Raw genomic sequence first — 65,170 nt, 5'->3', positions numbered from 1 at the left:
CGCTTCTTGCAATCTCAGAACCACTCATCTTGTTCGCCGATTCTTGTTGTCGTCGTCGTAGACCTGCGTTTTTGTAGCCCATATCCAAAGCTGAAGATTGGCGATGAATTGCGTGTTTAATTTGGGTGTATAAAAACTAGGGAAATAATAATTTGAACATCGCTACTTTTCTGAAACATTTCTCTGAAAGCGAAAAGAGAGTTGCGAAACACAGCGCAGGCATAGCTTTTTTTCATTCTCATCTTTTTCTGAATACATGTTCGATGTGCACCCCGAAAAGAAACGAGATGAGGCCTGTCGGAAATGCGCTGTGGAAGTTATTTGCAAAGAAAAAGCCCTGAAATTCACCTCACTATATAATTAGGCTGCAGACGAATGCGTTGTTCGTAAATGCTTTTTTGTTAGCCTTTTGTAGTTTTGTGACATTTTTTTCCCCGGCATTTTGGCGTGTTTAAGCAACTCTTCAAACAAAATATTCACCGGCGGTGGACTAGTTGCAATACTAGACGGTGATTACCCACACTGGCTGCTCAACACCAATAGTCCTCTTTATGGCTGCTCAGTATCAACGTAAATCATGGTGCATTTTCATTGTTACCTACATCAACTATGACGCTAAAATCAACAGTCCTGATTGATCGCTTCCCGTAAAACATTCCCTATAGTGGAAGCGATAAAGAGAGCGCGTTATCAAATCATGTAAACGACAAATCTAGACTATGCCCGAGTCGCCTACACTACATGCAGCCGGTTCGCTCTACGAAACGCGCTCACCTAATCATGAGCTATTGACGGAAAACATCCTTGCTAAAACTTAACGTTCAGTGTAGTTGTCGTGTAGTTGACGTGTGACAGACACCAAGGTAGGGGGAGACACCGCACACCGCAGAAACAAGCGTTACGTGCCTGGCGCTGCCGTTGAGAATTGAAAATGACGTGGAAACATGGCGCGCCGCCGTTGCGTGGCACTAAAATCTCGCAAGCTGCCACCCAGGGTGACGAGGGTGCGAGTGCTATTTTCCGAAAAGTCCGAGTGCCCTTTTCCTTTTCATTACAGGGGCTCTCTCTCTCTCTGCGCGCCATGAGCGCGAAATGGGTTGCTTTTCTTTTCCATTTTTTCTGTTTATTTTTCATGGATAAAGGAAAGGCATTGCTGCGTTGTATTACAAACGCTGTGGGCTATCGTATGGAAATGAAACGCACACTTTGATGAGTTCAGTGTTTCCCAAAGCCGTTACAAGGCCCGTCAGTGGCTTGCGTCATTGCCAACGACGATGAGTAATACAATGCATTTCTGGCATATCTTCCAGCGTACTGCCAAGTGGGATACCTGCACACATGTTGGTGCAAGTTTTCTGTTCCAATCATAGCTCAAATAAACCTATACAGTAATTGCGTACGCTTATGCTCGGCCCACAGGAATACCTCCTGCGAAGCACTGGGTGGGTTCAGATGATTTGGCACTTAATTAAATGAGTGAGAAACTGATGACATTATTTAGCCGGATATCAGTCTACGAAAAACCACCCGATATTGCTGACGCAGCAGAGATATGAGGGCAACGTGAAAAGTATCTGAGTATCGGAAGACACACAAGGCGCACAGGACATGTGCGACATCGGTTCATCGCACACTCACAAAGTCTGTGTTGTCAGCTACAAACATTACGAGTCTCTGTGCTGTTAGCTTGATGCCTGTTTCCAATTCGCTTGTAGCTACAATTGGTGTTCATAACATGCGTTAGAAGGATTGGATCGGCGTTTTGTTTTCTTTATTCTACTGCCGCAAAGGTCATGCTTTGACAACTGTGAAGACTGTCTTGGGATTGCCGAGAGCGACTACGTGGCTCATGTCATATGATCAATAAATGCGGAGATATGCACAATGTGTATGCTAAAATCTACGCATAGGCTCAAAAGCAATCTCACCAGTATACAACTCCAGTGGCTAATATTTACCGTATCTCCGTATTATCCACCGGTATGTGCGCTTGTCTACAGCGTACACGGGTTGTGCCGCCGATGAACGACTTTTGTCTGTAGTGAATCTATAGACGGCATGTAAACCTAAAGCAATAGGACTTTTACACTATCGGCTATCTTCTTGTTCATCTCACGCCTTACCACCGTTGGTATATGGGATGTTCGCTCATGTTGAGTAAAACCTTTGGTGACGTGCCGCTCTATGGCCTTCATCGGTGGTGATATAGGAAACCGTGGAGAATAATTCGAATTGCAAAGCAGTATGCAGGGTGCTTCACCTAAATTGAGCCGAACATTAAAATATACAGACGCTACGTAGCTGGAGAGAACAAAGGTAATGTTTGCCGTCGGTTTCAAGCACTCAGTTTATTTCTTGCTTTCCCCTAATTAGGTCATTTGTCTTAATTGAAAAGTCACAAGGAGAAAATTATAGAGCAATGCGAGAGACTCCCGCTCTTTGTGGCTCAAAATGTGCTACATAAAAGTGTTTTTCTGGGCGTAAAACAAGCTCGCGAATAGGCGCAATGTACGTGCTCGAGCGGCAGTCCCGTGGCAATATATATACATGCAGTGTGTTTCATGGAATACTTTGAAATTCTTTTTATTTTGTAAAGGTCTGTTCTTGTTGACGAGCTGGTCTACTCGCAGGGGCGGATACCACTTGCACTAAAATCTGAAACACAAAATCGACTAATTAACAAGAATCCGGTACTAAACTTTTTAGCTAACTATCTTATGGCCCATATTGCAATTTACAAATTCAAGCAGTGGGTTTCGCAAGGCGGATCCACTTGGAACGCATTCTCAGGATGACACCAGTTTCGAAATGTAAATTCCCGAACTTTGCGAAAAAATGCATTGGCGTTCCAGTTACCCCTGTGCTTGAGTGCATGTAATGACGTTTTGTTAACAATTAAATGGTAGTCCTACGTAAAGTGCGGGAGTTTATATATCGAAACTTGTGTCAGCTTGAAAATTCGTTCCAAGTGGTTCCGCCTTGCGAAATCTACTGTTTGCATTTGTAAATTGCAATATGGGCAATCAGATATTTAGCCTAGCCTTAGGAGCTCCACGGCTGGAATTTGCAAATTGCAATATGTGCCATAATGTAAATACATAAAAACTTAATACGTAATTTCTTATTCGTTAGTCGATCTTGAATCTCAATTTTTTGCGCAAGTATTGTCCGCCGCTTCGAGTAGACCAGCTCATGAACTAGGATTGTGATATCTGCAACAGGCAGCTTTTAAACATATTCGAAAGTCTTCGCTGACACACCATGTATGTGGTGTGTGGCGGCGGCGGCGAACAAAGCACGTTGGCTGCGTTGGTGCAGCACAAGAGAATAAACAGCACCTAAGTGAAAACATGTTCTTTCTTAGTGTCAAACTGCTCGGCTGATGTACCGTGTTTTCACGTACGTCGAGTTCATTTCTCTGTGCTATATATATATATATATATATATATATATATATATATATATATATATATATATATGTCTGTGTGCGTGTGTGTGTGTGCACGCGAACAAGGTATAGACTCGGGATGGACAAAAAATATACACCTTATCGACTGTTGTCCATAGACGCTCTATAGACTAAGAAATAATAAGGAAAAACCGAAACTGCATCGAATTTTTTCTTCAGGTAATCAGTGGGGCGGAGGCATACAAAAGGAAAAAGGATGACAACAATTTTTTCGCTAGGCTGGCTTTAGAATGGGAGTAGACAGAAATGGAAAGCTTATGAACGTTCGTCTATAGACAATTTATAAGCTTGGAGAAGTGAAAAATATTCCAGACAGTCTGTAGACAAATAATGGAAACAATAAAGACGGTGTCAACATTTGTACATAGGGAGTCTATAGAGCAGTACCGGACAAATAGAACAAACAGCTTATCAACGTTCGTCTATAGACAATTTATAAGCTTGGAGGAGTGAAAAATATTCGAGACAGTCTACATAGAAACATTGGAAACAATAACTAAATACTGCTTCAACATTTGCCCTAAGGGAGTCTATAGAGCATCATCATCATCATCATCATCATCCTAGTTATGCCCACTGCAGGGCAAAGGCCTGTCCCATACTTCTCCAACTACCCCGGTCATGTACTAATTGTGGCCATGTTGTCCCTGCAAACTTCATTTTATCCGCCCACCTAACTTTCTGCCCCTCTCTGCTACGATTCCCTTCCCTTGGGATCCATTCCGTAACTCTTCATGACCATCGGTTATCTTCCCTCCTCATTACGTGTCCTGCCCATGCCCCCATTTCTTTTTCTTGATTTCAACTAAGATATCATTAACTCGCGTTTGTTCCCTCACCCTATCTGCTCTTTTCTTATCCCTTAACGTTAAACCTATCATTCTTCTTTCCATAGCTCGTTGCGTCGCCCTCAATTTAAGTAGAACCCTTTTCGTAAGCATCCAGGTTGCTGCCCCGTACGTGAGTACTGGTAAGACACAGCTCTTATAAACTTTTCTCTTGAGGGATAATGGCAACCTGGTGTTCAAGATCTGAGAATGCCTGCCAAACGCACCCCAGCCCATTCTTATTCTTCTGATTATTTCAGTCTCATGATCCGGATCCGCAGTCACTACCTGTCCTACGTAGATGTATTCCCTTACCACTTCCTGTGCCTGACTACCTATTGTAAACTGCAATAAGTAGTCTATAGAGCAGAAGCGGACAAATAGAACAAACTGCTTATGAACTTTGGCTATATGCGATCCATAAAGCGGGAGTAGGTAAAAAGAAAAAGAAAGCTTATCGACTTAAGCCTACAGTCTACGAACACAGAATTGCCAAAAATATAGACTGTATCGACATTCGTCCATGGGATATCTATAGAGCCGAAGTAGACAAAAAGAAACAAACACCTAAGCGACTGTTTCTACAGACCCTCTACAGTGGAGGGGGCAATGCAGCAGCAGCAGCTTGAACATATTACCTAAACGCTTCTTCTTGTTTGCACAGCTTCTGGATTTCTCGGCTGGCCATGCCGTTCGTCACAGGCGCATGGCGTGCCCTGCACCGCTCGAACATGTGGTGATTACCGTCAATTCTTCATGGTTCAGCCCTATGGTCCAGGCGTGTGGTGGGCGTGAATTTCCTGCGCACGTTCTTCCTTCTCTGATGATTCTGCGCACTCCCGTGGATGCTCCTAGCCCGGCCACTATTAAAGCAACTCCTAGCGCGGCAACAGTATTAAAGCTCCGTCGTTCCAGCGCCGCGGCAGTGGGCAATGCAGCAGCAGCAGCAGCTTCAGCATGTTGCTCGAACGCTTCTTCTTGCTTGCACAGGTACATTACGTGAACGACTAGTTCTGTATCCGATCCGATAATCGATTCCTGCTGATGCTTTGTTGCCAAGAGAGTTATTTGCGTAGTAGACTATAGACTGTAAGCAGTGGTGTGACGGCTTTGTAACCTTTCAAAACGAATCTTCTGGCATGTGCCGTTATTGAGTAGGGGTTGTCGCAGCTTTTATCTGTCCAAAGTAACATAAGTGCCTGTATCAATTATGTACTGTCTAAACGGAGTACATTTGAAACAGATATCGCTTATTTAAAAGAGCGCATGCTCATCTTCGAAACTCAACCGAGTACTTTAATGTTATTGAAAAGTGATGTAACTAATCTCAAGAAAGCAGCAACCGATTTGGAATATACGTCTCCGTTTTGGTATGTAAGGCAGATGAAATAGTAAACAGAGGTAGAAGAAACGATGAGATCGTGTACGGCCCAAATTGAGAAGGCGGGGGAATAAACGACAGTCTCTTGAATGTGATCAAGAAAAGGTGTTTTCAAGGAAACACATGGACTTACTATCAATAATATGGAAAGATGTCAACGGCTAGGAAAGAAAAATAAAAGCACGCCCCGTGCTTTTAAGGTTCTCGGACTATCGCGACAAAAGTTCAATGCTGAAAGAGCACAAGAAAGCTGGGAGAACACTTTACATAACAGAGGACATTTCTTTCAAAGTTCGTGAGATAAGAAAAAAATTATGGCAATGCTCACAAGAAGGATGTGATGAAGGCTCCAAAGTTAAAATAGTTTTCTATAAATGCAGCATAGATGGTGAAATGTTTGTCAGTGTTATCTGGAAAACGCAAATGCTGTAAGCTGAAACGATGGAGCAAAGAATGTGATAACCGTTGCCAATCGCCATTCACCATCTTAATCCTTAACTGCTGCAGCGTTGTCAACAAAGTCGAACAGCTTGAAGTTATCCTTCGCTCGCTGGACCCCGATATTTCAGTGTTGACTGAAACCTGGTTATATTATGATATGTATGATAGCCAATTTGTCCCGATAAACTACAGAATATTGGGCAAAGACTAAATATTGCGCAAAGGAGGAGGCGTAGCCATTCTTTTTAAACATGCCCTTCAAATGTTAAGAATGCCCGACACTTCGGGAGTAAAACGCTTTTTCTGCAACTTTTGTATTAACAATGTCAAATACATTCTTGGTGCCGTATACAGGCCCCTAACTCGTCGGTTAGGTACATGTACCCTCACTAAAAAAAGCAGATGGATAAAGCAATGTTAACCCGTGATAGTAACCTGCCGAATGTCGACTGGAGCACATTCCTGTAACGCTCCACCACAAATATTCGTCGTGAAATCATTGATATTGCTATAGTTTTTGGTGGATTACAGGTAGGTAAGCATTTCACTAGAAGCGACAAAGATTCCTATGCAGTTATCTGTCCATTTATTGTAGGTGCAAATATACAAGATGACGTCTCATGTATGGTCACAGACGGCATTTAAGTTCAACAAGCAGTAGTATTGTCGTTGGAATGTTCCCCTCGCAGTAAAAATGATAAGATTCAGTGTTACCCGAATTTTTCGCCTGCAGATGACGCGTCTGTAATTGATACGCGAGCATTTCATCTGGATAACATTAAATAAAACACTGCCAGCATGTACGATGTGTTGCTTTTATTTAAAGGCATTATATTCAACTGTCTGCCACAGTTTGTTCTAAAGGTTGTGAAGATTGTGGCAGGTCGGAATCCCTGGAACTCTCGCGAGGCCTTGCTCAAGCAACCCAAGCTTAAGCGGATTCAAACTTGCGCAAACCTGAAAACTTGAACAAATAATGAAAGGGTCATTGAGGAAGCGTAAAATAATTTAAAAGAAGTGATAATAAATGACAAACGGAATTGCTTTAATGGACATCTTCCTAGTTTTATGAAAACGTCTCCATGGAGTTTCTGGAGGACGATGACTCATTCTTCTTCCCTTTCCGATATGTCCATAATAGGCGGTAATAAGGTCCACGATGAGCAGGTTGTATGTGCTGCATTTAACAATCATTTTAGTTTTCTATTCACAAAGGATGAAGGTTGTCTGCCTTGTTTTTACATGGATGGGCCTTCAATTCCTGATTGTTATTTCTGAGCATGGTATAAGTCACTTGCTGTTAAAAATTGCCAAAAAGAACACCCCTGTTCAGGTGGTATGCCAAATGCCTTCTTAAAACGCTTGGCCAAGCGATATCCCTGAAAATATTGTTTAGTAAATCGCTTCAGGATGGCACGCTTCCGGATGACTCGAAAACAGCACTAATAAAACTCTTACATAAATAAGGAAACAAGAATTGCATAAAAAATATCGACCAATTTCTCTGACTTGGACAACATACAATATTTTCGAACACCTAATCTATAAGCATGTAATCGTTTTTTTTTTTGATGAGCATTGCGTCTTGACGAACGCTCAACATGAATTTCTGCAGGGCTTTACCACAGACACTCAATTACTAGAATATATTCAAGATTTTGCAAAACAATAAATAGTACAAAAGAAAGCGACACTATGTTCATGGATTTAAGTAAAGCATTCGACAATGTAACCCACTGCTAATTACCTTACAAATTAAGTTTTTTACTCACAAAAATAAGCTACTAAAATGAATACAAGCATGCCCAACCAACAGCTCCCCATAAGTTAGGATAAACGACACTTCCTCCAACTTATTACCTGTCGCTTGTGGCGTTCCCCAGGGATCCGTGCTGGGTCCTCTGTTATTCTTGCTTTATATAAATGATATTGGCAGTAATGTATCTGGCAAAATTAAAGTTTACATGGGTGACTGCACACTATACGATGAAATTGCCTTACCGGAAGATCAAGTCATGCTAAATAGCGACTTTGGCAAAATAATTCGAAGATGCCATCAATGGTAAATGTCTGTTAACTATGAAAAGACCGTCTGTGTGATAATAACACGAACGGAAAAGCCCCTTCTCTTTTACTATTTTCCCCGGAACACTTATATTTCTGAGGTATCTCACTATACATATCTCGGCCATACACATATCTCACAATCTCCCCTGCTGAAAGCATATCATACAATAGTTCGTCCTACTTTAAAATATGCAATGATCATTCGGGACCCCTACACAAAAATAAATATAGAAAAATTAGAAAGAATTCAAATGAAAGCTTTCCGATTTATCTACAATTCTTATGGTCCAATTTGTATAACAGTTCTCCTTAAACGTTGTGCCTTCTCTTCGATTAGAGAACGAATCGTGCTTCCCGATTAAAATTCTTTCTTCAGCTAATGAGTGGCCACTATTATACTGATACCTCGCACATCTTAACACCCTTAACTGGTTAAGCTACTCGTCATAAACAGTCTCGAACAGGAAACCCATTAACACTGCATAGCAATTGCTTCAAATGTTCTTATCTTACAAGAACAATAGTTGATTGAAATAAACGTCCTGATGAAGTCATTACACTAAATTCTTTATCCAGTTTTCAGGCGCACAAACATTCTTGGCTCAATCGCACATCTTTTCGTTGTTCCTTTTTTCATGCAATCTGTCCTTTTTGCATGTTGAATTGAAGCATCGGCATCATTGCTTGAATAGTATGTTTGTATGAATGTACTTGCATTTTCCCACCCTGCTAAGATCTTGTAAAAGATCCCAGTATCTGTGAATAAATTGTCTGAAGAAATAAATAAGATGGGAGGAGGCAAAAAGAAATAGAAACCTATCTACTCGCGTCTATAGACAGACTCTAGACTATGTATCAACAGAAGAACAAATCTATAGAAAGGCAGAGTCGTCTATAGAGAGACTCTAGACTTTGTGTTAATAGAAGAACAAATCTATAGAAAGGCAGAGTCGTCTATAAGAAGTGTGTTGATTTCTATAGAGAGAACTCTTTTTTTTAAGGGATGGTAGTAACGGGAGTAAGGATTTTTTTACGGCACGCCGGCCCCTTCTATAGTGCTGCAACAACATTGAAATCAGTTGATAGGCTGCTTCTTTTATGCGGAAGGCTGGGGACGTCCCTCCACACGTCGAAAGCTGCCGTCTGCGTGGTAGCTTGCGAAACAGTAATCTTTACCGGGAAACGTATGCGGGGGGCTCTACGTGCTTGGTATTGTTGTCAGGAGTGCCTTATACTCAATTAAGTGGTTCGGATGATGTTTGTATACTTGTTCTTTATTGAAACGTTCGCTGTTTGATTTGTTGTGTGCTTGATTTCAAATTATGCATGTACGGTTCGTTTTACTTAGCTGACTAATTAAAGATTCTGCCTTAAGGGGGCACGAAGCATTGCTCCCGGCCCTACACCGCCGCCGCGATCGGCCAACATTTTTGCTGCCGGATGCGGACACAGAAAATGCAGACGAATTAGAGTTTACCAGATTCGCTGTAATTATGTACGACGATTACGATATTCTCTAATGCGAAATTTGAGCTCAGCAGTATACGAGTTTTCGATTCGCGATATGCTGAGACAAAGAACTTGAGACCGAAATCACCTCACCAAGTGACAGTGGGCCAGCGCCGTCAGCGCCTTCGCAGAGGGAGGGGCAGTATGGGAACGGTGCCATGACGAGCCGCATCGGAATCAGCTGCGGAAGAAGACGACGAAGGAGGCAGCAGTGGCACGAGCACGTTCACGCGGTTGCGCCGAGGGGCGGCGACGCTCTGGCCAGGATTGGCCAACTAAGTGCTGCAGTCTCAGCGTGAGAGCCGCCGTAGCCCAATGGACAAGGCATCGGTATTCTAAACCGAGGATTGCGGGTTCGAGTCCCGCCGGCGTTGCACTTATTTTGCGTTCGGGCTTCTCGTTTTTTTCATCTTTAATCGTCATCTGCGCCACTTAAAATTTTTAGTGAAGCAAAGCACAAATAAGAGCAGATGCCGTCTCTTACTTTTGCTACGGCCGAAATGTTGATGAAGCCTTCTACATGGCTCCTTCGGTTCTTATGTGTCCTTTGTACTGGAAGTCTCACATATTAAAGCTTATTTTTGTACTGAATTTTTGTCATCTGCGTCGCCATGCATATTGTTGAGAGGGATAAAGTAAGCAGCATTCGCATTTTTATGAGACAACAGAGTCAATGATTGAACTGTCTCGTAAAGAAACTTCTATGTAGTTCGCCTTCGGGGAGCTAGCTTTGTTCACCTCAAACATACATGACGATTCCCGCTTCTTGCAATCTCAGAACCACTCATCTTGTTCGCCGATTCTTGTTGTCGTCGTCGTAGACCTGAGTTTTTGTAGCCCATATCCAAAGCTGAAGATTGGCGATGAATTGCGTGTTTAATTTGGGTGTATAAAAACTAGGGAAATAATAATTTGAACATCGCTACTTTTCTGAAACATTTCTCTGAAAGCGAAAAGAGAGTTGCGAAACACAGCGCAGGCATAGCTTTTTTTCATTCTCATTTTTTTCTGAATACATGTTCGATGTGCACCCCGAAAAGAAACGAGATGAGGCCTGTCGGAAATGTGCTGTGGAAGTTATTTGCAAAGAAAAAGCCCTGAAATTCACCTCACTATATAATTAGGCTGCAGACGAATGCGCTGTTCGTAAATGCTTTTTTGTTAGCCTTTTGTAGTTTTGTGACATTTTTTCCCCGGCATTTTGGCGTGTTTAAGCAACTCTTCAAACAAAATATTCACCGGCGGTGGACTAGTTGCAATACTAGACGGTGATTACCCACACTGGCTGCTCAACACCAATAGTCCTCTTTATGGCTGCTCAGTATCAACGTAAATCATGGTGCATTTTCATTGTTACCTACATCAACTATGACGCTAAAATCAACAGTCCTGATTGATCGCTTCCCGTAAAACATTCCCTATAGTGGAAGCGATAAAGAGAGCGCGTTATCAAATCATGTAAACGACAAATCTAGACTATGCCCGAGTCGCCTACACTACATGCAGCCGGTTCGCTCTACGAAACGCGCTCACCTAATCATGAGCTATTGACGGAAAACATCCTTGCTAAAACTTAACGTTCAGTGTAGTTGTCGTGTAGTTGACGTGTGACAGACACCAAGGTAGGGGGAGACACCGCACACCGCAGAAACAAGCGTTACGTGCCTGGCGCTGCCGTTGAGAATTGAAAATGACGTGGAAACATGGCGCGCCGCCGTTGCGTGGCACTAAAATCTCGCAAGCTGCCACCCAGGGTGACGAGGGTGCGAGTGCCATTTTCCGAAAAGTCCGAGTGCCCTTTTCCTTTTCATTACAGGGGCTCTCTCTCTCTTTCTGCGCGCCATGAGCGCGAAATGGGTTGCTTTTCTTTTCCATTTTTTCTGTTTATTTTTCATGGATAAAGGAAAGGCATTGCTGCGTTGTATTACAAACGCTGTGGGCTATCGTATGGAAATGAAACGCACACTTTGATGAGTTCAGTGTTTCCCAAAGCCGTTACAAGGCCCGTCAGTGGCTTGCGTCATTGCCAACGACGATGAGTAATACAATGCATTTCTGGCATATCTTCCAGCGTACTGCCAAGTGGGATACCTGCACACATGTTGGTGCAAGTTTTCTGTTCCAATCATAGCTCAAATAAACCTATACAGTAATTGCGTACGCTTATGCTCGGCCCACAGGAATACCTCCTGCGAAGCACTGGGTGGGTTCAGATGATTTGGCACTTAATTAAATGAGTGAGAAACTGATGACATTATTTAGCCGGATATCAGTCTACGAAAAACCACCCGATATTGCTGACGCAGCAGAGATATGAGGGCAACGTGAAAAGTATCTGAGTATCGGAAGACACACAAGGCGCACAGGACATGTGCGACATCGGTTCATCGCACACTCACAAAGTCTGTGTTGTCAGCTACAAACATTACGAGTCTCTGTGCTGTTAGCTTGATGCCTGTTTCCGATTCGCTTGTAGCTAGAATTGGTGTTCATAACATGCGTTAGAAGGATTGGATCGGCGTTTTGTTTTCTTTATTCTACTGCCGCAAAGGTCATGCTTTGACAACTGTGAAGACTGTCTTGGGATTGCCGAGAGCGACTACGTGGCTCATTTCATATGATCAATAAATGCGGAGATATGCACAATGTGTATGCTAAAATCTACGCATAGGCTCAAAAGCAATCTCACCAGTATACAACTCCAGTGGCTAATATCTACCGTATCTCCGTATTATCCACCGGTATGTGCGCTTGTCTACAGCGTACACGGGTTGTGCCGCCGATGAACGACTTTTGTCTGTAGTGAATCTATAGACGGCATGTAAACCTAAAGCAATAGGACTTTTACACTATCGGCTATCTTCTTGTTCATCTCACGCCTTACCACCGTTGGTATATGGGATGTTCGCTCATGTTGAGTAAAACCTTTGGTGACGTGCCGCTCTATGGCCTTCATCGGTGGTGATATAGGAAACCGTGGAGAATAATTCGAATTGCAAAGCAGTATGCAGGGTGCTTCACCTAAATTGAGCCGAACATTAAAATATACAGACGCTACGTAGCTGGAGAGAACAAAGGTAATGTTTGCCGTCGGTTTCAAGCACTCAGTTTATTTCTTGCTTTCCCCTAATTAGGTCATTTGTCTTAATTGAAAAGTCACAAGGAGAAAATTATAGAGCAATGCGAGAGACTCCCGCTCTTTGTGGCTCAAAATGTGCTACATAAAAGTGTTTTTCTGGGCGTAAAACAAGCTCGCGAATAGGCGCAATGTACGTGCTCGAGCGGCAGTCCCGTGGCAATATAAATACATGCAGTGTGTTTCATGGAATACTTTGAAATTCTTTTTATTTTGTAAAGGTCTGTTCTTGTTGACGAGCTGGTCTACTCGCAGGGGCGGATACCACTTGCACTAAAATCTGAAACACAAAATCGACTAATTAACAAGAATCCGGTACTAAACTTTTTAGCTAACTATCTTATGGCCCATATTGCAATTTACAAATTCAAGCAGTGGATTTCGCAAGGCGGATCCACTTGGAACGCATTCTCAGGATGACACCAGTTTCGAAATGTAAATTCCCGAACTTTGCGAAAAAATGCATTGGCGTTCCAGTTACCCCTGTGCTTGAGTGCATGTAATGACGTTTTGTTAACAATTAAATGGTAGTCCTACGTAAAGTGCGGGAGTTTATATATCGAAACTTGTGTCAGCTTGAAAATTCGTTCCAAGTTGTTCCGCCTTGCGAAATCTACTGTTTGCATTTGTAAATTGCAATATGGGCAATCAGATATTTAGCCTAGCCTTAGGAGCTCCACGGCTGGAATTTGCAAATTGCAATATGTGCCATAATGTAAATACATAAAAACTTAATACGTAATTTCTTATTCGTTAGTCGATCTTGAATCTCAATTTTTTGCGCAAGTATTGTCCGCCGCTTCGAGTAGACCAGCTCATGAACTAGGATTGTGATATCTGCAACAGGCAGCTTTTAAACATATTCGAAAGTCTTCGCTGACACACCATGTATGTGGTGTGTGGCGGCGGCGGCGAACAAAGCACGTTGGCTGCGTTGGTGCAGCACAAGAGAATAAACAGCACCTAAGTGAAAACATGTTCTTTCTTAGTGTCAAACTGCTCGGCTGATGTACCGTGTTTTCACGTACGTCGAGTTCATTTCTCTGTGCTATATTGATATATATATATATATATATATATATATATATATATATATATATATATATATATATATATATATATATATATATGTCTGTGTGCGTGTGTGTGTGTGCACGCGAACAAGGTATAGACTCGGGATGGACAAAAAATATACACCTTATCGACTCTTGTCCATAGACACTCTATAGACTAAGAAACAATAAGGAAAAACCGAAACTGCATCGAATTTTTTCTTCAGGTAATCAGCGGGGCGGAGGCATACAAAAGGAAAAAGGATGACAACAATTTTTTCGCTAGGCTGGCTTTAGAATGGGAGTAGACAGAAATGGAAAGCTTATGAACGTTCGTCTATAGACAATTTATAAGCTTGGAGAAGTGAAAAATATTCCAGACAGTCTGTAGACAAATAATGGAAACAATAAAGACGGTGTCAACATTTGTACATAGGGAGTCTATAGAGCAGTACCGGACAAATAGAACAAACAGCTTATCAACGTTCGTCTATAGACAATTTATAAGCTTGGAGAAGTGAAAAATATTCCAGACAGTCTGTAGACAAATAATGGAAACAATAAAGACGGTGTCAACATTTGTACATAGGGAGTCTATAGAGCAGTACCGGACAAATAGAACAAACAGCTTATCAACGTTCGTCTATAGACAATTTATAAGCTTGGAGGAGTGAAAAATATTCGAGACAGTCTACATAGAAACATTGGAAACAATAACTAAATACTGCTTCAACATTTGCCCTAAGGGAGTCTATAGAGCATCATCATCATCATCATCCTAGTTATGCCCACTGCAGGGCAAAGGCCTCTCCCATACTTCTCCAACTACCCCGGTCATGTACTAATTGTGGCCATGTTGTCCCTGCAAACTTCATTTTATCCGCCCACCTAACTTTCTGCCCCTCTCTGCTACGATTCCCTTCCCTTGGGATCCATTCCGTAACTCTTCATGACCATCGGTTATCTTCCCTCCTCATTACGTGTCCTGCCCATGCCCCCATTTCTTTTTCTTGATTTCAACTAAGATATCATTAACTCGCGTTTGTTCCCTCACCCTATCTGCTCTTTTCTTATCCCTTAACGTTAAACCTATCATTCTTCTTTCCATAGCTCGTTGCGTCGCCCTCAATTTAAGTAGAACCCTTTTCGTAAGCATCCAGGTTGCTGCCCCGTACGTGAGTACTGGTAAGACACAGCTCTTATAAACTTTTCTCTTGAGGGATAATGGCAACCTGGTGTTCAAGATCTGAGAATGCCTGCCAAACGCACCCCAGCCCATTCTTATTCTTCTGATTATTTCAGTCTCATGATCCGGATCCGCAGTCACTACCTGTCCTACGTAGATGTATTCCCTTACCACTTCCTGTGCCTGACTACCTATTGTAAACTGCAATAAGTAGTCTATAGAGCAGAAGCGGACAAATAGAACAAACTGCTTATGAACTTTGGCTATATGCGATCCATAAAGCGGGAGTAGGTAAAAAGAAAAAGAAAGCTTATCGACTTAAGCCTACAGTCTACGAACACAGAATTGCCAAAAATATAGACTGTATCGACATTCGTCCATGGGATATCTATAGAGCCGAAGTAGACAAAAAGAAACAAACACCTAAGCGACTGTTTCTACAGACCCTCTACAGTGGAGGGGGCAATGCAGCAGCAGCAGCTTGAACATATTACCTAAACGCTTCTTCTTGTTTGCACAGCTTCTGGATTTCTCGGCTGGCCATGCCGTTCGTCACAGGCGCATGGCGTGCCCTGCACCGCTCGAACATGTGGTGATTACCGTCAATTCTTCATGGTTCAGCCCTATGGTCCAGGCGTGTGGTGGGCGTGAATTTCCTGCGCACGTTCTTCCTTCTCTGATGATTCTGCGCACTCCCGTGGATGCTCCTAGCCCGGCAACTATTAAAGCAACTCCTAGCGCGGCAACAGTATTAAAGCTCCGTCGTTCCAGCGCCGCGGCAGTGGGCAATGCAGCAGCAGCAGCAGCTTCAGCATGTTGCTCGAACGCTTCTTCTTGCTTGCACAGGTACATTAGGTGAACGACTAGTTCTGTATCCGATCCGATAATCGATTCCTGCTGATGCTTTGCTGCCAAGAGAGTTATTTGCGTAGTAGACTATAGACTGTAAGCAGTGGTGTGACGGCTTTGTAACCTTTCAAAACGAATCTTCTGGCATGTGCCGTTATTGAGTAGGGGTTGTCGCAGCTTTTATCTGTCCAAAGTAACATAAGTGCCTGTATCAATTATGTACTGTCTAAACGGAGTACATTTGAAACAGATATCGCTTATTTAAAAGAGCGCATGCTCATCTTCGAAACTCAACCGAGTACTTTAATGTTATTGCAAAGTGATGTAACTAATCTCAAGAAAGCAGCAACCGATTTGGAATATACGTCTCCGTTTTGGTATGTAAGGCAGATGAAATAATAAACAGAGGTAGAAGAAACGATGCGATCGTGTACGGCCCAAATTGAGAAGGCGGGGGAATAAACGACAGTCTCTTGAATGTGATCAAGAAAAGGTGTTTTCAAGGAAACACATGGACTTACTATCAATAATATGGAAAGATGTCAACGGCTAGGAAAGAAAAATAAAAGCACGCCCCGTGCTCTTAAGGTTCTCGGACTATCGCGACAAAAGTTCAATGCTGAAAGAGCACAAGAAAGCTGGGAGAACACTTTACATAACAGAGGACATTTCTTTCAAAGTTCGTGAGATAAGAAAAAAATTATGGCAATGCTCACAAGAAGGATGTGATGAAGGCTCCAAAGTTAAAATAGTTTTCTATAAATGCAGCATAGATGGTGAAATGTTTGTCAGTGTTATCTGGAAAACGCAAATGCTGTAAGCTGAAACGATGGAGCAAAGAATGTGATAACCGTTGCCAATCGCCATTCACCATCTTAATCCTTAACTGCTGCAGCGTTGTCAACAAAGTCGAACAGCTTGAAGTTATCCTTCGCTCGCTGGACCCCGATATTTCAGTGTTGACTGAAACCTGGTTATATTATGATATGTATGATAGCCAATTTGTCCCGATAAACTACAGAATATTGGGCAAAGACTAAATATTGCGCAAAGGAGGAGGCGTAGCCATTCTTTTTAAACATGCCCTTCAAATGTTAAGAATGCCCGACACTTCGGGAGTAAAACGCTTTTTCTGCAACTTTTGTATTAACAATGTCAAATACATTCTTGGTGCCGTATACAGGCCCCTAACTCGTCGGTTAGGTACATGTACCCTCACTAAAAAAAGCAGATGGATAAAGCAATGTTAACCCGTGATAGTAACCTGCCGAATGTCGACTGGAGCACATTCCTGTAACGCTCCACCACAAATATTCGTCGTGAAATCATTGATATTGCTATAGTTTTTGGTGGATTACAGGTAGGTAAGCATTTCACTAGAAGCGACAAAGATTCCTATGCAGTTATCTGTCCATTTATTGTAGGTGCAAATATACAAGATGACGTCTCATGTATGGTCACAGACGGCATTTAAGTTCAACAAGCAGTAGTATTGTCGTTGGAATGTTCCCCTCGCAGTAAAAATGATAAGATTCAGTGTTACCCGAATTTTTCGCCTGCAGATGACGCGTCTGTAATTGATACGCGAGCATTTCATCTGGATAACATTAAATAAAACACTGCCAGCATGTACGATGTGTTGCTTTTATTTAAAGGCATTATATTCAACTGTCTGCCACAGTTTGTTCTAAAGGTTGTGAAGATTGTGGCAGGTCGGAATCCCTGGAACTCTCGCGAGGCCTTGCTCAAGCAACCCAAGCTTAAGCGGATTCAAACTTGCGCAAACCTGAAAACTTGAACAAATAATGAAAGGGTCATTGAGGAAGCGTCAAATAATTTAAAAGAAGTGATAATAAATGACAAACGGAATTGCTTTAATGGACATCTTCCTAGTTTTATGAAAACGTCTCCATGGAGTTTCTGGAGGACGATGACTCATTCTTCTTCCCTTTCCGATATGTCCATAATAGGCGGTAATAAGGTCCACGATGAGCAGGTTGTATGTGCTGCATTTAACAATCATTTTAGTTTTCTATTCACAAAGGATGAAGGTTGTCTGCCTTGTTTTTACATGGATGGGCCTTCAATTCCTGATTGTTATTTCTGAGCATGGTATATGTCACTTGCTGTTAAAAATTGCCAAAAAGAAAACCCCTGTTCAGGTGGTATGCCAAATGCCTTCTTAAAACGCTTGGCCAAGCGATATCCTTGAAAATATTGTTTAGTAAATCGCTTCAGGATGGCACGCTTCCGGATGACTCGAAAACAGCACTAATAAAACTCTTACATAAATAAGGAAACAAGAGTTGCATAAAAAATATCGACCAATTTCTCTGACTTGGACAACATACAATATTTTCGAACACCTAATCTATAAGCATGTAATCGTTTTTTTTTTTGATGAGCATTGCGTCTTGACGAACGCTCAACATGAATTTCTGCAGGGCTTTACCACAGACACTCAATTACTAGAATATATTCAAGATTTTGCAAAACAATAAATAGTACAAAAGAAAGCGACGCTATGTTCATGGATTTAAGTAAAGCATTCGACAATGTAACCCACTGCTAATTACCTTACAAATTAAGTTTTTTACTCACAAAAATAAGCTACTAAAATGAGTACAAGCATGCCCAACCAACAGCTCCCCATAAGTTAGGATAAACGACACTTCCTCCAACTTATTACCTGTCGCTTGTGGCGTTCCCCAGGGATCCGTGCTGGGTCCTCTGTTATTCTTGCTTTATATAAATGATATTGGCAGTAATGTATCTGGCAAAATTAAAGTTTACATGGGTGACTGCACACTATACGATGAAATTGCCTTACCGGAAGATCAAGTCATGCTAACTAGCGACTTTGGCAAAATAATTCGAAGATGCCATCAATGGTAAATGTCTGTTAACTATGAAAAGACCGTCTGTGTGATAATAACACGAACGGAAAAGCCCCTTCTCTTTTACTATTTTCCCCGGAACACTTATATTTCTGAGGTATCTCACTATACATATCTCGGCCATACACATATCTCACAATCTCCCCTGCTGAAAGCATATCATACAATAGTTCGTCCTACTTTAAAATATGCAATGATCATTCGGGACCCCTACACAAAAATAAATATAGAAAAATTAGAAAGAATTCAAATGAAAGCTTTCCGATTTATCTACAATTCTTATGGTCCAATTTGTATAACAGTTCTCCTTAAACGTTGTGCCTTCTCTTCGATTAGAGAACGAATCGTGCTTCCCGATTAAAATTCTTTCTTCAGCTAATGAGTGGCCACTATTATACTGATACCTCGCACATCTTAACACCCTTAACTGGTTAAGCTACTCGTCATAAACAGTCTCGAACAGGAAACCCATTAACACTGCATAGCAATTGCTTCAAATGTTCTTATCTTACAAGAACAATAGTTGATTGAAATAAACGTCCTGATGAAGTCATTACACTAAATTCTTTATCCAGTTTTCAGGCGCACAAACATTCTTGGCTCAATCGCACATCTTTTCGTTGTTCCTTTTTTCATGCAATCTGTCCTTTTTGCATGTTGAATTGAAGCATCGGCATCATTGCTTGAATAGTATGTTTGTATGAATGTACTTGCATTTTCCCACCCTGCTAAGATCTTGTAAAAGATCCCAGTATCTGTGAATAAATTGTCTGAAGAAATAAATAAGATGGGAGGAGGCAAAAAGAAATAGAAACCTATCGACTCGCGTCTATAGACAGACTCTAGACTATGTATCAACAGAAGAACAAATCTATAGAAAGGCAGAGTCGTCTATAGAGAGACTCTAGACTTTGTGTTAATAGAAGAACAAATCTATAGAAAGGCAGAGTCGTCTATAAGAAGTGTGTTGATTTCTATAGAGAGAACTCTTTTTTTTTAAGGGATGGTAGTAACGGGAGTAAGGATTTTTTTACGGCACGCCGGCCCCTTCTATAGTGCTGCAACAACATTGAAATCAGTTGATAGGCTGCTTCTTTTATGCGGAAGGCTGGGGACGTCCCTCCACACGTCGAAAGCTGCCGTCTGCGTGGTAGCTTGCGAAACAGTAATCTTTACCGGGAAACGTATGCGGGGGGCTCTACGTGCTTGGTATTGTTGTCAGGAGTGCCTTATACTCAATTAAGTGGTTCGGATGATGTTTGTATACTTGTTCTTTATTGAAACGTTCGCTGTTTGATTTGTTGTGTGCTTGATTTCAAATTATGCATGTACGGTTCGTTTTACTTAGCTGACTAATTAAAGATTCTGCCTTAAGGGGGCACGAAGCATTGCTCCCGGCCCTACACCGCCGCCGCGATCGGCCAACATTTTTGCTGCCGGATGCGGACACAGAAAATGCAGACGAATTAGAGTTTACCAGATTCGCTGTAATTATGTACGACGATTACGATATTCTCTAATGCGAAATTTGAGCTCAGCAGTATACGAGTTTTCGATTCGCGATATGCTGAGACAAAGAACTTGAGACCGAAATCACCTCACCAAGTGACAGTGGGCCAGCGCCGTCAGCGCCTTCGCAGAGGGAGGGGCAGTATGGGAACGGTGCCATGACGAGCCGCATCGGAATCAGCTGCGGAAGAAGACGACGAAGGAGGCAGCAGTGGCACGAGCACGTTCACGCGGTTGCGCCGAGGGGCGGCGACGCTCTGGCCAGGATTGGCCAACTAAGTGCTGCAGGCTCAGCGTGAGAGCCGCCGTAGCCCAATGGACAAGGCATCGGTATTCTAAACCGAGGATTGCGGGTTCGAGTCCCGCCGGCGTTGCACTTATTTTGCGTTCGGGCTTCTCGTTTTTTTTCATCTTTAATCGTCATCTGCGCCACTTAAAATTTTTAGTGAAGGAAAGCACAAATAAGAGCAGATGCCGTCTCTTACTTTTGCTACAGCCGAAATGTTGATGAAGCCTTCTACATGGCTCCTTCGGTTCTTATGTGTCCTTTGTACTGGAAGTCTCACATTTTAAAGCTTATTTTTGTACTGAATTTTTGTCATCTGCGTCGCCATGCATATTGTTGAGAGGGATAAAGTAAGCAGCATTCGCATTTTTATGAGACAACAGAGTCAATGATTGAACTGTATCGTAAAGAAACTTCTATGTAGTTCGCCTTCGGGGAGCTAGCTTTGTTCACCTCAAACATACATGACGATTCCCGCTTCTTGCAATCTCAGAACCACTCATCTTGTTCGCCGATTCTTGTTGTCGTCGTCGTAGACCTGAGTTTTTGTAGCCCATATCCAAAGCTGAAGATTGGCGATGAATTGCGTGTTTAATTTGGGTGTATAAAAACTAGGGAAATAATAATTTGAACATCGCTACTTGTCTGAAACATTTCTCTGAAAGCGAAAAGAGAGTTGCGAAACACAGCGCAGGCATAGCTTTTTTTCATTCTCATTTTTTTCTGAATACATGTTCGATGTGCACCCCGAAAAGAAACGAGATGAGGCCTGTCGGAAATGCGCTGTGGAAGTTATTTGCAAAGAAAAAGCCCTGAAATTCACCTCACTATATAATTAGGCTGCAGACGAATGCGCTGTTCGTAAATGCTTTTTTGTTAGCCTTTTGTAGTTTTGTGACATTTTTTTCCCCGGCATTTTGGCGTGTTTAAGCAACTCTTCAAACAAAATATTCACCGGCGGTGGACTAGTTGCAATACTAGACGGTGATTACCCACACTGGCTGCTCAACACCAATAGTCCTCTTTATGGCTGCTCAGTATCAACGTAAATCATGGTGCATTTTCATTGTTACCTACATCAACTATGACGCTAAAATCAACAGTCCTGATTGATCGCTTCCCGTAAAACATTCCCTATAGTGGAAGCGATAAAGAGAGCGCGTTATCAAATCATGTAAACGACAAATCTAGACTATGCCCGAGTCGCCTACACTACATGCAGCCGGTTCGCTCTACGAAACGCGCTCACCTAATCATGAGCTATTGACGGAAAACATCCTTGCTAAAACTTAACGTTCAGTGTAGTTGTCGTGTAGTTGACGTGTGACAGACACCAAGGTAGGGGGAGACACCGCACACCGCAGAAACAAGCGTTACGTGCCTGGCGCTGCCGTTGAGAATTGAAAATGACGTGGAAACATGGCGCGCCGCCGTTGCGTGGCACTAAAATCTCGCAAGCTGCCACCCAGGGTGACGAGGGTGCGAGTGCCATTTTCCGAAAAGTCCGAGTGCCCTTTTCCTTTTCATTACAGGGGCTCTCTCTCTCTTTCTGCGCGCCATGAGCGCGAAATGGGTTGCTTTTCTTTTCCATTTTTTCTGTTTATTTTTCATGGATAAAGGACAGGCATTGCTGCGTTGTATTACAAACGCTGTGGGCTATCGTATGGAAATGAAACGCACACTTTGATGAGTTCAGTGTTTCCCAAAGCCGTTACAAGGCCCGTCAGTGGCTTGCGTCATTGCCAACGACGATGAGTAATACAATGCATTTCTGGCATATCTTCCAGCGTACTGCCAAGTGGGATACCTGCACACATGTTGGTGCAAGTTTTCTGTTCCAATCATAGCTCAAATAAACCTATACAGTAATTGCGTACGCTTATGCTCGGCCCACAGGAATACCTCCTGCGAAGCACTGGGTGGGTTCAGATGATTTGGCACTTAATTAAATGAGTGAGAAACTGATGACATTATTTAGCCGGATATCAGTCTACGAAAAACCACCCGATATTGCTGACGCAGCAGAGATATGAGGGCAACGTGAAAAGTATCTGAGTATCGGAAGACACACAAGGCGCACAGGACATGTGCGACATCGGTTCATCGCACACTCACAAAGTCTGTGTTGTCAGCTACAAACATTACGAGTCTCTGTGCTGTTAGCTTGATGCCTGTTTCCAATTCGCTTGTAGCTACAATTGGTGTTCATAACATGCGTTAGAAGGATTGGATCGGCGTTTTGTTTTCTTTATTCTACTGCCGCAAAGGTCATGCTTTGACAACTGTGAAGACTGTCTTGGGATTGCCGAGAGCGACTACGTGGCTCATGTCATATGATCAATAAATGCGGAGATATGCACAATGTGTATGCTAAAATCTACGCATAGGCTCAAAAGCAATCTCACCAGCATACAACTCCAGTGGCTAATATCTACCGTATCTCCGTATTATCCACCGGTATGTGCGCTTGTCTACAGCGTACACGGGTTGTGCCGCCGATGAACGACTTTTGTCTGTAGTGAATCTATAGACGGCATGTAAACCTAAAGCAATAGGACTTTTACACTATCGGCTATCTTCTTGTTCATCTCACGCCTTACCACCGTTGGTATATGGGATGTTCGCTCATGTTGAGTAAAACCTTTGGTGACGTGCCGCTCTATGGCCTTCATCGGTGGTGATATAGGAAACCGTGGAGAATAATTCGAATTGCAAAGCAGTATGCAGGGTGCTTCACCTAAATTGAGCCGAACATTAAAATATACAGACGCTACGTAGCTGGAGAGAACAAAGGTAATGTTTGCCGTCGGTTTCAAGCACTCAGTTTATTTCTTGCTTTCCCCTAATTAGGTCATTTGTCTTAATTGAAAAGTCACAAGGAGAAAATTATAGAGCAATGCGAGAGACTCCCGCTCTTTGTGGCTCAAAATGTGCTACATAAAAGTGTTTTTCTGGGCGTAAAACAAGCTCGCGAATAGGCGCAATGTACGTGCTCGAGCGGCAGTCCCGTGGCAATATAAATACATGCAGTGTGTTTCATGGAATACTTTGAAATTCTTTTTATTTTGTAAAGGTCTGTTCTTGTTGACGAGCTGGTCTACTCGCAGGGGCGGATACCACTTGCACTAAAATCTGAAACACAAAATCGACTAATTAACAAGAATCCGGTACTAAACTTTTTAGCTAACTATCTTATGGCCCATATTGCAATTTACAAATTCAAGCAGTGGATTTCGCAAGGCGGATCCACTTGGAACTCATTCTCAGGATGACACCAGTTTCGAAATGTAAATTCCCGAACTTTGCGAAAAAATGCATTGGCGTTCCAGTTACCCCTGTGCTTGAGTGCATGTAATGACGTTTTGTTAACAATTAAATGGTAGTCCTACGTAAAGTGCGGGAGTTTATATATCGAAACTTGTGTCAGCTTGAAAATTCGTTCCAAGTGGTTCCGCCTTGCGAAATCTACTGTTTGCATTTGTAAATTGCAATATGGGCAATCAGATATTTAGCCTAGCCTTAGGAGCTCCACGGCTGGAATTTGCAAATTGCAATATGTGCCATAATGTAAATACATAAAAACTTAATACGTAATTTCTTATTCGTTAGTCGATCTTGAATCTCAATTTTTTGCGCAAGTATTGTCCGCCGCTTCGAGTAGACCAGCTCATGAACTAGGATTGTGATATCTGCAACAGGCAGCTTTTAAACATATTCGAAAGTCTTCGCTGACACACCATGTATGTGGTGTGTGGCGGCGGCGGCGAACAAAGCACGTTGGCTGCGTTGGTGCAGCACAAGAGAATAAACAGCACCTAAGTGAAAACATGTTCTTTCTTAGTGTCAAACTGCTCGGCTGATGTACCGTGTTTTCACGTACGTCGAGTTCATTTCTCTGTGCTATATTGATATATATATATATATATATATATATATATATATATATATATATATATATATATATATATATATATATATATATATATATATATATATATATATATATATATATATATATATATATATTTATATATATATATATATATTTATATATATATATATATATATATATATATATATTTATATATATATATATATATATATGTCTGTGTGCGTGTGTGTGTGTGCACGCGAACAAGGTATAGACTCGGGATGGACAAAAAATATACACCTTATCGACTCTTGTCCATAGACACTCTATAGACTAAGAAACAATAAGGAAAAACCGAAACTGCATCGAATTTTTTCTTCAGGTAATCAGTGGGGCGGAGGCATACAAAAGGAAAAAGGATGACAACAATTTTTTCGCTAGGCTGGCTTTAGAATGGGAGTAGACAGAAATGGAAAGCTTATGAACGTTCGTCTATAGACAATTTATAAGCTTGGAGAAGTGAAAAATATTCCAGACAGTCTGTAGACAAATAATGGAAACAATAAAGACGGTGTCAACATTTGTACATAGGGAGTCTATAGAGCAGTACCGGACAAATAGAACAAACAGCTTATCAACGTTCGTCTATAGACAATTTATAAGCTTGGAGGAGTGAAAAATATTCGAGACAGTCTACATAGAAACATTGGAAACAATAACTAAATACTGCTTCAACATTTGCCCTAAGGGAGTCTATAGAGCATCATCATCATCATCATCATCATCCTAGTTATGCCCACTGCAGGGCAAAGGCCTCTCCCATACTTCTCCAACCACCCCGGTCATGTACTAATTGTGGCCATGTTGTCCCTGCAAACTTCATTTTATCCGCCCACCTAACTTTCTGCCCCTCTCTGCTACGATTCCCTTCCCTTGGGAACCATTCCGTAACTCTTCATGACCATCGGTTATCTTCCCTCCTCATTACGTGTCCTGCCCATGCCCCCATTTCTTTTTCTTGATTTCAACTAAGATATCATTAACTCGCGTTTGTTCCCTCACCCTATCTGCTCTTTTCTTATCCCTTAACGTTAAACCTATCATTCTTCTTTCCATAGCTCGTTGCGTCGCCCTCAATTTAAGTAGAACCCTTTTCGTAAGCATCCAGGTTGCTGCCCCGTACGTGAGTACTGGTAAGACACAGCTCTTATAAACTTTTCTCTTGAGGGATAATGGCAACCTGGTGTTCAAGATCTGAGAATGCCTGCCAAACGCACCCCAGCCCATTCTTATTCTTCTGATTATTTCAGTCTCATGATCCGGATCCGCAGTCACTACCTGTCCTACGTAGATGTATTCCCTTACCACTTCCTGTGCCTGACTACCTATTGTAAACTGCAATAAGTAGTCTATAGAGCAGAAGCGGACAAATAGAACAAGCTGCTTATGAACTTTGGCTATTTGCGATCCATAAAGCGGGAGTAGGTAAAAAGAAAAAGAAAGCTTATCGACTTAAGCCTACAGTCTACGAACACAGAATTGCCAAAAATATAGACTGTATCGACATTCGTCCATGGGATATCTATAGAGCCGAAGTAGACAAAAAGAAACAAACACCTAAGCGACTGTTTCTACAGACCCTCTACAGTGGAGGGGGCAATGCAGCAGCAGCAGCTTGAACATATTACCTAAACGCTTCTTCTTGTTTCCACAGCTTCTGGATTTCTCGGCTGGCCATGCCGTTCGTCACAGGCGCATGGCGTGCCCTGCACCGCTCGAACATGTGGTGATTACCGTCAATTCTTCATGGTTCAGCCCTATGGTCCAGGCGTATGGTGGGCGTGAATTTCCTGCGCACGTTCTTCCTTCTCCGATGATTCTGCGCACTCCCGTGGATGCTCCTAGCCCGGCAACTATTAAAGCAACTCCTAGCGCGGCAACAGTATTAAAGCTCCGTCGTTCCAGCGCCTCGGCAGTGGGCAATGCAGCAGCAGCAGCAGCTTCAGCATGTTGCTCGAACGCTTCTTCTTGCTTGCACAGGTACATTAGGTGAACGACTAGTTCTGTATCCGATCCGATAATCGATTCCTGCTGATGCTTTGTTGCCAAGAGAGTTATTTGCGTAGTAGACTATAGACTGTAAGCAGTGGTGTGACGGCTTTGTAACCTTTCAAAACGAATCTTCTGGCATGTGCCGTTATTGAGTAGGGGTTGTCGCAGCTTTTATCTGTCCAAAGTAACATAAGTGCCTGTATCAATTATGTACTGTCTAAACGGAGTACATTTGAAACAGATATCGCTTATTTAAAAGAGCGCATGCTCATCTTCGAAACTCAACCGAGTACTTTAATGTTATTGCAAAGTGATGTAACTAATCTCAAGAAAGCAGCAACCGATTTGGAATATACGTCTCCGTTTTGGTATGTAAGGCAGATGAAATAGTAAACAGAGGTAGAAGAAACGATGAGATCGTGTACGGCCCAAATTGAGAAGGCGGGGGAATAAACGACAGTCTCTTGAATGTGATCAAGAAAAGGTGTTTTCAAGGAAACACATGGACTTACTATCAATAATATGGAAAGATGTCAACGGCTAGGAAAGAAAAATAAAAGCACGCCCCGTGCTCTTAAGGTTCTCGGACTATCGCGACAAAAGTTCAATGCTGAAAGAGCACAAGAAAGCTGGGAGAACACTTTACATAACAGAGGACATTTCTTTCAAAGTTCGTGAGATAAGAAAAAAATTATGGCAATGCTCACAAGAAGGATGTGATGAAGGCTCCAAAGTTAAAATAGTTTTCTATAAATGCAGCATAGATGGTGAAATGTTTGTCAGTGTTATCTGGAAAACGCAAATGCTGTAAGCTGAAACGATGGAGCAAAGAATGTGATAACCGTTGCCAATCGCCATTCACCATCTTAATCCTTAACTGCTGCAGCGTTGTCAACAAAGTCGAACAGCTTGAAGTTATCCTTCGCTCGCTGGACCCCGATATTTCAGTGTTGACTGAAACCTGGTTATATTATTATATGTATGATAGCCAATTTGTCCCGATAAACTACAGAATATTGGGCAAAGACTAAATATTGCGCAAAGGAGGAGGCGTAGCCATTCTTTTTAAATATGCCCTTCAAATGTTAAGAATGCCCGACACTTCGGGAGTAAAACGCTTTTTCTGCAACTTTTGTATTAACAATGTCAAATACATTCTTGGTGCCGTATACAGGCCCCTAACTCGTCGGTTAGGTACATGTACCCTCACTAAAAAAAGCAGATGGATAAAGCAATGTTAACCCGTGATAGTAACCTGCCGAATGTCGACTGGAGCACATTCCTGTAACGCTCCACCACAAATATTCGTCGTGAAATCATTGATATTGCTATAGTTTTTGGTGGATTACAGGTAGGTAAGCATTTCACTAGAAGCGACAAAGATTCCTATGCAGTTATCTGCCCATTTATTGTAGGTGCAAATATACAAGATGACGTCTCATGTATGGTCACAGGCGGCATTTAAGTTCAACAAGCAGTAGTATTGTCGTTGGAATGTTCCCCTCGCAGTAAAAATGATAAGATTCAGTGTTACCCGAATTTTTCGCCTGCAGATGACGCGTCTGTAATTGATACGCGAGCATTTCATCTGGATAACATTAAATAAAACACTGCCAGCATGTACGATGTGTTGCTTTTATTTAAAGGCATTATATTCAACTGTCTGCCACAGTTTGTTCTAAAGGTTGTGAAGATTGTGGCAGGTCGGAATCCCTGGAACTCTCGCGAGGCCTTGCTCAAGCAACCCAAGCTTAAGCGGATTCAAACTTGCGCAAACCTGAAAACTTGAACAAATAATGAAAGGGTCATTGAGGAAGCGTCAAATAATTTAAAAGAAGTGATAATAAATGACAAACGGAATTGCTTTAATGGACATCTTCCTAGTTTTATGAAAACGTCTCCATGGAGTTTCTGGAGGACGATGACTCATTCTTCTTCCCTTTCCGATATGTCCATAATAGGCGGTAATAAGGTCCACGATGAGCAGGTTGTATGTGCTGCATTTAACAATCATTTTAGTTTTCTATTCACAAAGGATGAAGGTTGTCTGCCTTGTTTTTACATGGATGGGCCTTCAATTCCTGATTGTTATTTCTGAGCATGGTATATGTCACTTGCTGTTAAAAATTGCCAAAAAGAAAACCCCTGTTCAGGTGGTATGCCAAATGCCTTCTTAAAACGCTTGGCCAAGCGATATCCTTGAAAATATTGTTTAGTAAATCGCTTCAGGATGGCACGCTTCCGGATGACTCGAAAACAGCACTAATAAAACTCTTACATAAATAAGGAAACAAGAATTGCATAAAAAATATCGACCAATTTCTCTGACTTGGACAACATACAATATTTTCGAACACCTAATCTATAAGCATGTAATCGTTTTTTTTTTTTGATGAGCATTGCGTCTTGACGAACGCTCAACATGAATTTCTGCAGGGCTTTACCACAGACACTCAATTACTAGAATATATTCAAGATTTTGCAAAACAATAAATAGTACAAAAGAAAGCGACGCTATGTTCATGGATTTAAGTAAAGCATTCGACAATGTAACCCACTGCTAATTACCTTACAAATTAAGTTTTTTACTCACAAAAATAAGCTACTAAAATGAATACAAGCATGCCCAACCAACAGCTCCCCATAAGTTAGGATAAACGACACTTCCTCCAACTTATTACCTGTCGCTTGTGGCGTTCCCCAGGGATCCGTGCTGGGTCCTCTGTTATTCTTGCTTTATATAAATGATATTGGCAGTAATGTATCTGGCAAAATTAAAGTTTACATGGGTGACTGCACACTATACGATGAAATTGCCTTATCGGAAGATCAAGTCATGCTAAATAGCGACTTTGGCAAAATAATTCGAAGATGCCATCAATGGTAAATGTCTGTTAACTATGAAAAGACCGTCTGTGTGATAATAACACGAACGGAAAAGCCCCTTCTCTTTTACTATTTTCCCCGGAACACTTATATTTCTGAGGTATCTCACTATACATAACTCGGCCATACACATATCTCACAATCTCCCCTGCTGAAAGCATATCATACAATAGTTCGTCCTACTTTAAAATATGCAATGATCATTCGGGACCCCTACACAAAAATAAATATAGAAAAATTAGAAAGAATTCAAATGAAAGCTTTCCGATTTATCTACAATTCTTATGGTCCAATTTGTATAACAGTTCTCCTTAAACGTTGTGCCTTCTCTTCGATTAGAGAACGAATCGTGCTTCCCGATTAAAATTCTTTCTTCAGCTAATGAGTGGCCACTATTATACTGATACCTCGCACATCTTAACACCCTTAACTGGTTAAGCTACTCGTCATAAACAGTCTCGAACAGGAAACCCATTAACACTGCATAGCAATTGCTTCAAATGTTCTTATCTTACAAGAACAATAGTTGATTGAAATAAACGTCCTGATGAAGTCATTACACTAAATTCTTTATCCAGTTTTCAGGCGCACAAACATTCTTGGCTCAATCGCACATCTTTTCTTTGTTCCTTTTTTCATGCAATCTGTCCTTTTTGCATGTTGAATTGAAGCATCGGCATCATTGCTTGAATAGTATGTTTGTATGAATGTACTTGCATTTTCCCACCCTGCTAAGATCTTGTAAAAGATCCCAGTATCTGTGAATAAATTGTCTGAAGAAATAAATAAGATGGGAGGAGGCCAAAAGGAATAGAAACCTATCGACTCGCGTCTATAGACAGACTCTAGACTATGTATCAACAGAAGAACAAATCTATAGAAAGGCAGAGTCGTCTATAAGAAGTGTGTTGATTTCTATAGTGAGAACTCTTTTTTTTAAGGGATGGTAGTAACGGGAGTAAGGATTTTTTTACGGCACGCCGGCCCCTTCTATAGTGCTGCAACAACATTGAAATCAGTTGATAGGCTGCTTCTTTTATGCGAAAGGCTGGGGACGTCCCTCCACACGTCGAAAGCTGCCGTCTGCGTGGCAGCTTGCGAAACAGTAATCTTTACCGGGAAACGTATGCGGGGGGCTCTACGTGCTTGGTATTGTTGTCAGGAGTGCCTTATACTCAATTAAGTGGTTCGGATGATGTTTGTATACTTGTTCTTTATTGAAACGTTCGCTGTTTGATTTGTTGTGTGCTTGATTTCAAATTATGCATGTACGGTTCGTTTTACTTAGCTGACTAATTAAAGATTCTGCCTTAAGGGGGCACGAAGCATTGCTCCCGGCCCTACACCGCCGCCGCGATCGGCCAACATTTTTGCTGCCGGATGCGGACACAGAAAATGCAGACGAATTAGAGTTTACCAGATTCGCTGTAATTATGTACGACGATTACGATATTCTCTAATGCGAAATTTGAGCTCAGCAGTATACGAGTTTTCGATTCGCGATATGCTGAGACAAAGAACTTGAGACCGAAATCACCTCACCAAGTGACAGTGGGCCAGCGCCGTCAGCGCCTTCGCAGAGGGAGGGGCAGTATGGGAACGGTGCCATGACGAGCCGCATCGGAATCAGCTGCGGAAGAAGACGACGAAGGAGGCAGCAGTGGCACGAGCACGTTCACGCGGTTGCGCCGAGGGGCGGCGACGCTCTGGCCAGGATTGGCCAACTAAGTGCTGCAGGCTCAGCGTGAGAGCCGCCGTAGCCCAATGGACAAGGCATCGGTATTCTAAACCGAGGATTGCGGGTTCGAGTCCCGCCGGCGTTGCACTTATTTTGCGTTCGGGCTTCTCGTTTTTTTCATCTTTAATCGTCATCTGCGCCACTTAAATTTTTTAGTGAAGCAAAGCACAAATAAGAGCAGATGCCGTCTCTTACTTTTGCTACAGCCGAAATGTTGATGAAGCCTTCTACATGGCTCCTTCGGTTCTTATGTGTCCTTTGTACTGGAAGTCTCACATTTTAAAGCTTATTTTTGTACTGAATTTTTATCATCTGCGTCGCCATGCATATTGTTGAGAGGGATAAAGTAAGCAGCATTCGCATTTTTATGAGACAACAGAGTCAATGATTGAACTGTCTCGTAAAGAAACTTCTATGTAGTTCGCCTTCGGGGAGCTAGCTTTGTTCACCTCAAACATACATGACGATTCCCGCTTCTTGCAATCTCAGAACCACTCATCTTGTTCGCCGATTCTTGTTGTCGTCGTCGTAGACCTGAGTTTTTGTAGCCCATATCCAAAGCTGAAGATTGGCGATGAATTGCGTGTTTAATTTGGGTGTATAAAAACTAGGGAAATAATAATTTGAACATCGCTACTTTTCTGAAACATTTCTCTGAAAGCGAAAAGAGAGTTGCGAAACACAGCGCAGGCATAGCTTTTTTTCATTCTCATTTTTTTCTGAATACATGTTCGATGTGCACCCCGAAAAGAAACGAGATGAGGCCTGTCGGAAATGCGCTGTGGAAGTTATTTGCAAAGAAAAAGCCCTGAAATTCACCTCACTATATAATTAGGCTGCAGACGAATGCGCTGTTCGTAAATGCTTTTTTGTTAGCCTTTTGTAGTTTTGTGACATTTTTTTCCCCGGCATTTTGGCGTGTTTAAGCAACTCTTCAAACAAAATATTCACCGGCGGTGGACTAGTTGCAATACTAGACGGTGATTACCCACACTGGCTGCTCAACACCAATAGTCCTCTTTATGGCTGCTCAGTATCAACGTAAATCATGGTGCATTTTCATTGTTACCTACATCAACTATGACGCTAAAATCAACAGTCCTGATTGATCGCTTCCCGTAAAACATTCCCTATAGTGTAAGCGATAAAGAGAGCGCGTTATCAAATCATGTAAACGACAAATCTAGACTATGCCCGAGTCGCCTACACTACATGCAGCCGGTTCGCTCTACGAAACGCGCTCACCTAATCATGAGCTATTGACGGAAAACATCCTTGCTAAAACTTAACGTTCAGTGTAGTTGTCGTGTAGTTGACGTGTGACAGACACCAAGGTAGGGGGAGACACCGCACACCGCAGAAACAAGCGTTACGCACCTGGCGCTGCCGTTGAGAATTGAAAATGACGTGGAAACATGGCGCGCCGCCGTTGCTTGCCACTAAAATCCCGCAAGCTGCCACCCAGGGCGACGAGGGTGCGAGTGCCATTTTCCGAAAAGTCCGAGTGCCCTTTTCCTTTTCATTACAGGGGCTCTCTCTCTCTCTGCGCGCCATGAGCGCGAAATGGGTTGCTTTTCTTTTCCATTTTTTCTGTTTATTTTTCGTGGATAAAGGAAAGGCATTGCTGCGTTGTATTACAAACGCTGTGGGCTATCGTATGGAAATGAAACGCACACTTTGATGAGTTCAGTGTTTCCCAAAGCCGTTACAAGGCCCGTCAGTGGCTTGCGTCATTGCCAACGACGATGAGTAATACAATGCATTTCTGGCATATCTTCCAGCGTACTGCCAAGTGGGATACCTGCACACATGTTGGTGCAAGTTTTCTGTTCCAATCATAGGTCAAATAAACCTATACAGTAATTGCGTACGCTTATGCTCGGCCCACAGGAATACCTCCTGCGAAGCACTGGGTGGGTTCAGATGATTTGGCACTTAATTAAATGAGTGAGAAACTGATGACATTATTTAGCCGGATATCAGTCTACGAAAAACCACCCGATATTGCTGACGCAGCAGAGATATGAGGGCAACGTGAAAAGTATCTGAGTATCGGAAGACACACAAGGCGCACAGGACATGTGCGACATCGGTTCATCGCACACTCACAAAGTCTGTGTTGTCAGCTACAAACATTACGAGTCTCTGTGCTGTTAGCTTGATGCCTGTTTCCAATTCGCTTGTAGCTAGAATTGGTGTTCATAACATGCGTTAGAAGGATTGGATCGGCGTTTTGTTTTCTTTATTCTACTGCCGCAAAGGTCATGCTTTGACAACTGTGAAGACTGTCTTGGGATTGCCGAGAGCGACTACGTGGCTCATGTCATATGATCAATAAATGCGGAGATATGCACAATGTGTATGCTAAAATCTACGCATAGGCTCAAAAGCAATCTCACCAGTATACAACTCCAGTGGCTAATATCTACCGTATCTCCGTATTATCCACCGGTATGTGCGCTTGTCTACAGCGTACACGGGTTGTGCCGCCGATGAACGACTTTTGTCTGTAGTGAATCTATAGACGGCATGTAAACCTAAAGCAATAGGACTTTTACACTATCGGCTATCTTCTTGTTCATCTCACGCCTTACCACCGTTGGTATATGGGATGTTCGCTCATGTTGAGTAAAACCTTTGGTGACGTGCCGCTCTATGGCCTTCATCGGTGGTGATATAGGAAACCGTGGAGAATAATTCGAATTGCAAAGCAGTATGCAGGGTGCTTCACCTAAATTGAGCCGAACATTAAAATATACAGACGCTACGTAGCTGGAGAGAACAAAGGTAATGTTTGCCGTCGGTTTCAAGCACTCAGTTTATTTCTTGCTTTCCCCTAATTAGGTCATTTGTCTTAATTGAAAAGTCACAAGGAGAAAATTATAGAGCAATGCGAGAGACTCCCGCTCTTTGTGGCTCAAAATGTGCTACATAAAAGTGTTTTTCTGGGCGTAAAACAAGCTCGCGAATAGGCGCAATGTACGTGCTCGAGCGGCAGTCCCGTGGCAATATATATACATGCAGTGTGTTTCATGGAATACTTTGAAATTCTTTTTATTTTGTAAAGGTCTGTTCTTGTTGACGAGCTGGTCTACTCGCAGGGGCGGATACCACTTGCACTAAAATCTGAAACACAAAATCGACTAATTAACAAGAATCCGGTACTAAACTTTTTAGCTAACTATCTTATGGCCCATATTGCAATTTACAAATTCAAGCAGTGGATTTCGCAAGGCGGATCCACTTGGAACGCATTCTCAGGATGACACCAGTTTCGAAATGTAAATTCCCGAACTTTGCGAAAAAATGCATTGGCGTTCCAGTTACCCCTGTGCTTGAGTGCATGTAATGACGTTTTGTTAACAATTAAATGGTAGTCCTACGTAAAGTGCGGGAGTTTATATATCGAAACTTGTGTCAGCTTGAAAATTCGTTCCAAGTGGTTCCGCCTTGCGAAATCTACTGTTTGCATTTGTAAATTGCAATATGGGCAATCAGATATTTAGTCTAGCCTTAGGAGCTCCACGGCTGGAATTTGCAAATTGCAATATGTGCCATAATGTAAATACATAAAAACTTAATACGTAATTTCTTATTCGTTAGTCGATCTTGAATCTCAATTTTTTGCGCAAGTATTGTCCGCCGCTTCGAGTAGACCAGCTCATGAACTAGGATTGTGATATCTGCAACAGGCAGCTTTTAAACATATTCGAAAGTCTTCGCTGACACACCATGTATGTGGTGTGTGGCGGCGGCGGCGAACAAAGCACGTTGGCTGCGTTGGTGCAGCACAAGAGAATAAACAGCACCTAAGTGAAAACATGTTCTTTCTTAGTGTCAAACTGCTCGGCTGATGTACCGTGTTTTCACGTACGTCGAGTTCATTTCTCTGTGCTATATTGATATATATATATATATATATATATATATATATATATATATATATATATATATATATATATATATATATATATATATATATATATATATATATGTCTGTGTGCGTGTGTGTGTGTGCACGCGAACAAGGTATAGACTCGGGATGGACAAAAAATATACACCTTATCGACTCTTGTCCATAGACACTCTATAGACTAAGAAACAATAAGGAAAAACCGAAACTGCATCGAATTTTTTCTTCAGGTAATCAGTGGGGCGGAGGCATACAAAAGGAAAAAGGATGACAACAATTTTTTCGCTAGGCTGGCTTTAGAATGGGAGTAGACAGAAATGGAAAGCTTATGAACGTTCGCCTATAGACAATTTATAAGCTTGGAGAAGTGAAAAATATTCCAGACAGTCTGTAGACAAATAATGGAAACAATAAAGACGGTGTCAACATTTGTACATAGGGAGTCTATAGAGCAGTACCGGACAAATAGAACAAACAGCTTATCAACGTTCGTCTATAGACAATTTATAAGCTTGGAGGAGTGAAAAATATTCGAGACAGTCTACATAGAAACATTGGAAACAATAACTAAATACTGCTTCAACATTTGCCCTAAGGGAGTCTATAGAGCATCATCATCATCATCATCCTAGTTATGCCCACTGCAGGGCAAAGGCCTCTCCCATACTTCTCCAACTACCCCGGTCATGTACTAATTGTGGCCATGTTGTCCCTGCAAACTTCATTTTATCCGCCCACCTAACTTTCTGCCCCTCTCTGCTACGATTCCCTTCCCTTGGGATCCATTCCGTAACTCTTCATGACCATCGGTTATCTTCCCTCCTCATTACGTGTCCTGCCCATGCCCCCATTTCTTTTTCTTGATTTCAACTAAGATATCATTAACTCGCGTTTGTTCCCTCACCCTATCTGCTCTTTTCTTATCCCTTAACGTTAAACCTATCATTCTTCTTTCCATAGCTCGTTGCGTCGCCCTCAATTTAAGTAGAACCCTTTTCGTAAGCATCCAGGTTGCTGCCCCGTACGTGAGTACTGGTAAGACACAGCTCTTATAAACTTTTCTCTTGAGGGATAATGGCAACCTGGTGTTCAAGATCTGAGAATGCCTGCCAAACGCACCCCAGCCCATTCTTACTCTTCTGATTATTTCAGTCTCATGATCCGGATCCGCAGTCACTACCTGTCCTACGTAGATGTATTCCCTTACCACTTCCTGTGCCTGACTACCTATTGTAAACTGCAATAAGTAGTCTATAGAGCAGAAGCGGACAAATAGAACAAACTGCTTATGAACTTTGGCTATATGCGATCCATAAAGCGGGAGTAGGTAAAAAGAAAAAGAAAGCTTATCGACTTAAGCCTACAGTCTACGAACACAGAATTGCCAAAAATATAGACTGTATCGACATTCGTCCATGGGATATCTATAGAGCCGAAGTAGACAAAAAGAAACAAACACCTAAGCGACTGTTTCTACAGACCCTCTACAGTGGAGGGGGCAATGCAGCAGCAGCAGCTTGAACATATTACCTAAACGCTTCTTCTTGTTTGCACAGCTTCTGGATTTCTCGGCTGGCCATGCCGTTCGTCACAGGCGCATGGCGTGCCCTGCACCGCTCGAACATGTGGTGATTACCGTCAATTCTTCATGGTTCAGCCCTATGGTCCAGGCGTGTGGTGGGCGTGAATTTCCTGCGCACGTTCTTCCTTCTCTGATGATTCTGCGCACTCCCGTGGATGCTCCTAGCCCGGCAACTATTAAAGCAACTCCTAGCGCGGCAACAGTATTAAAGCTCCGTCGTTCCAGCGCCGCGGCAGTGGGCAATGCAGCAGCAGCAGCAGCTTCAGCATGTTGCTCGAACGCTTCTTCTTGCTTGCACAGGTACATTACGTGAACGACTAGTTCTGTATCCGATCCGATAATCGATTCCTGCTGATGCTTAGTTGCCAAGAGAGTTATTTGCGTAGTAGACTATAGACTGTAAGCAGTGGTGTGACGGCTTTGTAACCTTTCAAAACGAATCTTCTGGCATGTGCCGTTATTGAGTAGGGGTTGTCGCAGCTTTTATCTGTCCAAAGTAACATAAGTGCCTGTATCAATTATGTACTGTCTAAACGGAGTACATTTGAAACAGATATCGCTTAATTAAAAGAGCGCATGCTCATCTTCGAAACTCAACCGAGTACTTTAATGTTATTGCAAAGTGATGTAACTAATCTCAAGAAAGCAGCAACCGATTTGGAATATACGTCTCCGTTTTGGTATGTAAGGCAGATGAAATAGTAAACAGAGGTAGAAGAAACGATGAGATCGTGTACGGCCCAAATTGAGAAGGCGGGGGAATAAACGACAGTCTCTTGAATGTGATCAAGAAAAGGTGTTTTCAAGGAAACACATGGACTTACTATCAATAATATGGAAAGATGTCAACGGCTAGGAAAGAAAAATAAAAGCACGCCCCGTGCTCTTAAGGTTCTCGGACTATCGCGACAAAAGTTCAATGCTGAAAGAGCACAAGAAAGCTGGGAGAACACTTTACATAACAGAGGACATTTCTTTCAAAGTTCGTGAGATAAGAGAAAAATTATGGCAATGCTCACAAGAAGGATGTGATGAAGGCTCCAAAGTTAAAATAGTTTTCTATAAATGCAGCATAGATGGTGAAATGTTTGTCAGTGTTATCTGGAAAACGCAAATGCTGTAAGCTGAAACGATGGAGCAAAGAATGTGATAACCGTTGCCAATCGCCATTCACCATCTTAATCCTTAACTGCTGCAGCGTTGTCAACAAAGTCGAACAGCTTGAAGTTATCCTTCGCTCGCTGGACCCCGATATTTCAGTGTTGACTGAAACCTGGTTATATTATGATATGTATGATAGCCAATTTGTCCCGATAAACTACAGAATATTGGGCAAAGACTAAATATTGCGCAAAGGAGGAGGCGTAGCCATTCTTTTTAAACATGCCCTTCAAATGTTAAGAATGCCCGACACTTCGGGAGTAAAACGCTTTTTCTGCAACTTTTGTATTAACAATGTCAAATACATTCTTGGTGCCGTATACAGGCCCCTAACTCGTCGGTTAGGTACATGTACCCTCACTAAAAAAAGCAGATGGATAAAGCAATGTTAACCCGTGATAGTAACCTGCCGAATGTCGACTGGAGCACATTCCTGTAACGCTCCACCACAAATATTCGTCGTGAAATCATTGATATTGCTAAAGTTTTTGGTGGATTACAGGTAGGTAAGCATTTCACTAGAAGCGACAAAGATTCCTATGCAGTTATCTGTCCATTTATTGTAGGTGCAAATATACAAGATGACGTCTCATGTATGGTCACAGACGGCATTTAAGTTCAACAAGCAGTAGTATTGTCGTTGGAATGTTCCCCTCGCAGTAAAAATGATAAGATTCAGTGTTACCCGAATTTTTCGCCTGCAGATGACGCGTCTGTAATTGATACGCGAGCATTTCATCTGGATAACATTAAATAAAACACTGCCAGCATGTACGATGTGTTGCTTTTATTTAAAGGCATTATATTCAACTGTCTGCCACAGTTTGTTCTAAAGGTTGTGAAGATTGTGGCAGGTCGGAATCCCTGGAACTCTCGCGAGGCCTTGCTCAAGCAACCCAAGCTTAAGCGGATTCAAACTTGCGCAAACCTGAAAACTTGAACAAATAATGGAAGGGTCATTGAGGAAGCGTCAAATAATTTAAAAGAAGTGATAATAAATGACAAACGGAATTGCTTTAATGGACATCTTCCTAGTTTTATGAAAACGTCTCCATGGAGTTTCTGGAGGACGATGACTCATTCTTCTTCCCTTTCCGATATGTCCATAATAGGCGGTAATAAGGTCCACGATGAGCAGGTTGTATGTGCTGCATTTAACAATCATTTTAGTTTTCTATTCACAAAGGATGAAGGTTGTGTGCCTTGTTTTTACATGGATGGGCCTTCAATTCCTGATTGTTATTTCTGAGCATGGTATATGTCACTTGCTGTTAAAAATTGCCAAAAAGAAAACCCCTGTTCAGGTGGTATGCCAAATGCCTTCTTAAAACGCTTGGCCAAGCGATATCCTTGAAAATATTGTTTAGTAAATCGCTTCAGGATGGCACGCTTCCGGATGACTCGAAAACAGCACTAATAAAACTCTTACATAAATAAGGAAACAAGAATTGCATAAAAAATATCGACCAATTTCTCTGACTTGGACAACATACAATATTTTCGAACACCTAATCTATAAGCATGTAATCGTTTTTTTTTTGATGAGCATTGCGTCTTGACGAACGCTCAACATGAATTTCTGCAGGGCTTTACCACAGACACTCAATTATTAGAATATATTCAAGATTTTGCAAAACAATAAATAGTACAAAAGAAAGCGACGCTATGTTCATGGATTTAAGTAAAGCATTCGACAATGTAACCCACTGCTAATTACCTTACAAATTAAGTTTTTTACTCACAAAAATAAGCTACTAAAATGAATACAAGCATGCCCAACCAACAGCTCCCCATAAGTTAGGATAAACGACACTTCCTCCAACTTATTACCTGTCGCTTGTGGCGTTCCCCAGGGATCCGTGCTGGGTCCTCTGTTATTCTTGCTTTATATAAATGATATTGGCAGTAATGTATCTGGCAAAATTAAAGTTTACATGGGTGACTGCACACTATACGATGAAATTGCCTTACCGGAAGATCAAGTCATGCTAAATAGCGACTTTGGCAAAATAATTCGAAGATGCCATCAATGGTAAATGTCTGTTAACTATGAAAAGACCGTCTGTGTGATAATAACACGAACGGAAAAGCCCCTTCTCTTTTACTATTTTCCCCGGAACACTTATATTTCTGAGGTATCTCACTATACATATCTCGGCCATACACATATCTCACAATCTCCCCTGCTGAAAGCGTATCATACAATAGTTCGTCCTACTTTAAAATATGCAATGATCATTCGGGACCCCTACACAAAAATAAATATAGAAAAATTAGAAAGAATTCAAATGAAAGCTTTCCGATTTATCTACAATTCTTATGGTCCAATTTGTATAACAGTTCTCCTTAAACGTTGTGCCTTCTCTTCGATTAGAGAACGAATCGTGCTTCCCGATTAAAATTCTTTCTTCAGCTAATGAGTGGCCACTATTATACTGATACCTCGCACATCTTAACACCCTTAACTGGTTAAGCTACTCGTCATAAACAGTCTCGAACAGGAAACCCATTAACACTGCATAGCAATTGCTTCAAATGTTCTTATCTTACAAGAACAATAGTTGATTGAAATAAACGTCCTGATGAAGTCATTACACTAAATTCTTTATCCAGTTTTCAGGCGCACAAACATTCTTGGCTCAATCGCACATCTTTTCTTTGTTCCTTTTTTCATGCAATCTGTCCTTTTTGCATGTTGAATTGAAGCATCGGCATCATTGCTTGAATAGTATGTTTGTATGAATGTACTTGCATTTTCCCACCCTGCTAAGATCTTGTAAAAGATCCCAGTATCTGTGAATAAATTGTCTGAAGAAATAAATAAGATGGGAGGAGGCAAAAAGAAATAGAAACCTATCGACTCGCGTCTATAGACAGACTCTAGACTATGTATCAACAGAAGAACAAATCTATAGAAAGGCAGAGTCGTCTATAGAGAGACTCTAGACTTTGTGTTAATAGAAGAACAAATCTATAGAAAGGCAGAGTCGTCTATAAGAAGTGTGTTGATTTCTATAGAGAGAACTCTTTTTTTTAAGGGATGGTAGTAACGGGAGTAAGGATTTTTTTACGGCACGCCGGCCCCTTCTATAGTGCTGCAACAACATTGAAATCAGTTGATAGGCTGCTTCTTTTATGCGAAAGGCTGGGGACGTCCCTCCACACGTCGAAAGCTGCCGTCTGCGTGGTAGCTTGCGAAACAGTAATCTTTACCGGGAAACGTATGCGGGGGGCTCTACGTGCTTGGTATTGTTGTCAGGAGTGCCTTATACTCAATTAAGTGGTTCGGATGATGTTTGTATACTTGTTCTTTATTGAAACGTTCGCTGTTTGATTTGTTGTGTGCTTGATTTCAAATTATGCATGTACGGTTCGTTTTACTTAGCTGACTAATTAAAGATTCTGCCTTAAGGGGGCACGAAGCATTGCTCCCGGCCCTACACCGCCGCCGCGATCGGCCAACATTTTTGCTGCCGGATGCGGACACAGAAAATGCAGACGAATTAGAGTTTACCAGATTCGCTGTAATTATGTACGACGATTACGATATTCTCTAATGCGAAATTTGAGCTCAGCAGTATACGAGTTTTCGATTCGCGATATGCTGAGACAAAGAACTTGAGACCGAAATCACCTCACCAAGTGACAGTGGGCCAGCGCCGTCAGCGCCTTCGCAGAGGGAGGGGCAGTATGGGAACGGTGCCATGACGAGCCGCATCGGAATCAGCTGCGGAAGAAGACGACGAAGGAGGCAGCAGTGGCACGAGCACGTTCACGCGGTTGCGCCGAGGGGCGGCGACGCTCTGGCCAGGATTGGCCAACTAAGTGCTGCAGGCTCAGCGTGAGAGCCGCCGTAGCCCAATGGACAAGGCATCGGTATTCTAAACCGAGGATTGCGGGTTCGAGTCCCGCCGGCGTTGCACTTATTTTGCGTTCGGGCTTCTCGTTTTTTTTCATCTTTAATCGTCATCTGCGCCACTTAAAATTTTTAGTGCGCAAAGCACAAATAAGAGCAGATGCCGTCTCTTACTTTTGCTACAGCCGAAATGTTGATGAAGCCTTCTACATGGCTCCTTCGGTTCTTATGTGTCCTTTGTACTGGAAGTCTCACATTTTAAAGCTTATTTTTGTACTGAATTTTTGTCATCTGCGTCGCCATGCATATTGTTGAGAGGGATAAAGTAAGCAGCATTCGCATTTTTATGAGACAACAGAGTCAATGATTGAACTGTCTCGTAAAGAAACTTCTATGTAGTTCGCCTTCGGGGAGCTAGCTTTGTTCACCTCAAACATACATGACGATTCCCGCTTCTTGCAATCTCAGAACCACTCATCTTGTTCGCCGATTCTTGTTGTCGTCGTCGTAGACCTGCGTTTTTGTAGCCCATATCCAAAGCTGAAGATTGGCGATGAATTGCGTGTTTAATTTGGGTGTATAAAAACTAGGGAAATAATAATTTGAACATCGCTACTTTTCTGAAACATTTCTCTGAAAGCGAAAAGAGAGTTGCGAAACACAGCGCAGGCATAGCTTTTTTTCATTCTCATTTTTTTCTGAATACATGTTCGATGTGCACCCCGAAAAGAAACGAGATGAGGCCTGTCGGAAATGCGCTGTGGAAGTTATTTGCAAAGAAAAAGCCCTGAAATTCACCTCACTATATAATTAGGCTGCAGACGAATGCGCTGTTCGTAAATGCTTTTTTGTTAGCCTTTTGTAGTTTTGTGACATTTTCTTCCCCGGCATTTTGGCGTGTTTAAGCAACTCTTCAAACAAAATATTCACCGGCGGTGGACTAGTTGCAATACTAGACGGTGATTACCCACACTGGCTGCTCAACACCAATAGTCCTCTTTATGGCTGCTCAGTATCAACGTAAATCATGGTGCATTTTCATTGTTACCTACATCAACTATGACGCTAAAATCAACAGTCCTGATTGATCGCTTCCCGTAAAACATTCCCTATAGTGGAAGCGATAAAGAGAGCGCGTTATCAAATCATGTAAACGACAAATCTAGACTATGCCCGAGTCGCCTACACTACATGCAGCCGGTTCGCTCTACGAAACGCGCTCACCTAATCATGAGCTATTGACGGAAAACATCCTTGCTAAAACTTAACGTTCAGTGTAGTTGTCGTGTAGTTGACGTGTGACAGACACCAAGGTAGGGGGAGACACCGCACACCGCAGAAACAAGCGTTACGTGCCTGGCGCTGCCGTTGAGAATTGAAAATGACGTGGAAACATGGCGCGCCGCCGTTGCGTGGCACTAAAATCTCGCAAGCTGCCACCCAGGGTGACGAGGGTGCGAGTGCCATTTTCCGAAAAGTCCGAGTGCCCTTTTCCTTTTCATTACAGGGGCTCTCTCTCTCTCTGCGCGCCATGAGCGCGAAATGGGTTGCTTTTCTTTTCCATTTTTTCTGTTTATTTTTCATGGATAAAGGAAAGGCATTGCTGCGTTGTATTACAAACGCTGTGGGCTATCGTATGGAAATGAAACGCACACTTTGATGAGTTCAGTGTTTCCCAAAGCCGTTACAAGGCCCGTCAGTGGCTTGCGTCATTGCCAACGACGATGAGTAATACAATGCATTTCTGGCATATCTTCCAGCGTACTGCCAAGTGGGATACCTGCACACATGTTGGTGCAAGTTTTCTGTTCCAATCATAGCTCAAATAAACCTATACAGTAATTGCGTACGCTTATGCTCGGCCCACAGGAATACCTCCTGCGAAGCACTGGGTGGGTTCAGATGATTTGGCACTTAATTAAATGAGTGAGAAACTGATGACATTATTTAGCCGGATATCAGTCTACGAAAAACCACCCGATATTGCTGACGCAGCAGAGATATGAGGGCAACGTGAAAAGTATCTGAGTATCGGAAGACACACAAGGCGCACAGGACATGTGCGACATCGGTTCATCGCACACTCACAAAGTCTGTGTTGTCAGCTACAAACATTACGAGTCTCTGTGCTGTTAGCTTGATGCCTGTTTCCAATTCGCTTGTAGCTAGAATTGGTGTTCATAACATGCGTTAGAAGGATTGGATCGGCGTTTTGTTTTCTTTATTCTACTGCCGCAATGGTCATGCTTTGACAACTGTGAAGACTGTCTTGGGATTGCCGAGAGCGACTACGTGGCTCATGTCATATGATCAATAAATGCGGAGATATGCACAATGTGTATGCTAAAATCTACGCATAGGCTCAAAAGCAATCTCACCAGTATACAACTCCAGTGGCTAATATTTACCGTATCTCCGTATTATCCACCGGTATGTGCGCTTGTCTACAGCGTACACGGGTTGTGCCGCCGATGAACGACTTTTGTCTGTAGTGAATCTATAGACGGCATGTAAACCTAAAGCAATAGGACTTTTACACTATCGGCTATCTTCTTGTTCATCTCACGCCTTACCACCGTTGGTATATGGGATGTTCGCTCATGTTGAGTAAAACCTTTGGTGACGTGCCGCTCTATGGCCTTCATCGGTGGTGATATAGGAAACCGTGGAGAATAATTCGAATTGCAAAGCAGTATGCAGGGTGCTTCACCTAAATTGAGCCGAACATTAAAATATACAGACGCTACGTAGCTGGAGAGAACAAAGGTAATGTTTGCCGTCGGTTTCAAGCACTCAGTTTATTTCTTGCTTTCCCCTAATTAGGTCATTTGTCTTAATTGAAAAGTCACAAGGAGAAAATTATAGAGCAATGCGAGAGACTCCCGCTCTTTGTGGCTCAAAATGTGCTACATAAAAGTGTTTTTCTGGGCGTAAAACAAGCTCGCGAATAGGCGCAATGTACGTGCTCGAGCGGCAGTCCCGTGGCAATATATATACATGCAGTGTGTTTCATGGAATACTTTGAAATTCTTTTTATTTTGTAAAGGTCTGTTCTTGTTGACGAGCTGGTCTACTCGCAGGGGCGGATACCACTTGCACTAAAATCTGAAACACAAAATCGACTAATTAACAAGAATCCGGTACTAAACTTTTTAGCTAACTATCTTATGGCCCATATTGCAATTTACAAATTCAAGCAGTGGGTTTCGCAAGGCGGATCCACTTGGAACGCATTCTCAGGATGACACCAGTTTCGAAATGTAAATTCCCGAACTTTGCGAAAAAATGCATTGGCGTTCCAGTTACCCCTGTGCTTGAGTGCATGTAATGACGTTTTGTTAACAATTAAATGGTAGTCCTACGTAAAGTGCGGGAGTTTATATATCGAAACTTGTGTCAGCTTGAAAATTCGTTCCAAGTGGTTCCGCCTTGCGAAATCTACTGTTTGCATTTGTAAATTGCAATATGGGCAATCAGATATTTAGCCTAGCCTTAGGAGCTCCACGGCTGGAATTTGCAAATTGCAATATGTGCCATAATGTAAATACATAAAAACTTAATACGTAATTTCTTATTCGTTAGTCGATCTTGAATCTCAATTTTTTGCGCAAGTATTGTCCGCCGCTTCGAGTAGACCAGCTCATGAACTAGGATTGTGATATCTGCAACAGGCAGCTTTTAAACATATTCGAAAGTCTTCGCTGACACACCATGTATGTGGTGTGTGGCGGTGGCGGCGAACAAAGCACGTTGGCTGCGTTGGTGCAGCACAAGAGAATAAACAGCACCTAAGTGAAAACATGTTCTTTCTTAGTGTCAAACTGCTCGGCTGATGTACCGTGTTTTCACGTACGTCGAGTTCATTTCTCTGTGCTATATATATATATATATATATATATATATGTCTGTGTGCGTGTGTGTGTGTGCACGCGAACAAGGTATAGACTCGGGATGGACAAAAAATATACACCTTATCGACTCTTGTCCATAGACGCTCTATAGACTAAGAAATAATAAGGAAAAACCGAAACTGCATCGAATTTTTTCTTCAGGTAATCAGTGGGGCGGAGGCATACAAAAGGAAAAAGGATGACAACAATTTTTTCGCTAGGCTGGCTTTAGAATGGGAGTAGACAGAAATGGAAAGCTTATGAACGTTCGTCTATAGACAATTTATAAGCTTGGAGAAGTGAAAAATATTCCAGACAGTCTGTAGACAAATAATGGAAACAATAAAGACGGTGTCAACATTTGTACATAGGGAGTCTATAGAGCAGTACCGGACAAATAGAACAAACAGCTTATCAACGTTCGTCTATAGACAATTTATAAGCTTGGAGGAGTGAAAAATATTCGAGACAGTCTACATAGAATACATTGGAAACAATAACTAAATACTGCTTCAACATTTGCCCTAAGGGAGTCTATAGAGCATCATCATCATCATCATCATCATCATCCTAGTTATGCCCACTGCAGGGCAAAGGCCTCTCCCATACTTCTCCAACTACCCCGGTCATGTACTAATTGTGGCCATGTTGTCCCTGCAAACTTCATTTTATCCGCCCACCTAACTTTCTGCCCCTCTCTGCTACGATTCCCTTCCCTTGGGATCCATTCCGTAACTCTTCATGACCATCGGTTATCTTCCCTCCTCATTACGTGTCCTGCCCATGCCCCCATTTCTTTTTCTTGATTTCAACTAAGATATCATTAACTCGCGTTTGTTCCCTCACCCTATCTGCTCTTTTCTTATCCCTTAACGTTAAACCTATCATTCTTCTTTCCATAGCTCGTTGCGTCGCCCTCAATTTAAGTAGAACCCTTTTCGTAAGCATCCAGGTTGCTGCCCCGTACGTGAGTACTGGTAAGACACAGCTCTTATAAACTTTTCTCTTGAGGGATAATGGCAACCTGGTGTTCAAGATCTGAGAATGCCTGCCAAACGCACCCCAGCCCATTCTTACTCTTCTGATTATTTCAGTCTCATGATCCGGATCCGCAGTCACTACCTGTCCTACGTAGATGTATTCCCTTACCACTTCCTGTGCCTGACTACCTATTGTAAACTGCAATAAGTAGTCTATAGAGCAGAAGCGGACAAATAGAACAAACTGCTTATGAACTTTGGCTATATGCGATCCATAAAGCGGGAGTAGGTAAAAAGAAAAAGAAAGCTTATCGACTTAAGCCTACAGTCTACGAACACAGAATTGCCAAAAATATAGACTGTATCGACATTCGTCCATGGGATATCTATAGAGCCGAAGTAGACAAAAAGAAACAAACACCTAAGCGACTGTTTCTACAGACCCTCTACAGTGGAGGGGGCAATGCAGCAGCAGCAGCTTGAACATATTACCTAAACGCTTCTTCTTGTTTGCACAGCTTCTGGATTTCTCGGCTGGCCATGCCGTTCGTCACAGGCGCATGGCGTGCCCTGCACCGCTCGAACATGTGGTGATTACCGTCAATTCTTCATGGTTCAGCCCTATGGTCCAGGCGTGTGGTGGGCGTGAATTTCCTGCGCACGTTCTTCCTTCTCTGATGATTCTGCGCACTCCCGTGGATGCTCCTAGCCCGGCAACTATTAAAGCAACTCCTAGCGCGGCAACAGTATTAAAGCTCCGTCGTTCCAGCGCCGCGGCAGTGGGCAATGCAGCAGCAGCAGCAGCTTCAGCATGTTGCTCGAACGCTTCTTCTTGCTTGCACAGGTACATTACGTGAACGACTAGTTCTGTATCCGATCCGATAATCGATTCCTGCTGATGCTTTGTTGCCAAGAGAGTTATTTGCGTAGTAGACTATAGACTGTAAGCAGTGGTGTGACGGCTTTGTAACCTTTCAAAACGAATCTTCTGGCATGTGCCGTTATTGAGTAGGGGTTGTCGCAGCTTTTATCTGTCCAAAGTAACATAAGTGCCTGTATCAATTATGTACTGTCTAAACGGAGTACATTTGAAACAGATATCGCTTATTTAAAAGAGCGCATGCTCATCTTCGAAACTCAACCGAGTACTTTAATGTTATTGCAAAGTGATGTAACTAATCTCAAGAAAGCAGCAACCGATTTGGAATATACGTCTCCGTTTTGGTATGTAAGGCAGATGAAATAGTAAACAGAGGTAGAAGAAACGATGAGATCGTGTACGGCCCAAATTGAGAAGGCGGGGGAATAAACGACAGTCTCTTGAATGTGATCAAGAAAAGGTGTTTTCAAGGAAACACATGGACTTACTATCAATAATATGGAAAGATGTCAACGGCTAGGAAAGAAAAATAAAAGCACGCCCCGTGCTCTTAAGGTTCTCGGACTATCGCGACAAAAGTTCAATGCTGAAAGAGCACAAGAAAGCTGGGAGAACACTTTACATAACAGAGGACATTTCTTTCAAAGTTCGTGAGATAAGAAAAAAATTATGGCAATGCTCACAAGAAGGATGTGATGAAGGCTCCAAAGTTAAAATAGTTTTCTATAAATGCAGCATAGATGGTGAAATGTTTGTCAGTGTTATCTGGAAAACGCAAATGCTGTAAGCTGAAACGATGGAGCAAAGAATGTGATAACCGTTGCCAATCGCCATTCACCATCTTAATCCTTAACTGCTGCAGCGTTGTCAACAAAGTCGAACAGCTTGAAGTTATCCTTCGCTCGCTGGACCCCGATATTTCAGTGTTGACTGAAACCTGGTTATATTATGATATGTATGATAGCCAATTTGTCCCGATAAACTACAGAATATTGGGCAAAGACTAAATATTGCGCAAAGGAGGAGGCGTAGCCATTCTTTTTAAACATGCCCTTCAAATGTTAAGAATGCCCGACACTTCGGGAGTAAAACGCTTTTTCTGCAACTTTTGTATTAACAATGTCAAATACATTCTTGGTGCCGTATACAGGCCCCTAACTCGTCGGTTAGGTACATGTACCCTCACTAAAAAAAGCAGATGGATAAAGCAATGTTAACCCGTGATAGTAACCTGCCGAATGTCGACTGGAGCACATTCCTGTAACGCTCCACCACAAATATTCGTCGTGAAATCATTGATATTGCTAAAGTTTTTGGTGGATTACAGGTAGGTAAGCATTTCACTAGAAGCGACAAAGATTCCTATGCAGTTATCTGTCCATTTATTGTAGGTGCAAATATACAAGATGACGTCTCATGTATGGTCACAGACGGCATTTAAGTTCAACAAGCAGTAGTATTGTCGTTGGAATGTTCCCCTCGCAGTAAAAATGATAAGATTCAGTGTTACCCGAATTTTTCGCCTGCAGATGACGCGTCTGTAATTGATACGCGAGCATTTCATCTGGATAACATTAAATAAAACACTGCCAGCATGTACGATGTGTTGCTTTTATTTAAAGGCATTATATTCAACTGTCTGCCACAGTTTGTTCTAAAGGTTGTGAAGATTGTGGCAGGTCGGAATCCCTGGAACTCTCGCGAGGCCTTGCTCAAGCAACCCAAGCTTAAGCGGATTCAAACTTGCGCAAACCTGAAAACTTGAACAAATAATGAAAGGGTCATTGAGGAAGCGTCAAATAATTTAAAAGAAGTGATAATAAATGACAAACGGAATTGCTTTAATGGACATCTTCCTAGTTTTATGAAAACGTCTCCATGGAGTTTCTGGAGGACGATGACTCATTCTTCTTCCCTTTCCGATATGTCCATAATAGGCGGTAATAGGTCCACGATGAGCAGGTTGTATGTGCTTCATTTAACAATCATTTTAGTTTTCTATTCACAAAGGATGAAGGTTGTGTGCCTTGTTTTTACATGGATGGGCCTTCAATTCCTGATTGTTATTTCTGAGCATGGTATATGTCACTTGCTGTTAAAAATTGCCAAAAAGAAAACCCCTGTTCAGGTGGTATGCCAAATGCCTTCTTAAAACGCTTGGCCAAGCGATATCCTTGAAAATATTGTTTAGTAAATCGCTTCAGGATGGCACGCTTCCGGATGACTCGAAAACAGCACTAATAAAACTCTTACATAAATAAGGAAACAAGAATTGCATAAAAAATATCGACCAATTTCTCTGACTTGGACAACATACAATATTTTCGAACACCTAATCTATAAGCATGTAATCGTTTTTTTTTTTTGATGAGCATTGCGTCTTGACGAACGCTCAACATGAATTTCTGCAGGGCTTTACCACAGACACTCAATTATTAGAATATATTCAAGATTTTGCAAAACAATAAATAGTACAAAAGAAAGCGACGCTATGTTCATGGATTTAAGTAAAGCATTCGACAATGTAACCCACTGCTAATTACCTTACAAATTAAGTTTTTTACTCACAAAAATAAGCTACTAAAATGAATACAAGCATGCCCAACCAACAGCTCCCCATAAGTTAGGATAAACGACACTTCCTCCAACTTATTACCTGTCGCTTGTGGCGTTCCCCAGGGATCCGTGCTGGGTCCTCTGTTATTCTTGCTTTATATAAATGATATTGGCAGTAATGTATCTGGCAAAATTAAAGTTTACATGGGTGACTGCACACTATACGATGAAATTGCCTTACCGGAAGATCAAGTCATGCTAAATAGCGACTTTGGCAAAATAATTCGAAGATGCCATCAATGGTAAATGTCTGTTAACTATGAAAAGACCGTCTGTGTGATAATAACACGAACGGAAAAGCCCCTTCTCTTTTACTATTTTCCCCGGAACACTTATATTTCTGAGGTATCTCACTATACATATCTCGGCCATACACATATCTCACAATCTCCCCTGCTGAAAGCGTATCATACAATAGTTCGTCCTACTTTAAAATATGCAATGATCATTCGGGACCCCTACACAAAAATAAATATAGAAAAATTAGAAAGAATTCAAATGAAAGCTTTCCGATTTATCTACAATTCTTATGGTCCAATTTGTATAACAGTTCTCCTTAAACGTTGTGCCTTCTCTTCGATTAGAGAACGAATCGTGCTTCCCGATTAAAATTCTTTCTTCAGCTAATGAGTGGCCACTATTATACTGATACCTCGCACATCTTAACACCCTTAACTGGTTAAGCTACTCGTCATAAACAGTCTCGAACAGGAAACCCATTAACACTGCATAGCAATTGCTTCAAATGTTCTTATCTTACAAGAACAATAGTTGATTGAAATAAACGTCCTGATGAAGTCATTACACTAAATTCTTTATCCAGTTTTCAGGCGCACAAACATTCTTGGCTCAATCGCACATCTTTTCTTTGTTCCTTTTTTCATGCAATCTGTCCTTTTTGCATGTTGAATTGAAGCATCGGCATCATTGCTTGAATAGTATGTTTGTATGAATGTACTTGCATTTTCCCACCCTGCTAAGATCTTGTAAAAGATCCCAGTATCTGTGAATAAATTGTCTGAAGAAATAAATAAGATGGGAGGAGGCAAAAAGAAATAGAAACCTATCGACTCGCGTCTATAGACAGACTCTAGACTATGTATCAACAGAAGAACAAATCTATAGAAAGGCAGAGTCGTCTATAGAGAGGCTCTAGACTTTGTGTTAATAGAAGAACAAATCTATAGAAAGGCAGAGTCGTCTATAAGAAGTGTGTTGATTTCTATAGAGAGAACTCTTTTTTTTAAGGGATGGTAGTAACGGGAGTAAGGATTTTTTTACGGCACGCCGGCCCCTTCTATAGTGCTGCAACAACATTGAAATCAGTTGATAGGCTGCTTCTTTTATGCGAAAGGCTGGGGACGTCCCTCCACACGTCGAAAGCTGCCGTCTGCGTGGTAGCTTGCGAAACAGTAATCTTTACCGGGAAACGTATGCGGGGGGCTCTACGTGCTTGGTATTGTTGTCAGGAGTGCCTTATACTCAATTAAGTGGTTCGGATGATGTTTGTATACTTGTTCTTTATTGAAACGTTCGCTGTTTGATTTGTTGTGTGCTTGATTTCAAATTATGCATGTACGGTTCGTTTTACTTAGCTGACTAATTAAAGATTCTGCCTTAAGGGGGCACGAAGCATTGCTCCCGGCCCTACACCGCCGCCGCGATCGGCCAACATTTTTGCTGCCGGATGCGGACACAGAAAATGCAGACGAATTAGAGTTTACCAGATTCGCTGTAATTATGTACGACGATTACGATATTCTCTAATGCGAAATTTGAGCTCAGCAGTATACGAGTTTTCGATTCGCGATATGCTGAGACAAAGAACTTGAGACCGAAATCACCTCACCAAGTGACAGTGGGCCAGCGCCGTCAGCGCCTTCGCAGAGGGAGGGGCAGTATGGGAACGGTGCCATGACGAGCCGCATCGGAATCAGCTGCGGAAGAAGACGACGAAGGAGGCAGCAGTGGCACGAGCACGTTCACGCGGTTGCGCCGAGGGGCGGCGACGCTCTGGCCAGGATTGGCCAACTAAGTGCTGCAGGCTCAGCGTGAGAGCCGCCGTAGCCCAATGGACAAGGCATCGGTATTCTAAACCGAGGATTGCGGGTTCGAGTCCCGCCGGCGTTGCACTTATTTTGCGTTCGGGCTTCTCGTTTTTTTTCATCTTTAATCGTCATCTGCGCCACTTAAAATTTTTAGTGACGCAAAGCACAAATAAGAGCAGATGCCGTCTCTTACTTTTGCTACAGCCGAAATGTTGATGAAGCCTTCTACATGGCTCCTTCGGTTCTTATGTGTCCTTTGTACTGGAAGTCTCACATTTTAAAGCTTATTTTTGTACTGAATTTTTGTCATCTGCGTCGCCATGCATATTGTTGAGAGGGATAAAGTAAGCAGCATTCGCATTTTTATGAGACAACAGAGTCAATGATTGAACTGTCTCGTAAAGAAACTTCTATGTTGTTCGCCTTCGGGGAGCTAGCTTTGTTCACCTCAAACATACATGACGATTCCCGCTTCTTGCAATCTCAGAACCACTCATCTTGTTCGCCGATTCTTGTTGTCGTCGTCGTAGACCTGAGTTTTTGTAGCCCATATCCAAAGCTGAAGATTGGCGATGAATTGCGTGTTTAATTTGGGTGTATAAAAACTAGGGAAATAATAATTTGAACATCGCTACTTTTCTGAAACATTTCTCTGAAAGCGAAAAGAGAGTTGCGAAACACAGCGCAGGCATAGCTTTTTTTCATTCTCATTTTTTTCTGAATACATGTTCGATGTGCACCCCGAAAAGAAACGAGATGAGGCCTGTCGGAAATGCGCTGTGGAAGTTATTTGCAAAGAAAAAGCCCTGAAATTCACCTCACTATATAATTAGGCTGCAGACGAATGCGCTGTTCGTAAATGCTTTTTTGTTAGCCTTTTGTAGTTTTGTGACATTTTCTTCCCCGGCATTTTGGCGTGTTTAAGCAACTCTTCAAACAAAATATTCACCGGCGGTGGACTAGTTGTAATACTAGACGGTGATTACCCACACTGGCTGCTCAACACCAATAGTCCTCTTTATGGCTGCTCAGTATCAACGTAAATCATGGTGCATTTTCATTGTTACCTACATCAACTATGACGCTAAAATCAACAGTCCTGATTGATCGCTTCCCGTAAAACATTCCCTATAGTGGAAGCGATAAAGAGAGCGCGTTATCAAATCATGTAAACGACAAATCTAGACTATGCCCGAGTCGCCTACACTACATGCAGCCGGTTCGCTCTACGAAACGCGCTCACCTAATCATGAGCTATTGACGGAAAACATCCTTGCTAAAACTTAACGTTCAGTGTAGTTGTCGTGTAGTTGACGTGTGACAGACACCAAGGTAGGGGGAGACACCGCACACCGCAGAAACAAGCGTTACGTGCCTGGCGCTGCCGTTGAGAATTGAAAATGACGTGGAAACATGGCGCGCCGCCGTTGCGTGGCACTAAAATCTCGCAAGCTGCCACCCAGGGTGACGAGGGTGCGAGTGCCATTTTCCGAAAAGTCCGAGTGCCCTTTTCCTTTTCATTACAGGGGCTCTCTCTCTCTCTGCGCGCCATGAGCGCGAAATGGGTTGCTTTTCTTTTCCATTTTTTCTGTTTATTTTTCATGGATAAAGGAAAGGCATTGCTGCGTTGTATTACAAACGCTGTGGGCTATCGTATGGAAATGAAACGCACACTTTGATGAGTTCAGTGTTTCCCAAAGCCGTTACAAGGCCCGTCAGTGGCTTGCGTCATTGCCAACGACGATGAGTAATACAATGCATTTCTGGCATATCTTCCAGCGTACTGCCAAGTGGGATACCTGCACACATGTTGGTGCAAGTTTTCTGTTCCAATCATAGCTCAAATAAACCTATACAGTAATTGCGTACGCTTATGCTCGGCCCACAGGAATACCTCCTGCGAAGCACTGGGTGGGTTCAGATGATTTGGCACTTAATTAAATGAGTGAGAAACTGATGACATTATTTAGCCGGATATCAGTCTACGAAAAACCACCCGATATTGCTGACGCAGCAGAGATATGAGGGCAACGTGAAAAGTATCTGAGTATCGGAAGACACACAAGGCGCACAGGACATGTGCGACATCGGTTCATCGCACACTCACAAAGTCTGTGTTGTCAGCTACAAACATTACGAGTCTCTGTGCTGTTAGCTTGATGCCTGTTTCCAATTCGCTTGTAGCTAGAATTGGTGTTCATAACATGCGTTAGAAGGATTGGATCGGCGTTTTGTTTTCTTTATTCTACTGCCGCAATGGTCATGCTTTGACAACTGTGAAGACTGTCTTGGGATTGCCGAGAGCGACTACGTGGCTCATGTCATATGATCAATAAATGCGGAGATATGCACAATGTGTATGCTAAAATCTACGCATAGGCTCAAAAGCAATCGCACCAGTATACAACTCCAGTGGCTAATATCTACCGTATCTCCGTATTATCCACCGGTATGTGCGCTTGTCTACAGCGTACACGGGTTGTGCCGCCGATGAACGACTTTTGTCTGTAGTGAATCTATAGACGGCATGTAAACCTAAAGCAATAGGACTTTTACACTATCGGCTATCTTCTTGTTCATCTCACGCCTTACCACCGTTGGTATATGGGATGTTCGCTCATGTTGAGTAAAACCTTTGGTGACGTGCCGCTCTATGGCCTTCATCGGTGGTGATATAGGAAACCGTGGAGAATAATTCGAATTGCAAAGCAGTATGCAGGGTGCTTCACCTAAATTGAGCCGAACATTAAAATATACAGACGCTACGTAGCTGGAGAGAACAAAGGTAATGTTTGCCGTCGGTTTCAAGCACTCAGTTTATTTCTTGCTTTCCCCTAATTAGGTCATTTGTCTTAATTGAAAAGTCACAAGGAGAAAATTATAGAGCAATGCGAGAGACTCCCGCTCTTTGTGGCTCAAAATGTGCTACATAAAAGTGTTTTTCTGGGCGTAAAACAAGCTCGCGAATAGGCGCAATGTACGTGCTCGAGCGGCAGTCCCGTGGCAATATATATACATGCAGTGTGTTTCATGGAATACTTTGAAATTCTTTTTATTTTGTAAAGGTCTGTTCTTGTTGACGAGCTGGTCTACTCGCAGGGGCGGATACCACTTGCACTAAAATCTGAAACACAAAATCGACTAATTAACAAGAATCCGGTACTAAACTTTTTAGCTAACTATCTTATGGCCCATATTGCAATTTACAAATTCAAGCAGTGGGTTTCGCAAGGCGGATCCACTTGGAACGCATTCTCAGGATGACACCAGTTTCGAAATGTAAATTCCCGAACTTTGCGAAAAAATGCATTGGCGTTCCAGTTACCCCTGTGCTTGAGTGCATGTAATGACGTTTTGTTAACAATTAAATGGTAGTCCTACGTAAAGTGCGGGAGTTTATATATCGAAACTTGTGTCAGCTTGAAAATTCGTTCCAAGTGGTTCCGCCTTGCGAAATCTACTGTTTGCATTTGTAAATTGCAATATGGGCAATCAGATATTTAGCCTAGCCTTAGGAGCTCCACGGCTGGAATTTGCAAATTGCAATATGTGCCATAATGTAAATACATAAAAACTTAATACGTAATTTCTTATTCGTTAGTCGATCTTGAATCTCAATTTTTTGCGCAAGTATTGTCCGCCGCTTCGAGTAGACCAGCTCATGAACTAGGATTGTGATATCTGCAACAGGCAGCTTTTAAACATATTCGAAAGTCTTCGCTGACACACCATGTATGTGGTGTGTGGCGGCGGCGGCGAACAAAGCACGTTGGCTGCGTTGGTGCAGCACAAGAGAATAAACAGCACCTAAGTGAAAACATGTTCTTTCTTAGTGTCAAACTGCTCGGCTGATGTACCGTGTTTTCACGTACGTCGAGTTCATTTCTCTGTGCTATATATATATATATATATATATATATATATATATATATATATATATATATATATATATATATATATGTCTGTGTGCGTGTGTGTGTGTGCACGCGAACAAGGTATAGACTCGGGATGGACAAAAAATATACACCTTATCGACTCTTGTCCATAGACGCTCTATAGACTAAGAAATAATAAGGAAAAACCGAAACTGCATCGAATTTTTTCTTCAGGTAATCAGTGGGGCGGAGGCATACAAAAGGAAAAAGGATGACAACAATTTTTTCGCTAGGCTGGCTTTAGAATGGGAGTAGACAGAAATGGAAAGCTTATGAACGTTCGTCTATAGACAATTTATAAGCTTGGAGAAGTGAAAAATATTCCAGACAGTCTGTAGACAAATAATGGAAACAATAAAGACGGTGTCAACATTTGTACATAGGGAGTCTATAGAGCAGTACCGGACAAATAGAACAAACAGCTTATCAACGTTCGTCTATAGACAATTTATAAGCTTGGAGGAGTGAAAAATATTCGAGACAGTCTACATAGAAACATTGGAAACAATAACTAAATACTGCTTCAACATTTGCCCTAAGGGAGTCTATAGAGAATCATCATCATCATCATCATCATCCTAGTTATGCCCACTGCAGGGCAAAGGCCTCTCCCATACTTCTCCAACTACCCCGGTCATGTACTAATTGTGGCCATGTTGTCCCTGCAAACTTCATTTTATCCGCCCACCTAACTTTCTGCCCCTCTCTGCTACGATTCCCTTCCCTTGGGATCCATTACGTAACTCTTCATGACCATCGGTTATCTTCCCTCCTCATTACGTGTCCTGCCCATGCCCCCATTTCTTTTTCTTGATTTCAACTAAGATATCATTAACTCGCGTTTGTTCCCTCACCCTATCTGCTCTTTTCTTATCCGTTAACGTTAAACCTATCATTCTTCTTTCCATAGCTCGTTGCGTCGCCCTCAATTTAAGTAGAACCCTTTTCGTAAGCATCCAGGTTGCTGCCCCGTACGTGAGTACTGGTAAGACACAGCTCTTATAAACTTTTCTCTTGAGGGATAATGGCAACCTGGTGTTCAAGATCTGAGAATGCCTGCCAAACGCACCCCAGCCCATTCTTATTCTTCTGATTATTTCAGTCTCATGATCCGGATCCGCAGTCACTACCTGTCCTACGTAGATGTATTCCCTTACCACATCCTGTGCCTGACTACCTATTGTAAACTGCAATAAGTAGTCTATAGAGCAGAAGCGGACAAATAGAACAAACTGCTTATGAACTTTGGCTATATGCGATCCATAAAGCGGGAGTAGGTAAAAAGAAAAAGAAAGCTTATCGACTTAAGCCTACAGTCTACGAACACAGAATTGCCAAAAATATAGACTGTATCGACATTCGTCCATGGGATATCTATAGAGCCGAAGTAGACAAAAAGAAACAAACACCTAAGCGACTGTTTCTACAGACCCTCTACAGTGGAGGGGGCAATGCAGCAGCAGCAGCTTGAACATATTACCTAAACGCTTCTTCTTGTTTGCACAGCTTCTGGATTTCTCGGCTGGCCATGCCGTTCGTCACAGGCGCATGGCGTGCCCTGCACCGCTCGAACATGTGGTGATTACCGTCAATTCTTCATGGTTCAGCCCTATGGTCCAGGCGTGTGGTGGGCGTGAATTTCCTGCGCACGTTCTTCCTTCTCTGATGATTCTGCGCACTCCCGTGGATGCTCCTAGCCCGGCAACTATTAAAGCAACTCCTAGCGCGGCAACAGTATTAAAGCTCCGTCGTTCCAGCGCCGCGGCAGTGGGCAATGCAGCAGCAGCAGCAGCTTCAGCATGTTGCTCGAACGCTTCTTCTTGCTTGCACAGGTACATTAGGTGAACGACTAGTTCTGTATCCGATCCGATAATCGATTCCTGCTGATGCTTTGTTGCCAAGAGAGTTATTTGCGTAGTAGACTATAGACTGTAAGCAGTGGTGTGACGGCTTTGTAACCTTTCAAAACGAATCTTCTGGCATGTGCCGTTATTGAGTAGGGGTTGTCGCAGCTTTTATCTGTCCAAAGTAACATAAGTGCCTGTATCAATTATGTACTGTCTAAACGGAGTACATTTGAAACAGATATCGCTTATTTAAAAGAGCGCATGCTCATCTTCGAAACTCAACCGAGTACTTTAATGTTATTGCAAAGTGATGTAACTAATCTCAAGAAAGCAGCAACCGATTTGGAATATACGTCTCCGTTTTGGTATGTAAGGCAGATGAAATAGTAAACAGAGGTAGAAGAAACGATGAGATCGTGTACGGCCCAAATTGAGAAGGCGGGGGAATAAACGACAGTCTCTTGAATGTGATCAAGAAAAGGTGTTTTCAAGGAAACACATGGACTTACTATCAATAATATGGAAAGATGTCAACGGCTAGGAAAGAAAAATAAAAGCACGCCCCGTGCTCTTAAGGTTCTCGGACTATCGCGACAAAAGTTCAATGCTGAAAGAGCACAAGAAAGCTGGGAGAACACTTTACATAACAGAGGACATTTCTTTCAAAGTTCGTGAGATAAGAAAAAAATTATGGCAATGCTCACAAGAAGGATGTGATGAAGGCTCCAAAGTTAAAATAGTTTTCTATAAATGCAGCATAGATGGTGAAATGTTTGTCAGTGTTATCTGGAAAACGCAAATGCTGTAAGCTGAAACGATGGAGCAAAGAATGTGATAACCGTTGCCAATCGCCATTCACCATCTTAATCCTTAACTGCAGCAGCGTTGTCAACAAAGTCGAACAGCTTGAAGTTATCCTTCGCTCGCTGGACCGCGATATTTCAGTGTTGACTGAAACCTGGTTATATTATGATATGTATGATAGCCAATTTGTCCCGATAAACTACAGAATATTGGGCAAAGACTAAATATTGCGCAAAGGAGGAGGCGTAGCCATTCTTTTTAAATATGCCCTTCAAATGTTAAGAATGCCCGACACTTCGGGAGTAAAACGCTTTTTCTGCAACTTTTGTATTAACAATGTCAAATACATTCTTGGTGCCGTATACAGGCCCCTAACTCGTCGGTTAGGTACATGTACCCTCACTAAAAAAAGCAGATGGATAAAGCAATGTTAACCCGTGATAGTAACCTGCCGAATGTCGACTGGAGCACATTCCTGTAACGCTCCACCACAAATATTCGTCGTGAAATCATTGATATTGCTATAGTTTTTGGTGGATTACAGGTAGGTAAGCATTTCACTAGAAGCGACAAAGATTCCTATGCAGTTATCTGCCCATTTATTGTAGGTGCAAATATACAAGATGACGTCTCATGTATGGTCACAGACGGCATTTAAGTTCAACAAGCAGTAGTATTGTCGTTGGAATGTTCCCCTCGCAGTAAAAATGATAAGATTCAGTGTTACCCGAATTTTTCGCCTGCAGATGACGCGTCTGTAATTGATACGCGAGCATTTCATCTGGATAACATTAAATAAAACACTGCCAGCATGTACGATGTGTTGCTTTTATTTAAAGGCATTATATTCAACTGTCTGCCACAGTTTGTTCTAAAGGTTGTGAAGATTGTGGCAGGTCGGAATCCCTGGAACTCTCGCGAGGCCTTGCTCAAGCAACCCAAGCTTAAGCGGATTCAAACTTGCGCAAACCTGAAAACTTGAACAAATAATGAAAGGGTCATTGAGGAAGCGTCAAATAATTTAAAAGAAGTGATAATAAATGACAAACGGAATTGCTTTAATGGACATCTTCCTAGTTTTATGAAAACGTCTCCATGGAGTTTCTGGAGGACGATGACTCATTCTTCTTCCCTTTCCGATATGTCCATAATAGGCGGTAATAAGGTCCACGATGAGCAGGTTGTATGTGCTGCATTTAACAATCATTTTAGTTTTCTATTCACAAAGGATGAAGGTTGTCTGCCTTGTTTTTACATGGATGGGCCTTCAATTCCTGATTGTTATTTCTGAGCATGGTATATGTCACTTGCTGTTAAAAATTGCCAAAAAGAAAACCCCTGTTCAGGTGGTATGCCAAATGCCTTCTTAAAACGCTTGGCCAAGCGATATCCTTGAAAATATTGTTTAGTAAATCGCTTCAGGATGGCACGCTTCCGGATGACTCGAAAACAGCACTAATAAAACTCTTACATAAATAAGGAAACAAGAATTGCATAAAAAATATCGACCAATTTCTCTGACTTGGACAACATACAATATTTTCGAACACCTAATCTATAAGCATGTAATCGTTTTTTTTTTTATGAGCATTGCGTCTTGACGAACGCTCAACATGAATTTCTGCAGGGCTTTACCACAGACACTCAATTACTAGAATATATTCAAGATTTTGCAAAACAATAAATAGTACAAAAGAAAGCGACGCTATGTTCATGGATTTAAGTAAAGCATTCGACAATGTAACCAACTGCTAATTACCTTACAAATTAAGTTTTTTACTCACAAAAATAAGCTACTAAAATGAATACAAGCATGCCCAACCAACAGCTCCCCATAAGTTAGGATAAACGACACTTCCTCCAACTTATTACCTGTCGCTTGTGGCGTTCCCCAGGGATCCGTGCTGGGTCCTCTGTTATTCTTGCTTTATATAAATGATATTGGCAGTAATGTATCTGGCAAAATTAAAGTTTACATGGGTGACTGCACACTATACGATGAAATTGCCTTACCGGAAGATCAAGTCATGCTAAATAGCGACTTTGGCAAAATAATTCGAAGATGCCATCAATGGTAAATGTCTGTTAACTATGAAAAGACCGTCTGTGTGATAATAACACGAACGGAAAAGCCCCTTCTCTTTTACTATTTTCCCCGGAACACTTATATTTCTGAGGTATCTCACTATACATATCTCGGCCATACACATATCTCACAATCTCCCCTGCTGAAAGCATATCATACAATAGTTCGTCCTACTTTAAAATATGCAATGATCATTCGGGACCCCTACACAAAAATAAATATAGAAAAATTAGAAAGAATTCAAATGAAAGCTTTCCGATTTATCTACAATTCTTATGGTCCAATTTGTATAACAGTTCTCCTTAAACGTTGTGCCTTCTCTTCGATTAGAGAACGAATCGTGCTTCCCGATTAAAATTCTTTCTTCAGCTAATGAGTGGCCACTATTATACTGATACCTCGCACATCTTAACACCCTTAACTGGTTAAGCTACTCGTCATAAACAGTCTCGAACAGGAAACCCATTAACACTGCATAGCAATTGCTTCAAATGTTCTTATCTTACAAGAACAATAGTTGATTGAAATAAACGTCCTGATGAAGTCATTACACTAAATTCTTTATCCAGTTTTCAGGCGCACAAACATTCTTGGCTCAATCGCACATCTTTTCTTTGTTCCTTTTTTCATGCAATCTGTCCTTTTTGCATGTTGAATTGAAGCATCGGCATCATTGCTTGAATAGTATGTTTGTATGAATGTACTTGCAATTTTCCCACCCTGCTAAGATCTTGTAAAAGATCCCAGTATCTGTGAATAAATTGTCTGAAGAAATAAATAAGATGGGAGGAGGCAAAAAGAAATAGAAACCTATCGACTCGCGTCTATAGACAGACTCTAGACTATGTATCAACAGAAGAACAAATCTATAGAAAGGCAGAGTCGTCTATAGAGAGACTCTAGACTTTGTGTTAATAGAAGAACAAATCTATAGAAAGGCAGAGTCGTCTATAAGAAGTGTGTTGATTTCTATAGAGAGAACTCTTTTTTTTAAGGGATGGTAGTAACGGGAGTAAGGATTTTTTTACGGCACGCCGGCCCCTTCTATAGTGCTGCAACAACATTGAAATCAGTTGATAGGCTGCTTCTTTTATGCGAAAGGCTGGGGACGTCCCTCCACACGTCGAAAGCTGCCGTCTGCGTGGCAGCTTGCGAAACAGTAATCTTTACCGGGAAACGTATGCGGGGGGCTCTACGTGCTTGGTATTGTTGTCAGGAGTGCCTTATACTCAATAAGTGGTTCGGATGATGTTTGTATACTTGTTCTTTATTGAAACGTTCGCTGTTTGATTTGTTGTGTGCTTGATTTCAAATTATGCATGTACGGTTCGTTTTACTTAGCTGACTAATTAAAGATTCTGCCTTAAGGGGGCACGAAGCATTGCTCCCGGCCCTACACCGCCGCCGCGATCGGCCAACATTTTTGCTGCCGGATGCGGACACAGAAAATGCAGACGAATTAGAGTTTACCAGATTCGCTGTAATTATGTACGACGATTACGATATTCTCTAATGCGAAATTTGAGCTCAGCAGTATACGAGTTTTCGATTCGCGATATGCTGAGACAAAGAACTTGAGACCGAAATCACCTCACCAAGTGACAGTGGGCCAGCGCCGTCAGCGCCTTCGCAGAGGGAGGGGCAGTATGGGAACGGTGCCATGACGAGCCGCATCGGAATCAGCTGCGGAAGAAGACGACGAAGGAGGCAGCAGTGGCACGAGCACGTTCACGCGGTTGCGCCGAGGGGCGGCGACGCTCTGGCCAGGATTGGCCAACTAAGTGCTGCAGGCTCAGCGTGAGAGCCGCCGTAGCCCAATGGACAAGGCATCGGTATTCTAAACCGAGGATAGCGGGTTCGAGTCCCGCCGGCGTTGCACTTATTTTGCGTTCGGGCTTCTCGTTTTTTTTCATCTTTAATCGTCATCTGCGCCACTTAAAATTTTTAGTGACGCAAAGCACAAATAAGAGCAGATGCCGTCTCTTACTTTTGCTACAGCCGAAATGTTGATGAAGCCTTCTACATGGCTCCTTCGGTTCTTATGTGTCCTTTGTACTGGAAGTCTCACATTTTAAAGCTTATTTTTGTACTGAATTTTTGTCATCTGCGTCGCCATGCATATTGTTGAGAGGGATAAAGTAAGCAGCATTCGCATTTTTATGAGACAACAGAGTCAATGATTGAACTGTCTCGTAAAGAAACTTCTATGTTGTTCGCCTTCGGGGAGCTAGCTTTGTTCACCTCAAACATACATGACGATTCCCGCTTCTTGCAATCTCAGAACCACTCATCTTGTTCGCCGATTCTTGTTGTCGTCGTCGTAGACCTGAGTTTTTGTAGCCCATATCCAAAGCTGAAGATTGGCGATGAATTGCGTGTTTAATTTGGGTGTATAAAAACTAGGGAAATAATAATTTGAACATCGCTACTTTTCTGAAACATTTCTCTGAAAGCGAAAAGAGAGTTGCGAAACACAGCGCAGGCATAGCTTTTTTTCATTCTCATTTTTTTCTGAATACATGTTCGATGTGCACCCCGAAAAGAAACGAGATGAGGCCTGTCGGAAATGCGCTGTGGAAGTTATTTGCAAAGAAAAAGCCCTGAAATTCACCTCACTATATAATTAGGCTGCAGACGAATGCGCTGTTCGTAAATGCTTTTTTGTTAGCCTTTTGTAGTTTTGTGACATTTTCTTCCCCGGCATTTTGGCGTGTTTAAGCAACTCTTCAAACAAAATATTCACCGGCGGTGGACTAGTTGCAATACTAGACGGTGATTACCCACACTGGCTGCTCAACACCAATAGTCCTCTTTATGGCTGCTCAGTATCAACGTAAATCATGGTGCATTTTCATTGTTACCCACATCAACTATGACGCTAAAATCAACAGTCCTGATTGATCGCTTCCCGTAAAACATTCCCTATAGTGGAAGCGATAAAGGGAGCGCGTTATCAAATCATGTAAACGACAAATCTAGACTATGCCCGAGTCGCCTACACTACATGCAGCCGGTTCGCTCTACGAAACGCGCTCACCTAATCATGAGCTATTGACGGAAAACATCCTTGCTAAAACTTAACGTTCAGTGTAGTTGTCGTGTAGTTGACGTGTGACAGACACCAAGGTAGGGGGAGACACCGCACACCGCAGAAACAAGCGTTACGCACCTGGCGCTGCCGTTGAGAATTGAAAATGACGTGGAAACATGGCGCGCCGCCGTTGCTTGCCACTAAAATCCCGCAAGCTGCCACCCAGGGCGACGAGGGTGCGAGTGCCATTTTCCGAAAAGTCCGAGTGCCCTTTTCCTTTTCATTACAGGGGCTCTCTCTCTCTCTGCGCGCCATGAGCGCGAAATGGGTTGCTTTTCTTTTCCATTTTTTCTGTTTATTTTTCATGGATAAAGGAAAGGCATTGCTGCGTTGTATTACAAACGCTGTGGGCTATCGTATGGAAATGAAACGCACACTTTGATGAGTTCAGTGTTTCCCAAAGCCGTTACAAGGCCCGTCAGTGGCTTGCGTCATTGCCAACGACGATGAGTAATACAATGCATTTCTGGCATATCTTCCAGCGTACTGCCAAGTGGGATACCTGCACACATGTTGGTGCAAGTTTTCTGTTCCAATCATAGCTCAAATAAACCTATACAGTAATTGCGTACGCTTATGCTCGGCCCACAGGAATACCTCCTGCGAAGCACTGGGTGGGTTCAGATGATTTGGCACTTAATTAAATGAGTGAGAAACTGATGACATTATTTAGCCGGATATCAGTCTACGAAAAACCACCCGATATTGCTGATGCAGCAGAGATATGAGGGCAACGTGAAAAGTATCTGAGTATCGGAAGACACACAAGGCGCACAGGACATGTGCGACATCGGTTCATCGCACACTCACAAAGTCTGTGTTGTCAGCTACAAACATTACGAGTCTCTGTGCTGTTAGCTTGATGCCTGTTTCCAATTCGCTTGTAGCTAGAATTGGTGTTCATAACATGCGTTAGAAGGATTGGATCGGCGTTTTGTTTTCTTTATTCTACTGCCGCAAAGGTCATGCTTTGACAACTGTGAAGACTGTCTTGGGATTGCCGAGAGCGACTACGTGGCTCATGTCATATGATCAATAAATGCGGAGATATGCACAATGTGTATGCTAAAATCTACGCATAGGCTCAAAAGCAATCTCACCAGTATACAACTCCAGTGGCTAATATCTACCGTATCTCCGTATTATCCACCGGTATGTGCGCTTGTCTACAGCGTACACGGGTTGTGCCGCCGATGAACGACTTTTGTCTGTAGTGAATCTATAGACGGCATGTAAACCTAAAGCAATAGGACTTTTACACTATCGGCTATCTTCTTGTTCATCTCACGCCTTACCACCGTTGGTATATGGGATGTTCGCTCATG

At 42.2% G+C, this 65,170-nt stretch overlaps 5 non-coding genes across 5 annotated transcripts; all 5 read left to right on the top strand.

Moving 5' to 3' along the window:
• Positions 1 to 9,995: 9,995 nt before the first annotated feature.
• On the top strand, positions 9,996 to 10,070 carry TRNAR-UCU (transfer RNA arginine (anticodon UCU)). The gene has a single exon. It is a non-coding gene; the product is annotated as a tRNA-Arg (tRNA).
• A 10,554-nt stretch (positions 10,071 to 20,624) lies between these two features.
• TRNAR-UCU (transfer RNA arginine (anticodon UCU)) lies at positions 20,625 to 20,699 on the top strand. Its single transcript has one exon. It is a non-coding gene; the product is annotated as a tRNA-Arg (tRNA).
• Positions 20,700 to 31,168: 10,469 nt separating this feature from the next.
• TRNAR-UCU (transfer RNA arginine (anticodon UCU)) lies at positions 31,169 to 31,243 on the top strand. The gene has a single exon. It is a non-coding gene; the product is annotated as a tRNA-Arg (tRNA).
• A 10,416-nt stretch (positions 31,244 to 41,659) lies between these two features.
• Positions 41,660 to 41,734, top strand: TRNAR-UCU (transfer RNA arginine (anticodon UCU)). The gene has a single exon. It is a non-coding gene; the product is annotated as a tRNA-Arg (tRNA).
• A 10,357-nt stretch (positions 41,735 to 52,091) lies between these two features.
• On the top strand, positions 52,092 to 52,166 carry TRNAR-UCU (transfer RNA arginine (anticodon UCU)). The gene has a single exon. It is a non-coding gene; the product is annotated as a tRNA-Arg (tRNA).
• Positions 52,167 to 65,170: the final 13,004 nt, after the last annotated feature.

This window comes from Dermacentor variabilis, unplaced genomic scaffold (assembly GCF_050947875.1).
Source record: "Dermacentor variabilis isolate Ectoservices unplaced genomic scaffold, ASM5094787v1 scaffold_13, whole genome shotgun sequence".
NCBI lineage: Eukaryota > Metazoa > Arthropoda > Arachnida > Ixodida > Ixodidae > Dermacentor > Dermacentor variabilis.
The sequence above is the reverse complement of the archived record's forward strand: the minus strand, read 5'-3'. Positions and strand labels throughout refer to the sequence as shown.